At 39.7% G+C, this 72,089-nt stretch overlaps 1 protein-coding gene across 5 annotated transcripts; it reads left to right on the top strand.

Annotated features, from left to right (window-relative positions):
• Positions 1–36,087: 36,087 nt before the first annotated feature.
• On the top strand, positions 36,088–68,289 carry LOC113121488 (enhancer of polycomb homolog 1-like). 5 transcript variants are annotated; one of them, XM_026292014.1, is made up of 17 exons: positions 36,088–36,277; positions 37,005–37,125; positions 46,567–46,726; positions 47,957–48,102; positions 48,551–48,757; positions 48,951–49,099; positions 52,955–53,108; positions 54,656–54,811; positions 55,005–55,094; positions 55,313–55,461; positions 56,725–57,116; positions 58,911–59,032; positions 59,415–59,556; positions 62,561–62,682; positions 64,055–64,187; positions 64,380–64,791; positions 65,508–68,289. In XM_026292014.1, exons 3-17 carry the CDS (start codon positions 46,588–46,590, stop codon positions 65,590–65,592), a joined length of 2,598 nt encoding a protein of 865 aa, XP_026147799.1. In that variant the 5' UTR covers positions 36,088–36,277; positions 37,005–37,125; positions 46,567–46,587; the 3' UTR covers positions 65,593–68,289. The 5 variants fall into 5 exon arrangements, with proteins under 5 accessions (XP_026147799.1, XP_026147798.1, XP_026147797.1 ...); XM_026292013.2 differs by lacking the exons at positions 36,088–36,277; positions 37,005–37,125 and adding an exon at positions 39,436–39,899 and having other exon boundaries at positions 65,522–68,289; XM_026292012.2 differs by lacking the exons at positions 36,088–36,277; positions 37,005–37,125 and adding an exon at positions 39,436–39,899.
• The last annotated feature ends 3,800 nt before the right edge of the window (positions 68,290–72,089 follow it).

The following is a 72,089-nucleotide window of genomic DNA, read 5'->3' as shown; positions in this document are numbered from 1 at the left end:
TGTCTATTAAAAACATGGAAAAAAAGAACATAGAAAAACACAAGTTCCCATTATTTCTCTTTCTTTGCTCTGAGCCAGTTGCTCAAACAGACAAGCCTGTTTCAGATTTTCAGATGACAGGGCAGCTCTCTTTTTCTGAACAACATGCCCTGACAGTGAAAACAATCTTTCACAAGGTATGGATGTGGCAGGTGTAGATAAGTATCTGCAGACATCATTTTGTAAATGAATTTACGATTCAGGATACCTTTTTCTTTCTCCATTTACTCTTTACTGTCTATGGCTGCGTTTTCAATTTCTCCTACTACAGGCTAGGCCACGGGTCAAACAGGGAATGTGCACTGTGTTAATCATGCGTTATTGAAATTAGTGCCGTTAAAATTAGTTTGAGTTAACATGTTATTAACGCATTAATTTTGACAGCCCTATATATATATATATATATTTATATATATATATATATATATATATATATATATATATATATATCTGTGTCTGTGTCTTCCTCAATCTCGGGTCCTCTACCAGAGGCCTGGGAGTTTGAGGGTTCTTCGCAGTATCTTAGCTGTTCCTAGCACTGCGCTCTTCTGGACTGAGATCTCTGATGTTGTTCCTGGGATCTGTTGGAGCTACTCTCCCAGTTTGGGGGTCACAGCCCCAAGGGTGCTGATTACCACGGGGACCACTGTTGCTTTGACCTTCCATATCTTTTCTAGTTCTTCTTTCAGCCCTTGGTATTTCTCAAGCTTCCCATGTTCCTTCTTCCTGATGTTGCTATCACTTGGGATTGCTACATCTACCACTACGGCCTTCTTCTTTGTCCATCACTGCTATGTCCGGTTGGTTAGCCATCAGCTGTTTGTCGGTCTGTATCCGGAAGTCCCACAGGATCTTAGCTCAGTCATTCTCCACCACCTGCGGAGGGCCATTCCATGTATGCCCTGCCTGCTAGCATCTTACAATCGATTCTCTCAGGGGCATCTTTGCATAGCCTGCTCCTTGGTCCTGCCTGGTGTGGTAGACCCCAGTCTCTATTGCTCTTGCGCTCAGAGCCTATTCCAGTGCTGTTATGATTAGTGCATCTGTGTTCTTTCAGTCCAGCCTTTTCCATCCAGTAGTAGGATTTTTCTATATCAGCCACTTCTTCTATATGTTGGTGGTACATACAGTGCAGGGGAACCATCACTCCATCAGTCAGGGCCATTTTCCTGATATACTCGTGGATTTTTGCTATTAATCTCGAATGGTGGCTCTGACATTTAACAGTCCTTGGCCTCCCTCCTTCCTCTTATTTTACAGTTTCAGGATGCTGGAAACCTTCTGTGCATTGTGAGGAGCTTCCTTGTCTTGACATGGACGTGGTATCTGATGACGAGGTATTGGTAACTTAGACTTTGTTCTTCCCCATTTAGCTGGCTTCTTAGGACTTGCCTTATTCTCTGTAGGTATCTGGCTGTGGCTGCTTTCCATATGGCTTCTTCTTGGTTCCCATTTGCCTGCGGGATTCCAAGGTACATGTAGCTTCCCTCAACATCCTCTATGCTGCCTTCTAGCAGTTCAACTCCTTTAGTCCTGACACCTTTCCCTCTTTTTGTTATCATCCGACCACACTTATCCAGTCCAAATAACATTCCAATGTTGTTGCAATAACATTCCAATGTTGTTGTTGTTGTTGTTGGTGGTGTGAATCAGTGAGTCAATGTCTTGCTCACTCCTGGCATACAGCTTGATGTCATCCATGTACAGGAGGTGGCTGATGGTTGCTCCATTTCATAATCAGTATCTGTATCCAATCTTAGTGACAACCTGGCTGAGGGGTTTTGGGCCTATGCAGAACAGCAGCGGAGACAGAGCATCTCCGTGGTAGATGATGCCCTTAATGGACACTTGTGCAATCGGCTTGAAGTTGGCCTCTAGTTTTGTTTTCCACAGTCCCTTTGACTTCCTGATGAAGGTCCTGTTGATGTTGTATAGCTCCAAGCATTCCAGGATTCATACATGAGGCGCTGAGTTGTAGGCTTTCTTGTAATCAATCCAGGCAGTGCACAGGTTGCTGTCTGGTTTTAATGTCTTGAGTGACTGCTTTATTTACCAATAGTTGAAGTTTTGCTCCTCTGGTGTTTTTACCAATTCCTTCTAGACCCCGCTCATGTGCTTACTCATCTTAGCTGCTATTATACCTGACAGGAGCATCCATGTTGTTCAGAGACAGGTTATCAGATAGTTGAATGGGACTGCTCCGTTGTGGGGGTCCTTCAGGATCAGAACTGTCCTGACTTCAGTTAGCCATTAAAGATAGATCACATCCATTAGCAGCTGGTTCATTTGAGCTGCCAGGCACTCATGGAGTGCAGTTAGCTTCTTTAGCCAGTAGGTGTGGATCATGTCCGGCTTGCTTCCAGTTCTTCATACTCGAGACCCTTTCTTGGATATCTCTTGTGATTGTTGTGATAGCATTTGCCATTTGTGAATGTTGGAACACTGAGCTACTAGTTGTTTTGGAGCTAGTCAAGATGGTGGGTTTTGAAGTTCCAATAGGTCCCCCACATCCTCTTCATATAGTCCCTCTCCGTTGGGGTTACTCATGTAGTAGCATTCCAACAGTTCTCTGTTCTTAGCCCTTGTCCATGAATGTCATGTTCCAGAAGCCCACTTCTGATCAGGTTGCCCTGGTTCCCCACCACGTGACGCAGACCTTGTTGAGTCAAAAAGTTAAACTTAGCTTTTTGCTAGGTTTGTGTATACAAACTTGGCCAATAAAGCTGACTCTGATTCCCATTAAAGCATCAATTGTCAGATAAAGCTTGTTCTTTTGATTTTTTCGTAATTGCATGTGATGTGAGCACAGATGCCACAGACACTGAACAGCTGTTAATTTTTTTGGAGGGAGTTAATGATAACTTGCATTATGGAGGAGCTGCTTGATCTTAGGCGTCTAAGGACACACCAATGGGTAAGGACTTTTTTAAATTGAAGGGACTTAAATGGGACAAGCTGTGTGGAACATATGGGACCACAGCTATGACAAGCAAGCACAAAGAAATGGTCTTTACGGCACCAAGATGCAAGAGAGTAGAGGTGAGGCTGTTAAAATGCACTGTATCATCCACCAACACAGTGCAGCTTGTTGATGTGGTAAAAACTGCTGTGAAAACTGTCAACATAATTTGAGCATGAGGGCTCTACCAAAGAGAATTTTAAGCGTTCCTAGCTGATGTCAATGGGACCTACTCTACCATTCTGATTTGCACTGGATAAGCTCCATGCTGCAGCAGTTTTATTCAGAGATCAGAAATCAAGCAGTTTTGCAACGACAAGGACAAACTCTTAATGAGCTGTATGGCCCTTTATTGTTGGCAGACCTAGCGTTTTTAGTTGATTTTCCCAATCATCTCAACACTGAACAAAGACCTGCAAGGAAAATACCAGCCTGTACCTTTATGTGCACATGAAAGCATTGTGTGAATGTCTGTCTCTTTAAAACAAGTGGTTCAAAATCAAATGGGCTTTTCCAAAGGCCAATGATTCTGCTAAAAAAAAGGGGAAAATGGGTCTGTGATCAAATCTCTCATGACAGATTTCAGTCAGTACTTCCATGATTGTTCTATCATTGGGAAAGAAATCAAACTGATCACCAGAGATGCTCACAAGTCATTTTTTGGAAGTCAAAGTCAACTCTCAAGTCTTTGGTTACAACTGCAAGTCAAGTCATAAGTCTCATGGTTGGAATGAACAGTGCTTGTTGCTTGCTTTGCAGGTTGCAAAGCTCTAAAAAGCTAGTAACAAGCTAACATTAGACATTAATTTAATTTACTGCAGTTTATAGTCACCAGTGGCAAGGTGGGCCATGTATGGGTTGTGCTGTTATCAATAGAGGGCAGAAATATGCTTTTGCTGATTATTGGTTTGATAATGTGTTTTTATCACAGATCTTGAACAGCAGAAACACTGCAAATGTATGGGATTGCAAGTGCATGTCACATATTTGAGTCACAGCATTGTGACTCAAAGTTGAGGTTTTTTTTATATTTACTACACTACAGTTTTACCAAATTAAGCTTATAAGCTTTAGATTTATTTAACTATGCATTCCAGGTATTGATATTTCATTTAAAGAGCAGAAAGGGTTTTATCGCTAGTATGCCAACTCCAACTGCTGAACTATGTTAGGGATCACTCTTGCTTTCATTTGCTATATCTTCTTATTTAGAGAAAACTTCTTATTCAATTCTAAAGTCTTTCAAGGTCTGTATGAATAATACTCCTTAGTACGCTGTTGAAAATGAATATTTCATTTTCATAAACGGCTCATCACTCATGCTGCTTGTGCAATTCATTCACTAGGCTCATTGTTACTGCACGCAACAAAAGTAAAGTAAATTAAAAGCTTTAAACAAATGGAATGATATTAAAGACATGGTATTAAAATTAATTTCATCCATATTATGAAGGTTGGTTATGGTTATATGTATTTTGGTGTTCTGTGTGTTCTTTCTATCTCTGTGTTTTCTCACACAGTGTACCTCAGTTGCTGGCTGCTTATGTTGAGCACCTGCTCCTGGTTACTTGTTAGCTGAGCTATTTAAGATGCCTCTCTTCCTGTGAGGTATAATTCCTGGTGGTGTTGGTGTCTCATGTGCCTGCTATTCCTTGTGTTTTCTAGTTTTGTGTTCTAAGTGGTTAAATTCAGGAATAATAAAGACTTTACATTTTTGCCTGATGGTCCTGATCTCTGCTTTTTCAGGTCTGTACCCCAACTGAAACCTAACACATATAACATATGTAGATATTAGATTACTTGACTATCGTTGGGCTGTTTGATTGTAATTGATATTGCAGGTGTATTCATTTTAAATGAGGTTTGTCATAATCAACAAGACTGAAAGATGCATACATGCCGTCATTTGGCAGAAGCATGCAAAGAAAAGTGTATTAAAAAGTGATAATGGGCCTTTGGAACAGCTAGCAATACCTAGCTGACCCTCTCACCTCTCAGCAGTGCTGTCAAACTTATAATCACATTAGCAAACACTCTCTCAGGTGCTATAACATGCTGTACCAAAAACCGTTATCTCTCTATGGTCTTATCATCTTCCAGCAGCTCTGCTGTGGAATATATGCCTCCAGGGGACTTATTATCAAGTGAAATCACTGAGACACAACTTTTTGAGGTGTCAGTGTGGACCCATCTGGCTTGATGGTGTGACACTGCATGTGAGCTGCTTGATTTTGGAGGTTATGTAGGTGTCTAATGTAAGGTAACACAATAGGAGTGTAAGTGCGGTTTAGGTAATGTTAGAATTTGTCATTTTATGTAAAGCAATGACTGTAATGGACACAAGCACAGAAGGGAATGAGATCTTTGAAGAAGTAAAAAAAGTGGGTATTCTGTAATCAAGGCACACTCATTTTATAGATTAGGTATAGTGCTACAGTGGACTGAAGGCTGAAAAGATATTAAAGAATGGATTACTAGGACTGAAGAGCTGTCCATAGCATTGGTTCTTTTTCTATATAAACTCGTGACTCTTTAAAAGAAAGCAATCCATATTTAATGTACAAGCATTGGTTGTATATACTGTATCTGACCAATTGTAATGAGTTCAACCATGATGATTTGTTCGTATTTGACTAATGGTAGTCTGAATGATAATGTCGGCCTACCAGTCAGCTAGTCCACCACTGCGGTGCAGAGTAAGATGTCTTCAGAATTGTTGTATGAATTGTTATGAAACCAGATATCCTTTGCAAAGAGGAGGTAACTCTCCCCAGAAATTATAGTTAGTGCCACCAGTGAAATATTTACTAATTAAATCAGTATTTTATACATAGAGTTATGTATTATCACATTAGGATCACATATGGTAGGCAAATTTACAGAATGACTTACATGTATATGCAAATTATTAGTTTATGGAGGAGAATGGTACAAAAAACACTTACATGCGTCACAGAAGTGTGGTAAGGCAGTTCCTATTACAATTCCATCAAGAATGCATCTGGGTCATTTTTGAGCCATAACACAGAAAAACAAAAAACCTTAATATTAGATGGCATTGATGTATTACACCATTGTTTAGTCAAGTCATTGCCCTATGGTTTAACATTTTCCACCCTTATCATATTAATTATGAAAAATAACAAGAGAATACAGTACTGACCTGTAGATGATTGCACACTGTCACACAGTTCAAAGTGTAGCTTTTTCATCCTTTTTTCATTGTGTTACTCACACCAGAAATACGACCTCTACTCACAGAGAGTGTGAGCTTCCGGCTTCCCAGTTGTTCACCAGTATTAGGATTATGCTGGGTTCCAGTAAATGTGGTAAGATACCTACTTTTGCAATGCCAGAAACAAGAAAAGGACTTTGTATAGTGGAACTCTCAAAACTCATTTTGACACCTTACACAAGTGCATCAGAACAACAAAAAAGAACGAGTCAAACATGTCAAAACACTTTGAAACATGAAAGACTGTGTAGCTCCAGTGTCATGCGATATAATTGGGACCCTATCTGTTCCTTACTGTTAGAGAGACTTGAAAAAATGAGAGGCCAAATGGCTTTCATCAACAATTGTCATGACATTAACATTGTCAGGACAGGTGTCTGAAGGGGTTGGTAGAACAGGAGCAGAGTGAATATAACCTATACTTCTGGGGCCTCTTGTACTTTTGTTCCACTCCTTCTTTTGAGGTGCAGGACAAACCGCAATGAGATGAGATGGCGCATTTTGTGAAAATAGTAGCATTCACATTTCTCAAAGGACACAGACTTTCTACAGTACAGTGTTTTTGGCAACAACAAGAACCGTGGTGGTACATTAAGCAATATAAACTGTACAAGTAACTCCATTAAAATATTCATCACCAGCATAAAAAAGAAGGCATACATCAGGGTAACACACACACACACACACACGGAAGACTGTGTGTATATATATATATATATATATATATATATATAGGACCCGAGATTGAGGAAGACACACCACTTATAGGGGGGTGAGACGGGAATTTTTTTTTTTTTTTATATATATATATATATACCTGCTAGGCATGTCAGCCTGAAGCACCTCCTCCAGTGCCAACGGGCCAGCTGCAGGATCGTCAGCCGGGTGCCACCCGACACTGATGTTTCGCTCCTTTAATCCTGGAACATCTAGAGGTGGTGGAGCAGGTATGTCTCCCTGCCACCTCCTGCCGCTGTCCCTAGGATCCCTGTTTGCCCCACCCCTTGTCCTTTCTTCTAAGCCATAGCCTCCTCTGCCAGTTCCCTCAGTGCCCTCTTACGCTTCTGGCCAGTGACACCCATGGACTTCAGGAGCCGCTGTGCAGATGCTCCAGTGTAACCTCTACACCCAATTTCCACTGGAAAGGTGAGGGCCCTCCACCCAGCCTGGGAGCACAGAGCTGCCAGCTCAGCATACTTCTTCTTCCTCTCTCAATCCCTCCTCTCATGGTACAGTCAGTTCAACCATGAAGACTGTCTTAGCAGGGGTGGACCAAAGGATGATGTCAGGCTGCAAGGAAATTTGGGTGATCTCAGCAGGGAACTTCAACTACTGTTCGAGATCCGCTGCCATCCTCCACTCCCCTCCTGGTGACAGGAGAGACGACTCCTTTCGGCTGCTGCTTCGACCCTCTTCCCCTTGCCGGAGGAAATGAATGCGCTGGTGGGTCGTTGGCATCTATTTAATTATTGCACAGCTGACCAGCTTGGCAAATGTACTAAATCTTTCCTCCTGACACCATTAACATATAGTTATTATTATTATTGTTGTTATTATTACCAATATTGTATTGCCCTGTTATCACTGACAATAGTAATGTCTCACATTTTCTTTCTGACATAGTATAACAATTGACATTGTTTATATTGTATATGCATCCCTGCAGTTGTTGTTATCTGTCTTTTTCTCTCTTCTCTATCCCTATCCCTTCTGTCTCCCCACCCCCTGACTTGTCTTGTAGCGGTCATCATTAAAATAAACAAGATCTATCAAGATCAGTTCAACAAGAGGAGTTTGTTGAACACCTCTTGCAAAAGCACATCTGTTGGCTCAAAAAAGCATCCAGATTCTCATTACTGTACGCCAAGCAGCTAGACAGGACAGGTTAAAAAAAATTTCAGTATTTTCAATATAACAAATGACAGATATTCATGTATCCTGCAGTTCTGCACTGTCCACATAGTACAAAAGAAAACACATTTTTTTTAGGAAAAATGTTGCCTGTTTGGATCAACAATCCATTTTTGTGGGTATGATGATAACATAAAGGAGAAATATGCTCAGTTTATTCCCATAAGAGGTACATTAACAGCTGCTGAAACATCCTGCTGTGGGAAATATGTTGTACATTGAAAAATGAGAGTACAGCTCTAGTTTCAAATTCCATGTGTGATGGATCTGTGCTCAAATCCAATCTTCTGTTTTTGGAGTCAGGTCTCAGTTTAGAGTGATACTCTATCAAGGTGTATTTAATGTGGTTAATCCCATTGGTTCTAAAAAAAAAATTGCTTGGAGTCACTTCAGCCAACTTTGATCCTTTTTGTCGATCCACTGTTGACGACTTGAAGCTTTTGCTTTTGTGCCATGAGAAAGTGTTTTCTCCATTGATCTTTGTGAAATGGAGACAAATGATTATACAGAGAAAACATGGTGAAGGAAACAGTTCTTTGCATTGCTGGCAATAATTTGGGCACAAATAATATTGCTAGCTTTAGGATATTTCCCTATTTTTGCTATTGTCACATAGACGTAAAATAGGGTATAGGGAAACATGTTGCCCTGACCCACGCGGTAGAAGAATACAATGGCAAGAATGGATTGCAAGAGTTCTCAAGGGTTCCGGCCAAGGGGGGGGGGGCAAAACCAGTGGAAATGAAGAAAGTTCTTTCACCTTACAAAAACATAAGTATTTGGTTAACAAGTTGTAATTAATTTAGGTCCATTTTCAAATGTACAAAGAACTGGGCCAGAGGCGACATATATATAACTATATATATATATATATATATATATATATATATATATATATATATATATATATACCTCGAGTGTATTAAAGTTAGCAAATGGTAAATCATCCTTAGTAATTGAAGATTCTTAAAGAAAAAAGAAGGTCTACATCACAGCTTTACATGGAAGTGTTTTTATACAAAGGGTTGGCAGCTTATTCTCAAAACAGCAGACTCAGATTGCTTCTTAATCAGGATGGTGATCCCCAGAGATGGGGACTCAAGTCTGCGTGTTTGACTAGAGTCGCACTTAAGTCACACACACACAGTAACTTGAGACTTAACTTGAAGCTTGTCCTAAAACGTCTTCGACTTGTTCGATTAATTTATTTTATTTTAGTGCATTAACGGTGCATTAAGCAGTGTAAAAATAAAAGACAATGGGTCAACCACATTTAATTTTATCAAGCACCTCAACAGGTGGGTGTGTCGACACTTAGTTTAGGTCAACATCAGATATCTAATGTTAGCTTGTTACTAGCTTTGTAGAGCTTTGCAGTCTGTACAGCATGCAACAAGCATTGTTCATTGCAACCATGAGACTTAAGACTTGATTTGCAGTTGTGACCAGAGACTTGAGATTTGAATTGAACCTCCAAAAAATGACTTATGAGCATCTCTGATGTCCAATAATACCTTCTAAAAACAGCATTATTACAATAAATGGGTGGAGAAAAAAAATAAAACCTTTCTGTGCTCACAATATAATTACAGCCACTTGCATATTTCTGTCTGTCATTTAAAAATGAGTGTCTGGGACCAGGATAATGGGAATAATCCTGCTGCCCATTTTCAAATTAAATTTTGGTGTTCATGGTGAGAGGACTGTGTGTGCTCATCTCTTCGAAGCAAATCCTCTGTTTGAATAACTTCCCCAAGGCTTGATGGATGTGAAACAGATATTAGATTTCCATCATTTCAAACTCTGAACCTTCTGCCACTGGGTGACTAAATAATTGAAGACTTCTCCCATAAAAAACGCAATATATCTGTTTGAGAAAAATGTTCCTTCCTCAAATTTATCAGTCAATATTTCAAAAGTGAGGATGAGTCTATTCTTGTCAGCATAACTGTATGGGAAGCAGAGACTCTTTCACAACATTTATTTTCTAAAAGTATGTGTCAAGTTTTTTAAAAACTTGCAATAGTTACACTATCCTACTATAACAGACACTATATACACATATATATATATATATATATATATATATATATGTGTGTGTGTGTGTGTGTGTGAGGGTGTGTGCGTGGGTGTGTGTGTGTGTGTGTATAAGAGAAGAGTGTACTGTATTGTGTCTCACACACTGGCAATTTTCAGCAAAATGTTATCCGGTGTAAAATACAATTTACCACATAATTAATACTTTCAGTTATTCACATTTTTAATTTAGGAAGTGAATGAAGCATTATTGCAGAAAATAGGATATGGTTGGCTTCAGAATCGGAGTTATCAGACCACCTGGCCCTCCCTCAGTTGTTTCCTTCATCCCTCTGTCTGCTAAAGAGTAATTATCAAAGCTATTCATTAATTACACATATGAGTTCATGGCTAGACATCATAACACTGCCTGGGCAGGTGAGTGTATCATTCAGCTAAATCTAATTTTGCCAACTCACATGACGTTCATGATTTGTTCAATCAAGATGTCACAGACAATTTGTCTGGCATGCCTCATCCCTCGGCCACCTCCAAGCTCTTCACAGAAAAGAAAATTAGAGTATCTGTCAGCCATCCTAAGGGTCCTGCCTTTCGAAGCTGTCGCATCCTCCCCCTCTGTTGACAGACTTGGCGTCTGCCTCACTTGTCACTGTAATTAGTTTTGTTTCACCACCATTGTGCTCTGCAGCCCTGCTTTATTGCTGTGTAGCTGTGTGCAGTCAACTACACAACGGTTGGGTTTAAATGCCCTGACATGAAAAAAAAAAAAAAAAAAAAAAGCAAAAACAACAAGTATTCTCCTCAAGCATTGATTTCTCCAGCTCTCAACAGCTTGTAATAAGCAAACATACTTCTTGTGTCTAGGTCCCCACTTGTGTCTCTCTGCAAAACAACAATTATAGGACCGTGTTCCAATGATAAATCATCAATGGCATTAATGAATCTGATGTACAATGCAAAATTTTAGCTCAGTGTGGATATCTAAGGTCATGTGGGGGCTTGGCCCATCGTGAATGGGAGAGCAAATGCCAGAGATCGATCAACATCAGCATTGTTATTTTGTTCGCTCACCATGATCCCTTTGAAGGTAATTATCTGTTGTGTATTGATTTTAGGAACATGGAAAAGATCAAAACCAAAGTCAGTATCATGTCTAGCAGAGAAAATGCTACATATACAAGTGTATATATGCATGTACAGGCCAAGTGCATCGTTTACATGCTGACAAGGGAACATGACATTTAGGCTTACTAGTTTAACCTGCACTCATAACATGATTATGCTTCAGATCCTACATGGAAGGAATGTTCTTAACAAACATTTTAGCCTATGATTACTTGTAAAGGTGCAGTGGGAAGAGCAAACTGTGGAATTTAACCTTATTTTGAGGCTTTATCACTGTTATTAAAAACAAACAAATGTAGAGTTTCCCTTACAGAATGAATCCTATTCCTCCTCATCCTGCTCCTTGGTTTAAAAACTGTGATGCCTCTGAAACTCCTGTTACTCCTAACACATTATCAATGGTAAACTTGTTTAGGTTGAATATGTGCAGTTTAACTAAACATGGAGACTGGGACATTACACTAACTTGTATGTCAAAGTCATGGGCATTAATATATCGCTGTAACTGTCTATACAGGTCTGAAATCTGGCAGCCTGCCAATCAAAGATGGTAAATGATCCGAAATGCGCTTGTTTTTCTAAACAAACTCAACAGAAAAATGCCCATTTGAACACAAAACACTTTAAGATTTACCTAAAATGATGGAAATCACCTTTGTTAAACATTTGATTTGTTCTTTGAATTTTTAGTTTAGCTCCATTCCCATCTGCTAATAGGGTGCACTGCCACCAGGGGTTGATCGAGCTACAATTGCATCACCTCTTCAGAGGTGTCACAACATCCATCCTTTTATACAATCTATACTTTTAACTGAAACCATGATATTGCCCTAAATCTAGGTTGTTTTGTGCCTAAACCAAACCAAACTGTAGCTATAAACTATATTCATATAATGTAACCATAATGGTAAAGATCTTGTACAGCTGCTGCCATTATGTGATGCTATTTCAGGAAATGGTCCTTTGCATTATATCAGAGGATAGGACAAATTACCTATATGGCCATTTATGTTGGATGACTAGTTGGAACAACAGCCCCTTCGCCGCCTTTTACTCGCCAATGCTTGTGAGCCACTTCAGTCAGAGCTTTTAGTTTGCTTTCCCCAGTCAACTCCTCTTACACACAAGTATCACATCCTGAGACTACAATAACAACAGTAATGCACTGACTGGCAAGTAGCAGCTGTGCTCTGAACACTCTGACCTAAACTGATTCACAGTAGCCTATAATGGCTTTTACTCCCAAGGCCCCAGAGTTACCAATACCACACACATGTTGCGGGTTCATTTATAACTGAGGACAGCCTTTTAGTAATCAGATAGTGGTTCGATAAACGCTGAACTGCTGACTCCCTTGAGGAAGGCTTCTGAAGGGCGATTTACTACCTCAGTGCTGATGTGATGTCTATCCTCTGTTGGCTCTGTGTCTCTGTGTATGGAGGGCGTGGGGTCTCTCTCTCTCTCTCTTTCATTGTGTATGTGTGTGGGTGTTGCAGTCCTTCAAGAACAAATAGACAGTGTGTGACAAGAGAGCAGACTGATAGGCCCAGCATCCTCTTTGGCTGCTCTCGGAAAAAAAAAAAAAACTTGCAGCAGACAAGCAATGGATGATGCAGCCTGCTTTTGTCTCCAATTACAACATAATTTACACTTATGCAAAATGTAGCTATATACAAACAATACAGTTAACATACATACATTCATCTGACACCTGGCATCTAAAATATTAGAAGCACTACTACATCAAAAACTGTAAAATAATGTGTCACAGGATATCAGTGCTCAAAGTGCCCTGGTACTCTCTGGGATCCAGTAACAGCACGTGTACCATACATTTTTTTCACAATCACAATTTAACTTGTGTAACTGCACTTCTCGAAAACCTTCCGGCACTCCTTCCTGTCCTGTCCGAATCACACTCTGGGTACTTCCCAATGATCCTGATGATGATCCATGGAGCACTATGTGACATTATCCATTCCCTTGTCTCTAGACACACACACACACACACACACACACACACATATATATATATATATAGAAAGATAGATAGATAGTATTTTATATTTATATATATTATTCTTTATATATAGTGTTCTATATAATTTAGGTTAAAATTAGTATAATTAGAAATACGACTTATACACTGAAGTGACTTATCCTTCGATGTCGGCTCTTCCTATCATTGTGAAGCAGAATTCACCAAGCGTAGGATTGTTCACCCACTAATAGGGAACGTGAGCTGGATTTAGACCGTCGTGAGACAGGTTAGTTTTACCCTACTGATGATGTGTTGTTGCAATAGTAATCCTGTTTGTTTTCTGTTCTGTTCAACAGGACTGTTTTTGTAGACACACACACACACACACACACACACACACACTTCTGAGTCCGGGTAAATGCGGAGGGTTGTGTCAGGAAGGGCAGCCGACGTAAAATTTAAGCCAAATCAAGCTGGAAATTGAAGGTGTGATGTTGAATGTTGTCAGTGGTTATGCCCCACAGGTAGGATGTGAGTTAGAAGAGAAGGAGAAGATGGATGAGGTGATCCAGGGTATCTCTAGTGGTTAGAGAGTGGTGATTGGGGCAGACTTCAGTGGACATGTTGGTGAGGAAAACAGAGGTGACAAGGAAGTGATGGGTAAGTTTGGTATGCAGGACAGGAATGCAGAAGGACAGATGCTGGTAGACTTCGCAAAAAGGATGGAAATGGCTGTAGTGAACACATTTTTCCAGAAAAGGGAGGAGCATAGGGTGACATATAAGAGTGGAGGCAGGAGCACACAAGCTGATTACATCTTGTGCATACGTTTCAACCTGAAAGAGATCAGTGACTGTAAAGTAGTGGTTGGGGAGAGTGTAGCCAGACAGCATAGGATGGTGGTGTGTAGGATGACTCTGGCGGTGAGGAAGATGAAGAGGACAAGGGCAAAGCAGAGGACCAAGTGATGGAAGTTGAAAAAGGAAGAGTGTTGTGTGGCTTTCAGGGAGGAGCTGAAACAGGCTCTGGGAGGTCAGGAGGTTCTTCCAGATGACTCGACAGCTACAGCTAAAGTGATCAGGGAGACAGGTAGGAGGGTACTTGGTGTGTCATCTGGAAAGAGGAAAGCAGATAAGGAGACTTGGTGGTGGAATGAGGAAGTTCAGGAGTGTGTTATTAGGAAAAGGTTAGAAGTAGCAAAGATCAGTAAGGATGAAGTGAGAAAGGCGTTGAAGAGGATGAAGAGACATACCTGTGGAGGAATGGAAGTTCCTCCACAGGTATGTCAGGGCTACTTAACAAGATCTTGGAGAGTGAGAGGATGCCTGAGGAATGGAGGAGAAGTGTACTGGTGCCCATCTTTAAGAATAAGGGAGACGTGCAGAGTTGAGGAAACTACAGAGGAATAAAGCTGATGAGTCACACAATGAAGTTATGGGAAAGAGTAGTGGAGGCTAGGCTGAGGTCAGAAGTGAGCATTTGTGAGCAGCAGTATGGTTTCATGCCAAGAAAAAGTACCACAGATGCAATATTTGCTTTGAGAATGCTGATGGAGAAGTACAGAGAAGGCCAGAAGGAGCTGCATTGTGTCTTTGTAGATTTGGAAAAAGTGTATGACAGAGTGCCGAGAGAGGAGCTGTGGTTTTATATGAGGAAGTCTGGAGTGGCAGAGAAGTATGTTCGAGTGATGCAGGACATGTATGAGAGCTGTAAGACAGTGGTGAGGTGTGCTGTAGGGGTGACAGAGGAGTTCAAGGTGGAGGTAGGACTGCACCACGGATTGGCTTTGAGCCCCTTCTTGTTTGCTGTGGTGATGGACAGGCTGACATATGAGGTTAGACAGGAATCTCCATGGACCATGATGTTTGCAGATGACATTGTCATCTGTAGTGAGAGCAGGGAGATGGTGGAGGAAAATCTAGAGAGGTGGAGGTTTGCTCTGAAAAGGAGAGGAATGAAGGTTAGCTGCAGTAAAACAGAGTACATGTGTGTAAATGAGAGGGACTCAAGTAGAACGGTGAGGTTACAGGGAGTAGAGGTGAAGAACGTGGAGGATTTTAAGTAAGACAGGAGGCAGAGGTGGAGGTAGCAGAGCTGAAAATGTTGAGGTTCTCTCTGGGAGTGACGAGGATGGATAGGATCAGGAATGAGGACATCAGAGGGACAGCTCATGTTAGATGTTTTGGAGAAAAAGCCAGGGAAGCCAGATTGAGATGGTTTGGACATGTTCAGAGGAGGGACAGTGAATACATTGGTAAAAGGATGCTGAGGTTAGAGCTGCCAGGAAGGAGGCCTAGAGGAAGACCAAAGAGGAGGTTCTTGGATGTAGTGAAGGAGGACATGAGGATAGTTGGCAAGGGTGAGGAGGATACAGAGGATAGGGTTAAATGGAGGCAGATGATTCGCTGTGGTGACGCCTGAAGGGAGCAGCTGAAAGGAAAAGAAGAAAATACATATATAATAATAATGGCATCATTTGCAGTTTCCTGGTTTTCCATGTAAATATTATATGACATTATCTAAATAAAGATGTGAAAGATCTGACTGCATGTGTTTTATTAGCTTAGAAATATTGTGTTTGTTGATATTTTGGACTTTGGTGAAGGTCAGATGAAGGTGCCTGACCAATTTATGCAGAAAACTAAAGGAATACCAAACAGTGCCATTACTTTTTCTTGCAACTGTATATAATAATATCTCAAAGTATCTTTATCTCTGTAGAAGTTTCGAATGTAATACTTTCTGATCCTGGCTGATACATATGCCTTAGTGAATAAGGAGAGTGCCTTTTTTGCTTCATTTTAAGCATTGGGCTTTATCAATATCTAAAATTCCTTAGCCAGAAGATTTCATCTTTACATGTCTTCACATAGAACAGATTTTACAAAAACTGGTAGCCATTTTTTGTGCCAGTGAAGCTGATCAAACAGCTTTTTAAGACAACATAAGGAATATACTGTATTATGTGGCTTTAAGTGAGCTCACAATCATACTGATGTGTGATTGATGATACTTGGTGAGTTCACATGTCTACTAGCCTCCAAGCTGCTGGATTTTGCTGGGTGGAGTCTAGTGTGAATGCTTACACGTGTAAAGCAACACCTGCCGTCTTTGCTTACCTTATGTTCTAGCAGAAACAAGCTGCTGCAGTGTAGCCTCGTGTCCTTATTTACAGACTACTTTCAGTTAACAGCAGGTTTGTTGTTTCATCCAAGTTTGTTTGATTCCAGATGAGTGATGGGCTGTGGGAACAGTACAGCTTCGCCTGGGGCATCCAAGATGGGCTGTGTAAGTGTGGTGCAGTCACTTGTGGCCTTCAACAAAAGCAGATGATGATGATGGTGGTGGTGATGATGATGATCATGATGAGGAGCCAAAACATGCTTTTGAGAAGCAAAGAGATCCATAGTTTCTACCTGTGTCAAGAATCAACTATCAAACAGCAGTGGCTCCTCCATGACAGATGGGAACAGGACAAAGTTGCAAAATAGAAGGATAAGTTTGATCCATGTGTGACTGCAACACACATCTTTATATTAATGATTCATAATAAATATCAATACATTTTAAGTGTGAACAAACATAGTGTTAAAACATATTTTAAACAGAAAAAAAACCTGAGATGATTTCATATAAAAATCCTTATGGCAGACCAAGTAACATCTATGATTTCCTGGAATCCTGCAATAAAATAATACACAGCTCATTTGTAGGTGTTGTAAGCTGTTTGTTAATTATATTATATCAACATATTTCAGTATATATTTATACGGTAAACAAAAATGAACAATTTATTTAAAAATAGTCTGAAAAAATTAAAAAACAATAAACATACTTGATGGTGGATTGACCTGATTTTGTCTTTCCAATAACATGGTGTGTTTTAAAAGTAAGAATAAAGGAAAGGGAAAAAAATAAATAGCTGTAAACAAGTGAATTTACCTTTAAGTGTTTTTTAATATTAATTCAAATATAGTGGAGTCCCAGAGATATGCTATTTCTGTGCATGTGGACCCAGCAGTGAGCACCCTCCTTGTGCTGAGTGGATTCATGCCATTTGAGCACAAGAGTTGTACCCAGCTCTACACTTCCATTAAGATGGAGGTTCATTAGAGATGTAAGTTTACTGGGTTTTTTCAATAAAGGAAATATTTCTTTGTAGAAAGTGTTTGTAGAAAGATTTAGAGGCAAAAATAATCATATTACTAGCTCACTAACCCCTGGGCATACCTGAATATTGGATGATTCAGAACCCCGCAATTTGTATCCAGTACCAACATTATTGTTGCATGTATACATTATGCAGTGACCAGAAACTAACAGTGCAGAGGTCATGGTGATGTGCAGTAGCAATACAAAGTCTATTTTTTATCTGTAATGCCAACTTAATACATTTTCCTTAGGAAACAGCTCTTTCTTTTACTGTTCAGTCTTTTCTTGGGCTACTTGGTGTATTTAAACAAAAAAGACATTCATTTTTCAAACCTGACATTCATTTTAATGTATTGCAGCTGTCAAAAGATTATAAGATATATTTGTGGTGAAGAGCTTTGCTTACAGAATAAGAAATAACTGGTTCAAAAACTAGAGTTTTGTTCATGCAGCAGACGCACATTGTTAAAACTGTCAATGTCTCAGATGCCTTTTTATAATGTACATTTGACAACTGTATGCAGGTTTTACAGTCACAGTCTACCACAAAATTCCAATCACTGTGCTCTCATGCCGTCAAAACACACACACACACACACACACACACACACATTGACAAGTCAGTTGTAAAACAAATAAATGATTCCAGCTTTCAGTGCATATACATAAATAAATGGATTTAAGTAAAACTAAAATCCACCATGTCTAGTTGGACCTCCAGCCTCAATCTGGTTTCTTTGTATTGTGTGTAATTCAAATGAGACAGCTGTTTCTTGTATAAGTGTGATTCACAACATAATCATTATGTTACTACAACTAGAACAACTAGCTACATTACTCTGCACTAATTGTATAAATAGAAATAAAACTGACTAAGCATGTAAAGTACAGGTGCAGAAACAAGGTGACTTTTTCTCCTGCATTTTTATCCAAAAAAAAGTTTTCAGTTATGTGTGGTGTTTCCACTTGGTTTGCCATTTTTAAGAATGCTTTCAAATGGGGAAAAGGAAACTTTGGATGTTTTTCCCCTCTTTCTCTGTCATACAGATGAAATGGGTATTTTTAACTGCCCATTCTGCAGAGTGCAGTTTTGAGTTCAGGCTTGTTCTTTCATGCTGATTACATCCAAAGGCTCGATTATTCACTGGGCTTTAAGCCTGCATCGCTGATTCTCAGGGATGCAGAGTGACATTTTAGTCTGGCACCTAAGAGGCTCCCTTACATAGGCCCTGGACTATTATCCCAGTGTTTACTGCTGCACTGCCCACTAACTGCACAATAGTGCAAAATCCATGGGTTTATTTCACATTTTCATGGTGGCTTTTGACACTGCTTATATGTAGGCCACACTCTGAGAAAAATCCTTGAGAGTAAATACTCTTACACTGAAATATAGCATCTTGCATCCTAGTGATATGCAGTAAAGATATCAATCTAATGTGATGATGACAATATGAAGATATCATACATGGCTGAGTAGCAGTCAAGGGCTTGATGGATCAGTCATCAATCACATTTTCATGTTGTCAAGACAATCATTTTCTATGATGTGCAAGTCTCTATCCTCTCCAACAGACTGGCAATACACACACACACACACACACACACACACAGTTATAGTAATACTGGAAAGTGTGATGAAGATGCATAAGTATCCACAAAATATGGTCTTCTTCCATCACACAAAGGTTCTTCATGACATTTAAAAGAGTGCTTCTCTTGAGAGAACAGTTTCAACATCATGAGAAATTCGGTGATTGAGTGGTTACCACTGTTGCCTCACAGCAAGAAGGTCGTGGGTTCGAAACCCAGCCTTTCTGTGTGGAGTTTGCATGTTCTCCCTGTGCTTGTGTGGGTTTTCTCCAGGTACTCTGGTTTCCTCCCACAGTCCAAAAACATGTATGTCAGGTTGATTGGTGACTCTAAATTGCCCATAGGAGTGAGTGTGAGTGTGTGAGGTTGTTTGTCTCTATGTGGCCCTGTGATGGACTGGTGACCTGTCCAGGGTGGACCCCTGCCTTTCACCCAAAGAGAGCTGGGATAGATGGGTATAGATAATGGATGGATGGATGGATATTTAACTCATTTGAAATGAGCTGTTTGCTAACTCAACAAAGTAGGGCAGAGATCCACAAAAAACAGCCAATGTGTTTCATGGTAAGAACAGCAGTAGTAATGCTGACTGGATCCTTTAAGCTTTAAAGAAGTCTACAGCATACTTACTGCAATATAAACACATCTAGTAAGGTAGTAGAAATCTAGATCAAAAGGTAAGAAAACGTAAACAGAAAATGCAACCACTGCCAAAAATGGTTGTGAAACAGAGCCTGAGATGGAAAAGAGAAGAGTCTCAGTAACAGTGATTTATATTTATATTGTATTTTTATGTTGTATGTCTATATTACCTGTGATGGACTGGTGACCTGTCCAGGGAGTACCCCTGCCTTTCACCAAAGAGAGCTGGGACAGGCTCCAGCAGATCCCTGTGACCCAAAATAGGAATAGTATATAGAAAATGGATGGCTATCTATATATCTATATCTATGTTTCTTTTCCTGAGTGGGTTTTCAGGCTGTTGTCCTTACATATATTATGTGAGAGGCAGCATATATCCTGGATAAGTTGCTATTACGGGGCAGACAAATACAGACAAACATTTATAGTCAAATTGACAATATATGGTTAAAAGTTTCACCCGTTTCCTATTCTAAGATCTCTGGAAAACTTACAAACCTCAAATTCCTTTGAACCTGGCATTTTACTCAGCAGTGATATAATAACTAAACCGACTCTTTTGGAACATTCTTCTAAAAAAAAAAAAACAGTCACATTACAGTCACATTATGTTTTCATCCTGCAAAATTCACTCTTTCTCCAATTTATTTAAACAATGACAGACAAATTTGAGTAGTCTGTTTCTTGTTTGGGAGCAAGCTTCTCACCTGGCTTCAACAGACACATACCTTTAAGTTTGTTCAAAACTCCACTGAGTTTTGAAAATTGAGACATTAGTCCTTAAACCTCCTGCTGGATTTAAACCACAGGACTACTTACAGTAAGAAAACAGTGCTAACCCTTGAGCCATCTTGCTACCAAAAAAACAGCAGTACATACTCTGCACCTTTTTAATGGCAAAACTGCATTAAATTACTAGAGCGGTACACCATGACCAACAAATGCTAATCACAGTGGTAAATGGGAATGTAATGGGAACGCTACAAATTCTCCTATTTATCAATCTCATCTCCATAAGTAATTTAGTTTATCATTTCACCTTACTATTCAGTATTACTTTAAATATTGATTTATAATCATAGGTAAAACTCTCCAGGTCATTTTTGGACAGTCAATTAACATATTTATTATTTATTATTAGCAGACTGCAGAATATTGTCATTAAAAATAAGTATTCAACAAAACAGTGTTATGAAAAACTTTTTTTTTTTCCAGATGGACATATGAAGATTTTGAAAGTTACTCTTTTGCCATGCAAATTAATACACAAGGGTTGCAATTACAAACATTTTTCCAGAAGTATCAGTAACCTTTTGTGTTTTTTAAGCTGAATAGGGACGAGCAGTTAGCGTATGTGCGAGTGAGTGTGGGTGGGCTGGGGGTTTCAACAGGAAAATAGAAGTGAAACTCAAAAATGTAAATGGCCGCCAGCACTTGCTCAAGAAATGGGTACCTCTGTTTCCCTGGCATCCTCCACCCCTTCCCTTCTGCACTAACAACACACCAGACATACACACACACAAGGACCACCCCCTCCCCTCCCTCTAACAGGTGCAACATTCCCTGGCCTAAAGACCTGTAGTGCAGACTCACCCTGATGTTTTTACTCAGCAGTAGGAGTGGGAGATGGTGGGGGCATCAGGGGGAGGGATGTGGGGTCAGGTGATGGATGACAGGGTAGAGGAGGTTGGAGGAAAAAGAAAGGGAGTGAGGAACAGAAGAGGAACGAACGGGTGTAGCCTCAGGGGGTTTTTCGAACCTTATCACTCAATTTGTTCACTGCATGTAGGACAGGCCATTTCCTTCGCACAGAATCAAGGTCTGTCATGAGATGAGTATGAGTGGATTCCTCAGTGTGTCAGGGTGTCTCTGTGTGCCCAAATGTGTGCTTTTTCCATGGCAGCCTTTTTGTATGTGAAGCGCAAATCCTTGGATTAGTTCAACCAGACAGCAGCCTGGTAATCTCCTCTGCATTCTGCTGCTGTGTTATTGGAGCCACATTTTACTGACCCAACCCAAACATCTGCATCTCTCAACAGCAATGTAACCCCAGCAATGGTAAGCCCAGTCTGCCCCCTAGTGAGCACCATGAGAACAAATCCAGCCTCCACTTGGCCACAGCATTGTAAATGACAGCCCAATCTCTCCTGCATCAGGATATTGATATTTTGATTACTGTGGTTTAGCTGTGACTTTCACGAGAATTTGAACTCATTATAAAGGGGCATATTTAAACTTGGACTTCTTGCTCAGGAAATGCTGCCAGGTGAATCAGATTTGAGTAAATTGTGAGGCGGAAGCTCTTGTGTAGAGTAGTTCATTAATCAAAAGTGCATTATCCTTGTGATCGCATTAGCGTAATCCAACCTTGTAGTGTTTTCTCCATTTGTTACAATTACAGCTCTGTCAGGGAAAGATGTGGCATGCCGCAAACACAGTCAATGAAGCTTCTCATTCACTCTAACAAGATGTTGACCAATAAGCCAAGCCCTGTAGGTTCTTCCACTGCTTATGCCAAATCTGCACTCCACCACTGCACCGCCTCCCCCTCCTCTTCGACTACTTCTGTTGCTCAGCAGTGATGTATAACAGCTCTCTCTCCCTTCCTCCAAACACAATAAAGTCTTTGTGTATTTCGACGTGAAAAATGTTCAAAGTAAGGGAGCGAGATAAACCTCCTGCAGGTGGCTCTGTTCCAGGAAGACAACACAGCTGCACCTCTTCTTCTTCAGGGAGAGAAACTTTTCCTACCTCTCCGCTTTGGCTTCAAATATTATTTTTTATTCATCCCAACCTAGTAAGCTTCACTGTCTCCACTCAGTAGCTAGTATGCAGTGGAATTATGTGTCCCCATCATTTCAGATCAAGGACAAAAAGAACTGGCCACAGATGCTATCAAATGTATATTTTACAGCATGGTGATAAGGAGCCTCGCCAAATTACTACCAGTGCGAGATGACGAGGAATATCAGACTTGTTAGTCATGAGGACTCAGTCAATCAATTTCTCTCCTTCCCAGGGAAACCAAGTGTCACTCTGCCTGCCTCTCAGGTGTGAAATAACAACACAATGAGATGAAAGTTTGAGTGAGAAGCATTTTTATGACTGGTTTGGTGGGCGGCTCTGCAACCTGCACTGTGCTCACATGCACACTTCTCTTCAGTCAGTGCACTGTGAGAATAAGTGAGTCCCTGCGTCTTTGAATTCTTCTCACTGGCAACAGTCTTGCAATTGTCAATTTCATGCTTGATTAATTGTCATTACTCTGTGAGAACAAAAAAAAAAGAGAGAGAGAGAAATGCATTTCAGGATTAAAATGGAGAGCAAGACCTCCCTAAAGAGTGAGATTTAGTCTGTGCAAGGTTGAACGGAGAATGAGAGAATTTTGCAGACATAGATTTTACAGTATTTAGCCTTTATTCTCCTCAGCTAGACACAGTAAAGATATATTTGAGCTAATTGTTGTGTGAATGTCAAAATACCTGTCCATTTTAATGAGTTAGAAATGATTTAGGAGCAATGTTTATCTTTACCTGACTTTATTCAAACAAACCCAACTAAACTTAGAGTCAGTTTGAAGTAAAGAAATGGAATATGTTTGCCTTTTAACACTGATAAATGTTGAAGGTTAGGGCCAAATCATGACAATAATTCTGAAGACCTCCCATGGAAAGCTAGTAGGGCTGATTTCTTCAGTGTCAGCCTGCATGCTGAAGGTCCCAAATGAGGCTTATCTATGGTGTCTTTATTTTTAAATTAATGCTGGCCAGGAATAAACACACACCTAAATCTCACACCGAGGGAAGGCCTGTCCTACCTCTCAGTCTTCACATTCTTTGAGCCAAGACTGCTGCTTCCCTTTGCCCATTTGCTTTCCTTTGAGTTTTGTTCTGTCTGTTAGGCCTACAGAGCTCAGGGAACATTATATTATGTTGTTAAAATCAAATCTTGCATCCCAGTTTGAAGAGGGTTTGAATATGTGCAGGTACCAGTTATCCAGCTTTAAGAGGATTACAGGTTACAGTCTGTGTGTGCCATTTTTGCTATGTGGTGAGTGTTTCTGGATTCACACAGATGGCACATCCTTGGCCCTCTGTGTCTAACCTGGACAAAGACTTTATCCAGTGCCTGCTGGCATTGGACCCAGCCACTCTCCTGACTGCTGTCATAGCCATCCATCACCCTTAGGTGGATAGCTGTTTCCTCTATGAGGAACCTCCAATGATGCATTCCTGAGAATTTCAGACAGGCATCAGCAGCACTGTGACCTGTGGTCTGCAAACAATGTTGGCCTGTGATGGCATTTAAACTAATGTGGCCTCAGAGAGCCATGCAGCATTAAGCCAGAGGGATCTATGAGCATTAGTGTCATGCAACAAAAGCATCAGACTAATGAGAAGGGGTGGAACCACCTGCCACACCCTCGGTCCCAAACACCAGCTCTCGGGCTAGGGCAGGTGTGACAGGAAAAAAAAAAAGACAAAAAAAATTTCCTTCATTTTCTGGGCTTCAGTCAGGCTTTTCTAATAACCCAGGTCCCCCTGAAGGCAGAGTTCCATCTTCTATTAGTTTCTCGTGTTTAAGTTAAGCTGTTAGTGAATACCTTTCAGTCCTGAGGCCTTGGCTGATACTGAGACAGAGCCATCCACCTCCACAAGGTCTCTAGCCCCTGGTTATTCACAGAGCTCAGACTAATGGGTTCATGGTCTCATCTAGATCGTTAAGAGTCACCACATTACATCCCTGTGAAGAGGTTTATTGCAAAAATGAGAAATGTATCATTTGAGGAATGGGAGTTAATCTTTGCAAGGAAGATGTAAAGAAGAAAACTTGCTTCTTCCACTCAAATCTCTACCACCTTTTTAAAATTTGATCTAAGCTCCATACCACCAAACAACAGAACAATGATTTTGGCCTAGTATTTTCTTTAATTGTCACTCATCCCCCATCAGCACCCACAGTTCTGTGTATCCATTTAACAATACAGACATTTGGTGACAGGCCTTTATAAAATCAAATTAAGCCCTGGGTTTAAAGAGCCCTCTGCTCACCCCCAAATATTATGTAAGCAATAAAAAAACAGACATTTTCAAATAATGGATTTTGTTTGTTTCTTAGTTTGTTTGTTTTTTTCAGATAGAGGTACATCCATACATCCTTCCAATATCTACAGCTTAGAGTCACAGGGCCAGTGACACGTTTTAAATTGAAATGGCAATTGAAGTATGTCACAGGAGGAGAAAAAGTTCTTAGAGCACATTCAAATGCAAGTACAATGCAAAAGTTTTTTAGAGGTGAAGTTCAGTTTTGTTTAGCAACATCACACATTATATATTGTGAATATTTTCCCATTTCTGTGTCAGTTATACTTAATGGTTGACGATCAAACTGATTGAGTTTTGGACTCACGTGTATGGTGAGTTGGATCTACACATGGAATGGTGTAGATATCCTGAATGGCATTATCCTGAGCTCATGATTTTATTATTTGAGTTATTATTATTTTGAGATAAGAAAGCTCTTATCTTTACCTACTATCTTCTCATGATAGTAGGTAAATTTACACATCATTTCAAGAAACCAAAAGGTTTCTTTCTTGAGATAACAAAATAAAAAATTTTGCGATCACAAGATAATTCTGGAGAACTCAAAAATGAGTGTCTGGTTCTTCTAATTTATCTTGTTATCTCCAGGAAACAAAAGGACAATTTCTCAGGATAACGACAATAATTAACCTGTTATCTAAAGCTTGGTTAATTTGAAATAATGAAATAATTAACTCAAGATTTCAAGATTAGGGCATTAAAAAAATAATCACAAGCGCAGCTCTTCTCTTTTTCTGTAACATACACTATCTGGAGGCAAGATAGATTTATACAAAAGAACTAGGACAAGATAAGACGACAATGGAAGTACCTCTGAAAAAAAAATTAATTTGCATTTGGTCATCTAATAGTGCTCCATCTTAAGGAATACCTAAGTTAGTGATATTTTGTGCAGTTGAGGATCTACAGTAATAAGACAGATATGACTTGTATAGTAAATTCAGTCAACAATCAAATGTGCTGATGGAGCAGTTACTTTAACTGTTGTTAGTTAATTAATACTGCAATGGACTGGTGACCTGTCCAGGGTGGACCCCTGCCTTTCACCCAAAGAGAGCTGGGATAGACTCCAGCAGATCCCTGTGACCCTAAATAGGAATAAGCGGGTATAGATAATGGATGGATGGATGGATAGTTCATTCATATACCATGAAAGCTCATGACTGACAAAAATATCATTTATAAGATATAATTCATATCTGAATTCAAGTCCCAGTTGTTTTCCTATGCTTTCAACCAGTTCTTTGTTTCTTCATCAGTGGACAAGTACAATATCCTTAGAAAAAGCTTCAGGCATTGTTCTCTAGCAGGGGAATATTGGAGAGTTATTAATACCTCTCAGTTGCTGCCCATACTCAGTGACCTGAGATCAATGTGCCTTTTGGAAGAAGATGAGAACTGCTGGTGTACTTTGGAATTAATTTGTCAGCAAGTTGAAATACAGACAAAGCATCACTCTGAAAGTAGGATGTTAGTGGGCAAAGAGAAAATCTTCTTAAGGTACTGGAACAAACAGTGCGTGGTCTGCTTTCTTTATGCCTTGATGACTGTTCCATATACTGCTTTAAAGTAAGCTACAGTAACTTTTTGCACATATAATGATATAGCCTCATGTGCTTTTTCATGAATTTTTTGCACTGTGTTATGCAATTCACCACATATCTGGTGTTATCAAATAATGTTTGACTCTATGGGCAAGGAAGAGGTGATGTGTTATGCATTTTTATTTTAAACTGTCTGCAAACAAAATTCCACTCACAGACTGATAGAGAAATTTGAATTAAATTAAACTGAATAGAAGTCAGCAGTAATGGAAAGATGTCTTTTTTCCCTTACTATTATGATTTCATTCTCTGCGCCATTATATTTCAAAAGGGAATAACAAACCAACTGTCGCTTCAGTGTATTGTCCATTTCATTTCTGCACACAGACTAATTCCATTGTCTTCTGCCATGCCAGTGATTTTGGAGTGGGCTGTGAAAGCTGCTTGATCTCAAGGAAATTCCCCACACATTTACTTCCAGCAATTAATATGTATTGTACTGCAGATAATCCCTCTGTTATTTTAGTCAGTGATACTAGTGAATATTCTACAGATTATTTTTCACACAGCCCTAGCAACTGGCTTCTCTGTGGGCTAAAACTGCAGTGCCAACAGTTGGATGCAAATAAATCTGCCTATAGCTATGGATCAGCTTTCATATTATTCATTTGACTCCTCTACCTTGGACAAGAGATCTGACCTTCGATATGTGCTCTAGAAAAAAAACCAAACAGATTATAAACAAGAAATGTATGTCCTCAAAACTCATCTAGCTTGTGTGCAGTCAGGGCAGGATCTTTGTGTATGCAGTCTTATGCAGGTGGTCAGCAGGGCCAAACAATACAAAAGCAGAGCCTAGCAAAAACTGTCAGAGGCAATGTTTGCTCTCAAACGCCAGCCCTGGGCTAAATGAGGACAAGTATGAGAGAAAGTGTACCTTTCTTCTCTTCAGCTGTCCTGAGCTGAAAACCAGTGACTTATTCTCTGTTGTCAGTGTTACATGAGGAGATCATTTGGTGCTCAAGACCTTGAAATACAAGCCAAGAGATTCACTTGTGGCTGCTATAAAAATAAGACTATAATAGAGGGAGAGAGTGAGTCCCTGAGCTCATGTCCTGCACAGGATGTCTCAAGGTACCATCTGGTCCATCCCCCAAGAGGGAAGACACCTCCTTCCCCCCTCATGTTTGTCCCTACATGGCTTAATCATTCAGGGTAAGTGCCTCTTATTTCTGTTGTATAAACCCATCATCCAATAGATCAAATATTGGAGTCTTTTGTGAGCTGCTCAGTGTAGAGATTATTTTCCTTAAACAGCAATTACCCCTCCACTTTACTTTAATGATTTGAGAGGAAAGAATGGTCCACATTTTAGTCAGTAAATTACTTTCCTTCTTTTTCTCTAGGTGAGTCTGCTATTTGTTGCTGTCATGTCATTGTGTTGCAGATACAACGCCACAGGAACACAAGGTATGTCAATACTTTTCTCATTGAGGATGCAATAAAAGTAAACCGTCTCATTATTTTTTCTGCTCGAAGAATAAATTCTCATTTAGGTTGTAGACTGGGTCCAACCAGTTGTTTGCCACTCAAAATATGCTCTTGCAGTGTCCTTGAGTCTGTTTTGAATGCAGTCTAGATTTGAGCATCATGCCGCAGAAGGTGGGCAGGTATTCACTTTTGTAAAGTATTCATGTTGATAAAATTGAATAGATTGGATTCAAAATATAATTAAAAGAAATGTTGGTATGTTTATGTTTCCTATCTACCCAGAAAGGCTGTTAGTGTAACTCCCACTGCACTCTAACTATATACCTAATCAATTGTTAATACTGAGAGACAAGGGAAATATAAACACAAAGGATAGAAAGAGAAAGAGTGACAAGGAAAAAGCTGAGGTCGCTGGAAGACAAAATTGTAAGTTCAATTCAATTCAATTCAATTTTATTTGTATAGCACCAAATCACAATACAAATCATCTCAAGGCACTTTACAAAAACTAAAACTAAAAATCCAACAATTCCATTATGAGCAACACTTGGCGACAGTGGAGAGGAAAAACTCCCTTTAACGGAAGAAAAAACCTCCAGCAGAACCAGGCCTTTTGTATCGTTTGTCATCCTTCTATATGTTAAAATAACATACATTTGTCCTTTTTGTGAAGAAAGTAATAACAATTTTATATTTCCAGTAGTGAAGTGATAGTCATAGTCAGTCTGGGTGTTCCTTGATGGTGGGTACCATCTACCTGTAAAAGGGCACAGGATTAAATCTTAGAACAGCCTGTTTCACCCATCTCAATAGCTATTACATTCTGACAGGACACTGAACTCCCACCTACTATCTCATGACAGGTTTGAATAAAAATATTGGAATGATAGGAATTTGTGATTCTGAAGATTCAAAATTGCCTCAAACGTATCTGGGAGAATCTCTAGAAATATGTTTCCTACACATAAAGCAGGTGCTATAGATGTGTTAATGTATGACTGGTTGAGTTGCAGATTGCAGATTGGTACAGCATGATTCTACTCACATGCTGCCTTCAAAATTCAGTATGTGAGGTTGTATTTCCGAAAGTCAAGACTGTTGTTAGGCCAGTGAACAAAAAATGCACATTGATGTTTGATAGTTTTGTGTAATTTACATTCAATCTTGTGTATAAGATTTAAAAATGAGATGAAAAAGAAAAACTGACTTAAAGTAACTCCCGTTTTTCACAAAAAAGAACCTTTATATATCAAACCAGAATGTTAAAACAGAACGTCTGCATAGATCTGATCGTGCATTCATGCTATGAGAAAGTATTGTCTGTTCCACCTACAGACCATTCAGATAGATAGGTAGGATATGCCTCCCTGACCATCACTGACCGACCACAAAACCAGTCATGCTTGATGATGTTACAGGCATCGTAACGTTCACCATGGTGTCTCCAGACTCTTTCACACCTGTCATATGTGCTCAGCGTCAACCTGGTCTGTGAAGCTAACAGAGCACCAGTAGCAGACCTGCCAATGCTCTTTGTTCTCTGGTGAGTGACAATTGAGCTGGAGCAGGGCTGTGAGCACAGATCATGTTAGAGGGCATTGGGTCCTCATGCCACCCTCATGGAAGGTGTTTCTGACAGTTTGGTCAGAATCATGAAGTGCTGGAGGGCTCTCATAGTGCTCCTGCTGTTCCTCCTTGCACAAAGAAACAGATATTGTTCCTGCTACTGGGTTGTTGACTTTCTACAGCCCTGTCCAGCTCTCCTGTTGTGTCATCTGGTCTGCTGGTATCTCCTCCATGCTCTTGAGATTGTGCTGGGAGACAAATCAAACCTTCTTGTGACTACATGTATGGATGTGCTATCTTGAATTAAATGGACTCACTGTGCAACCTCTTTGGGCTGCAGGCAGTGCCTCATGCTACCAGTAGTGACAAGGGCACTAACAAAACACAAAAACTGAGAAAACTCAGTCAGGAAGGATGAGGAGAAAGCATTTGTCTGTGGCACCACATGCAAAACTATTCCCTTTTTTTGGGGTTGTCTTGCTTTTACCTCCCCATTGCACCTGTTGTTACTTTAATTTGTTCCAAAGCAAATGAAACTGATCCACAATCAATTGTTCTTATTAAATGTATAGATGTGATTTCCTTAAATGTAACTGACTTGGTGTTATACTGTGATAATTATGTGTTCCCTGAATGTTTTTGAACAGTATAAATATTTAAACCACCTTTGTTTTTGACCTAATGACAGTAGGTTTTTCCTGTTGTCTTCTAACTTTTTAAAAATTTCATCAGGGATATATCATCCACATTGAGATGCCTCATCAAGCTCAAAGTCCAAAGACATACAGCGTACGTTAACCCATTGTTCTGAGTGAGAGTATTTGTCTCTGTGTGTCAGTCCTGTGATAAACAGGTGATATATATATATATATATATATGTGTGTGTGTGTGTGTGTGTGTGGGTGTGTGTGTGTGTGTGTGTGTGTGTGTGTGTGTGTGTGTGTGTGTGTGTGAGGGTGTGTGTGTGTGTGTGTGTGTGTGTGTGTGTTAAATTTTACACATCCGTCCAACCTTTTGTGAAATACCCTTGTGTCTCATTCACACAGTTAAACACCTGGGAGCTGCCCAATGCAATCATAATCTTTATACTGGCCACTGAGCAGCACCACTGGAGTGATGGGGGATTAAGTGCTTTGCTCAAGGACAACTGGTAGCTGTTGAAAGAAGGGAGGCCTTAAGTTATTCATTTTCCACCCTTTAGTCACAAAATCACTTCTTAAAACTTTATGCTACTTCTTAACACCCCAAAGGTGTTGATGTGTTTGTGAACAATATGGTGATGCTGTACATCAGTACTGCAGAGGACAAGATCGGGAACTCCTGTGAGACGACTGAGCCCTGATCTTGTTTCCCTCCATTCACCTACCAACCATCGCATCCTCTGCCTCACTGCCAAGAGAAGCCTCTTTATAAAGCTATGAGGGCAGGGGGCGGGGCTGGGCACCCAGATAGAGGATGTTGTGTGTGAGGTAATGTGAGGAAGCTCAGCAGGGAGCAGGACTGCAATACTGAGATTTGTTGTTGTTTTGTTTTTGTGGGTGTTATGTGGAGGAAGTGGAAGGACTTCAGACAATAGATGAGAGAAGTTTTTCAGAATACTAATCTTCCTTTGGGAAACTGCAGCAGTTTTGGGTGTATTTTAAACTTATGAGCTCTCAAACATGGAAAAATTTGCCTTTAATAATTTCATATCGACAGGTTTTAGATTTATGCCCTGAAAGTGTAAGGCAGTACTCTTCTGCATTCTTTTGATTACATACAAAAGCAGAATGGTAATTATTTTCCCAAAGCCTGTCAGAAACACTTATCTCAGTCATGGTGCTCTGTTTACTGCCATTTTGGTGATTCATTGCGTATTTGATGTTGTTCACTTGCAGCAGCACATCAGCTGAAGGAAACTGACTCATCTACTGGTGTTTTCTACTGACAGTAGCTTCCACTTTCCTGGAGATGGCAAACTATGTGGCATCAAACATCCCAAAGATGTAAAGTGACACTTGCACAACAATGTGAACACAAGAAGAAATTCCCAGGGTTGGTATGGATTGCTGTCTAAAGGCCCGATACTGTGTTACATCCGCACTGAATCAGGAAATTCCAGTTACATTCATTAGGTGAATGAATAAAAACATTTGATTAAATAATGTTGCTATGTATCTGCTGTGTAAGCAGGTGGATTTTTATTCATACTTTCTAAAGTGGTTAGGGATGTTGTCTGCCAGTTAGTTATTAAGCTCTTATCCCTTGTGGAAGAAAATTGATTAATGTAGCTGTGATATCTCATGTTATTCACAGAGAAAACAAAACAAAACAAAAATCAAAGCCTTAGCTCAGCAGAACAAGTTATCACAGTGGTGTGTATATGCGTAGCTTTGGTCTCAAGGAGCATGCAATGTTTATGCTATGGACCAGATATTGCAGTGCATGCTAAATTGATTCCTGTCTGCAATCTTAGTAGTGAAATAGGGGTCCAGGCTGCTGCACAAAAAAGTCAAAGACACTGATTTAAAGGTCAGAATCAAAAGCACAGTGCCCTGGGTAAAGATGCTGATGGGAAACAGCTGGAGTGTTTGTGGAAAAATCCAAACCAAAGCTTTCATCTCTTAATCTTGCTGTGTTTGTGTATAGATGGTTAGGTGTATAAGTATGCATGTGAGAGTGTCTGTTTGTGAGCGTTTGCCTTCATCCTTGTGTTAAACGTCCGTGTAGCTCTCTCATTAGGTTTGTGGGAATATATGTGTGTTGTGACCTTGTTGCAGTCCCGGTGGAGAGAACATAGATACATTATTAATCTATTTTTGTCTGAATAAATGACCAGACAAGTCTGAAAATTGATGTGCAAAATGCAGGTGTCACTGTTCCCTGAATGCTTCTTATTTATCAAGTCTGTCATAGACAGTGGATGGAATGAGCAGTAGAAAGAGCTGTTAGATGGTAGCAATAGAGTGAATGGGAAATAAGTGTAACTACAGATTGCACATATAAATATTTTTGCATGTTGCATCTGTCATGATTACCCTCTGCCAACTATAGCTGGATGGGTCACATCACTAAAATACTGACACAGAAGAACATCCAGATCATCTTTGCTGTCATTGTTATACATTAGTAAGAGGTACACCACAGGTCATCTTTACCAATGTAATTATTCTTCCAGTTTTTAGAAGTGCATACTTTGATGCTATGATAAGTTGTGTTCTCTATAGTAGTCCAAGTAAATATGCTACCATTACTGTCGTGCCACCTCAATTCCACAGTCAAAAACAATTTTCAACAGCTTTCACAACATCCTGCAGATAATCGTCAAAGCATTTAATGTTAGTTAGGTAATGTCATTAGTCTTGTGTTTGTAGTCTTATGACACTTCCTAATCCTTGAATGGCTAACTGCTCTGTTGACTGTAAACACTGACCTCTGAGGTTGCTTTGGGCTGTCACTGGGCTATCACATTTCCAACCCTGAAGCATGGTAAGCAGGGAAAGTGATCCAGCATTTACATAAGTGACAAGGTGGGAAGCCGTTTAGCTGACTCTGAGTGTGGTAAATTGTGCTGTTAGCATGTGGCCATTCGCAATTGAAGCGTGAGTAATGCTAATTATGATTACCTCATTAGCAGAGCATTCTAATAGTGCTCAAGCTACTCTCACCTCCCCTCTAGGTGAGCTTTAATGTAAGCATTGCAGCAACTCTGCATGTGACTGCTTCACAGAGATCATCCCATGTTGTTATTAAGCCCCAAGGCTACAGTGAAGAGGCTGAGGTCCTACTGAGCCTCATACGAGAGTGCTCATGTCAAAAGGACGTGGTTCCACACAGTCCTTCATGTAACTATGACAACAACACTTTGGTGGTGTGGTGCATTTAGGTTGGTGAAGTATCGCTTGATTTTTATATGTTATTCAGAAAGAACTAAAGCAAAATACATTGGGGAGTCAATATTTGTGTCTTTGTTACCATGATAATGCATCAGATGTGTGGCTTGTGGGTCATAAGAGCAGCAAAAGGTCACCTATGCTTAATATAGAAGGTTCTGTACTGAGAACTGTGGTGTGAAGGTATGGGTAACACATCCACTGTACAATATTACGTGTCACATAGTCTGGGAGGTCATTCCCTCATGTCTTTTACTTTTCCAGGGCACAGCACCTTTGTTTGTGGGGTGTGTTTGTGTATCACAGCTTTCAGTGGTCTGAGCATTTCAGTTTGGAGTCTTGTCTGTCTCAGGATAGAAAAGATTTGTGCAGGAAAAGGAGACTGTCCATTTGGCACTTGAATTGTCATGATAACCATTTCCAGGGCCTAACTTGTCAGCTTGCCCTTCCTGTCCAAATGTCTTCATCATTTAATTTTTGAATCCAAATAAGTGTGAGACAGTGTGTGTCCATGTAAATGTCCCTCTGGTAGGTGAGGCTAGTGTCTTAGTGTCTAGTGCTAGTGTAGTGCTAGTGTCAAGCAACAGTACTGCCCTCTCCAGGCAGTCACTGGTGTATCGAAGTGGATACACAGGGGTGTAGAGTGCATTTCTTGCTGAGGACTGGACAAAAAGAAGACTCTAGGTATATTATGTAACCCTTGAATGATTTTGAGTGTATCATAATAATGAAAAATGTCTAAGGCTTCAGTAGAGAAACATGTCTCTTATCTTTTGTCTTTTAAGTGGCCTTTGTAGCATTTTTTTTTTTTTCCAGAAAGCTACAAATGGGTGCTTGCTCTCACCACCATGACGTTAAACAAGCATATTAATTCAATATAAAATACATTTTTGGAATCTGCATATGGAATGCATAAGGTCCATCAGATCCAAACCTGAGCCTGTTTTCTGCATTGCTATCAGCCTCTGTTGTGGTGCTGGGTGTGGTTTTGTTGCTGCTATGGAAACTACTCACCACCATCCTTGGCCGTAGAGAGTTTGCCCACTTCCAGAAAGTGCTGGAATAGGATGAGCCCTGGCTAAACAAACCCTTCTGTCAGTGCCTGTACAATAAATGTTCGAGTTTTGTCTGGTGACATTAGTGTAGGGACATTTTGACAACTTACACAGTAAAACAGCAAAATGTAGTTTTACACATAATACAGAGTTGACAGAAAAACACTGTAATAGCAAATATTTTACATTGAGCATTGTATCCAAATAGAAAATAAAATACTTTCAGTTTACCAGGAGTAATGTGACGCAAAATCTAATATTTAAGAAAAACTGCTTATTATGACAATTGTTTCCACTCTGTTGCAGGACAACACTGTCTATAAGAATGCAATTACAGCAACTGCTAACCCAAAATATCAACAACAGTAGTGTGTACTTTTCAATTTGGATCCCTGTTGTGCAGCACAATGAAAATACATCCTTCATCTGAACTGTTGCCAGCAGTTGGTCGAACTTTTTTGGCAGAAGGCAGTGGCTGATGTGGAGATGACTATTGATGTCTGACTTACTCTACTTTGATCTCAAATTGCAACCTTGGAGTTCCAGTTTCCAACCTTTTCCTTCGCTTTGTGTACTATATGCATACAAACACCACTATCCACATATATGTTCTTATACAAGATTGGCTGTTAATGCTTTCTCATTGTTAAAATCTACAAAGGTTTTTTGCATGTAGTACACTACTTTGTAAGTCAAATGCAAGGAAAATCTCCTATATATGCTGATGGTCAACTCAGCTGTATAACTTGGGTCACAGAAGAATAGTGAGATGAGCATTGTGCATTATAAATTGCAATGCCAGTGGAGACACAAGTCTTTATATGGGTCTCCACTGCCCTCTAGATGAGAGGAGCAGAAAGAGGCGACCTACTGAAAATGATGAGGCAGCCTCCCTTTCATTGACAGTTCACCATAGACATTTAAGATACAGCTTTAGACACCACCACGTAACCCAGCCTGTTAGTGTTTTGTATTCCCAGAGACACTTATGAATTCATTAAACAGAACATTACATACACTATTCATCTTAAAAAACAAAAAGAAAGAAAAACAATGGGATGTTCCAATCTAAATTGATATTATAATTTTTCCACTGCCTTCAGATTGGTTCCGATGACCTTGCTGGGGGAGTTGAACAAAACGATATTAATCATAGTGAGAGTCACTGAGCAAGCGTGCATGCAGCCAGTAGACGATGAGAGGTGGTGATATTTGTGGTGGGACATCCTAGAAAATTAGTCCATATGTTTTCCCTTTGCAGCATTCTCTTTCATCTGTGTCTGATTATAAAAAATGTGCAGTGCAAAGTATTACTGTGTCAGAGGAGGCAGCAGAGGCTAAGGCAGCCTTTCCCTGTGGAAAGAAGGGCAGAGATGGGGATGGAGGGAGGTGACCAACCCTAGAGACAGTTACAGTTACATAACAAATACTGCAATCATTTTTGGAAAAAAAAAAGAGAAAAAGATTTTGCATTTCATCACTTATTTGTCAGTGGGTGTCTTAAATCATGCCTGTGTAACAAACAAAGTGTATTTTATGTGCCTTTGCTTATAATTTAAAGCCGATCTGCTACTATTATTGTTGTTGTTATTATTATTATGTTGGGGGGGGGCAGTGAGCTCCTCCTCTCCAAAGGTGATTGGTGGCAGACACTCTCCAATCATGATTCGTCTACAGAGTAGCCTGGTGGTCTATGGGGGGGGGGGGGGGTTCCTTCTTCTTCTTCTTCTTCTTCTTCTTCTTCTTCTTCTTCTTCTCCTTCTTCTTCTTTCTTAAGTAACCAGGTTTCTCGTGAAATCTCTGCTTCTGTTTCCTACTTTTCAAAGTGAGTTACCTCATTTGCAAAAATAATAAAAAAAAGGAAAACCCTTTTCAATGAGGCGTCCAAAAGGAGCTAACCAGCGTTAGCATTGGGCTAGCATGACAACCAGAAGAACCGGCAGCTCTCCCTGTGTGTGTGCTAGTAGCAGGTAAGTTGCAACCCTGGCTCAAGCTAATTGTTCCCCGGGTATCCTCATGGCAGTCGAAAGAGTCAGCTCTAAACCGTGAGCAACATGGTTTGGAGTTCAAGTGAAACTATTAGCTTCTGTCCACAGACTGTTAGCTGGCTGATAGACGGTGGAGGGTTAGGCTAACTGGGCTAAGCTAGCGTTAGCAGCCAGCTTGCTAGTGCTAAAACAACTGGGCTCAAAAAGGAGTTAAACAGCTGCTAACAGCTGCTTTTTGATCGGAGGCGTAGTGGTCAGTGCTGTCGTCCACATTTCACCTTCTTTTTATGTCGTGCCCTGGTCTCTTTGTACCTCTAAGCCACTCTTCCTTACATGGGGCTGCACTAATGAGCAATAGGATGTAAAAAATAAAACTTAATCTACATGAACAGAGTCTAAAATAAAATAAATGGATTCTGTCATTTTTATTGAAAAAGATCGCAGATGTGAACTTGATAATGCTTGTGTGGGTGTGTGTTGTAGATAATTATATCTTGCTCCAAATTTTCTCTCCGGGGATCCTACACATTACAGTTAATGAATGTAATTAATGCACAATAGAGAAGAAGATTTTTTTTTAAAAATGTGATAATAAATGCGGCGACATGGCACATCTCTGGGGCAAGTGCATCATATTAACCATGTATTCTACTTGGAATAAATATTCTTCTTATTATTCATGTGCCTTTCTTTCCTGTCTCTTTGATAGGCCTCGGTTGTGGTTTACAGATGTGAGCATGTTGCCCCCAAATGGATGATGCTTATCATGTCAATCTCCTACATCTGTATCATTCACTCATGTCCCCAGGGATACTCACCCACCCATACAGGTTATATTCATTTCTTTTCTTTCTTATTCTGTTCACAAATGATATTAAATATGCGTTGTATGTTTGGGCTTTATACGTCCAGTTGGCAGTTTATTAGATAGACCTAACTGAAACTATTCTAACAGTCTAATGCAACAGGCCAGGAACAAAATCCCCCTTCATGAAAGTGATAATGTTGAATTTGTTTCAAACTGTTTTATAGAGGTGTTGATTCAATTCTATGATGGAGCTGTACAATTAAAATTAAGTAATGTTTATGTGTGTGTAGCTCAATGTCTGTAGGTCAGTATTAATGTCAAGTAACTCAAGTGTCAACTGTGCCTCCCTTTGAATGCAGGTCACTATGTTATTCATTATTAAAATTAACATTCAAATCAAGTAAAAGCAAGATGTGCAGCAGCTGTTGGTCTAAATATTAAGATGAGAGATGTTATTTAATGTAACTGACTTAGGATGTCATCTGATCTGGTCAATAATGGCCAACCCATTGCCTCTTATGATTGTCGTGTGGTAATCAGGCATGAACTGATTTACATAGGCTAAAAATGCAGTTGCAGTCCTTTGGTTGGTGAAGGGGGACATGGTCAAAAAGAAGAGAATGGTGAAGCATGTTTTAATTAAACTGGTAGTCAATTGTAAATAACACTGCAGTACATCTGTAATGTATAGAAGAATGTGTCAAGATTCACAGTTTGCCCACTGTTGGAGTTTTACAGGTACAGCATCAGACAACTTTGGGCTGTTTTCACACAGAGACTGTTTAGCATTGCGTCTTGTATGAAAAAAATAAGTAATAAAATAAATATAGGGGGTTGTGTTAATTACGGTGTGTGCTTTATGTGTAAATGAGACAGTGAAAGATCATTTAGGAACTTCAGCTGAGGAATTGGTTTTTGTTTTTAAAGCTTATTAGATGCCAAAACTCAGCCGTACAACTCTAGGAAGTTATCATGGCTCTATTTTTCTTTAGCTGTGATGATGATGAGGTAAACAGAAATGTGGTATTCAAAGTAATCCACCAGGTATGTCCGCTTTTATGAAGTTGTGCTGGGGAAAAAGCTGAACCAAACTTATCTTATTTCCTATGTTGGCTAAAGAGTATATTTATAGAGTACCTGACTGAGTTCTTGACTAATTTTCTGTATCTTCCTCTGTGTCTTCAGTCTGGTTTTATTCTTATAGCTTTTGCCATCTTGCCAATCATGATTTTAAATGTTCTTTACTGTAAGTAGAATACAGTATGTAATCTCACAGTTTGCAGGGATTAATGTTTTCCAATACTTTTTTGATGAATGACAATAATGAAAGAAATTAACTCAATGCACCCAGATATAACATTTTTAAACAAACAATACAGAGTATTTAGCCTGCTGCATTTTACCATTTTATTGTAACATTTTTCTTGTACTGTGTCCACCAGTTGTGTAGGAAGTACTCACTTAAGTAAAAGTAGCAATGAAATGTGAAAATATCCCACTACAAAATGTTAATACTTGTATATTTGATGATTTTAGATTGTTACTGCTTCATTACATACATGTTGAACTTTACTGCTGTTGGTGTTTAAGATTGGAGTACTTCTTAAAGGGTGGCTAGCTTCATTTGCAGCGGTACATCATATTCTACAAGATATTATGTTGGACGTTTTCAGTGGACAGCAAGGGAATGAAAATTGTTATTTAGAAAATAACTACATCTGTCAGGCAGAATAATTGCAGTAAAAAGTACAGTAGTTGCCTCTGGAGTGTAATGGAGAGGAAATACAATTTTTCATAAAACGTTATATTCCAGTAAAGTACAAGCACCTCAAATTTGTACTTAAGCACTTTGTACTTGTACACTTGAATAAATGTACTGTAGGTATATGTCAGTAAATATAGATAGTCTTGGTATGCAAGTGAGATATTTTTTTATGGCAATCAAAATGATAGCTGTAGTGATTTTAATGTTTATCCTCTTTGTGCTTTTTTTCTCACCGCGCAGAAACATGTATTAGGGATAATTGTTGTGTAGTCGTGTTTGTACCACAGGGTGGCGATATTTGTAAATCAATTTAATCTAATTGGTAGAACATGAGATATTTCTAATTTTGTTACACCAAATACAAAGTGTAAAAAGTGCGTCTGTCCTTACAAGGTAAAAAAAAAAACTTGGCTATTTTGGGGCTTTTTTAATTCTGCATTTTCGATCTATTTTAGTTATTTTTGCATAAGGAAGACTGTGTTTTCTTCAGTCTCTTAACAGGGTGAATGGTCCCCTCCCCTCCCCTCCCCTCCCCTCCTCTACCTTACGGCTACCGCGAGCGCGCACGCGTGAGCTACAGAGTGGCAATGGCTGTGAGCGAGGGGGCGGAGAGCTGTAAGAGTTTGTAATGTCCGCTATGTTTGCTATGGCGTATTGAACCAGGGAGGAACAGCGGAGCCTACGGAAAAAAGAGACCGATAGAGAGCGTCCGAGACTCGGGCCTGCCCGGCTCCGTTCGCGCAGCTACGGACCTAAACTTGCTCTGAACCGCCTGGCTGACTTCCAGAGACCACGGATACATCAATGAGACCTAGAGACACACCTGCTGTTATTCCGAGCACATCGCATAGATTTATGGTGCCGCTTTTATTATGAAAATGAGTAAATTGTCGTTTCGGGCTCGGGCGCTGCACGCTAGTAAACCTCTACCCGTCTTCCGCTGCGAGGATCTGCCTGACCTGCACGAATGTGCCTCAATCAACAGGGCAGTTCCGCAGATGCCTACCGGGATGGAAAAAGAGGAGGAATCGGTATGTTTTATCTCCCCTTTTCTTTCTTGTTTTTAATAGCGGGCCGTCTGCGGCTGGATCACTTCAGCTGTGTTTGCCTGTCAAGCGGCGCTACTAGGGTGCCTGCGCAAGCTTACGCAAAATGGCTGCCATGTGGGCTCCTTCGTGCATGCAGCGGGTCGCGGTAAATACAAGACGCTGGGACCCCGTTTCCCAACAGGTGCTATTGTAAGTACGAAGCAGGTGGTCGTCTTCTTCGTAAGTGTCGTTATTTCCAGGTGTGAAACGTAGACGAAGTCACAAACATGTGCCTTTGTATCTGTTCCACCATTTTGCTGACTTTTGCGGTGAAGGCAGGAGGGGACAGACCCCGGACGTGGCGTGCTTTGGGTGAACAAGTGCCAGAGGGAGTCCTGGTCCCGGTTTGACAGCTAGGCGCTTTGTGTTGACAGCTCCAGCCCGGCCATGTGTGTTTCACACGGACTGCCCTTGGCTGCTAGAGTAGACTTAGTCCTAACATAGAGCTGGTAAATTACACAGTGGCATAGGATGTTGCTGTGTTTTCACAGATTGATGATGGAGTTGTTATATTGTGGCTTCGTTAAAGTTTTAGGATTAACATCTGGTTAGGATTCTCTTTTGCATTTGCCATTTTAAAGTGGTTGTATTGACATATTGAGTAGATTGTAACACTAATTTTTTTTTTAAAAAGTACACATACTAACATATGAAGATGTTTATTTTTATTTCAGTGTGTGCTTGTGTGTGTAGTTTATTTCCACATTTTTGTAAGGTGAGGCCTAATTAATGCATCAGTTCAATTTGCAGTTGTTTTTGCAGTTTGTAGGAACTTAGCATATAAAACCTCTTAATTATTTAGTCTTTATGATCAGCACCAAGAATGAACAGTTTTATTAAATATAGAAGTGGCCTGCGCTGCACCTGCAGATTTGTTATGTAAAGCCATACAACTGTAAGTCATTCAAGCCCAAACTTGTCAGGTAGGACAAATGTAAAATGCAGCCATAGACAGTAAAGAGTGCAGCAGCAAACAAATGGAGAAAGAAAAAGGTCTTCTGAACCATAAATTCATTTACAAAACCATGTCTGATGGGTCTGTTGACAAGACAAAAGTTGTCTGCCTTTATTGTTGATGTGAATTAAGTTGGCTTGTCTGTGTGAACAATTGGCTCAGTGCAAAGAAAGAAATAATGGGAATGTGTTTTTTCAGTTTTTTTTTTTCATGTTTTTAATAGACATGAACAAATTCTTTGAAAAACATATCTACTGTCTTTGAAACATGTCTATGTTCTTTATGCTCTATGTTTATGGTGGTTTCACTAATAAACATACATTTGCATAAAACATACATGTCCATGTTTAGAGTATTAAAAACTTTAAAAGTATTAATTTAAAATACATTTAGAACAAATAAAAACGTGAGATTAAGTTGCGATTAATCACCAGTTAACTCAATGACAATCAGGCGATTAATCGCAATTAAATATTTTACTTGATTGACAACCCTAATCAAAATACATTAAAGTTCATTTTTACAACCGCTTTCCATAATGTATTACAGGTTGTTTAAGTAACTCTCCTCTTTTACAACTTTTACCTGGAGTGCTTTAAAATGCATTAGATTGTGTGTTGACGCTTGTTATTGCTGACTGTAGCAGACATATCAGTGATGTGTAATGTATTAGGCTACCTTGTGTTTATTACCTCACCTGACCCAGTTCCTCTCACCTCATTAGCAGGAGAGGTTCACTGTGCCACAATGCACAAACACAAGGAAGGTAATAAACTGATGTCCCAAAATATGCACAATAACTTGATAAAATGCTTTTACTCGTAACTGAGTGAAGGTTAGAAGTTTGCTCCAGATGCTCCAGACTCTGACGTGTGTATTAGTTTTGTTATTTTGTTTTTGGTTGTTTGTTTTAATTATAGTGGTATAAAATGTGATTAAATGTGTTATGGTACTTTCAATTTTAAAATTGACTTAGTACTTAAAGATTGCATACTATTGTGGCCAAATGAACCTAAAATTGAAGGAGCACACCCTCACTGCAGTTTCATAGATTCATTGTTTTAAACAATGAACGACATAAGACAAATACCAATAAAAGACAAGAAAAGAGGTATTCCATAAAGTAACATATACAATGGTTAGTGCAAGATATTGTAGCGTACACTGGAGCAATTTAAACAAGACTAACATTTCATATTACAGTATACATAGTGTTGTTGTGTATGTGAATGTATATCAGGATATATGAGTAATAGACAAGTACAAGTAGACAAGTATAGATACTGAAAAGCATTAGTAACCTGTTCTGTGTAAGTTTTACTAAATGTAAAGGAACACAGTGGTGGCCTGTTACTTTTTTTGTGTCTGCTTATTTTTATTTCATGCATTTAACACTTTTAGAACGGGGCATCTGCCTTGATTCACTGAACAGCTTGGCATCCTCAAGATGTCCTTGCCTTCCTCTGGTCGACATGAGCAGAAAGTACCTGCCGGAGGCCACGGTTTTGTTGCTGTGGCAACTTTTATTGAAGTGATCTATTTTTATTGGGAATATTTCAGGGAAGGAACATGTGGTGCTGTATAAAGTAGATTCATTTTTCTCTGTGGCCATGACAGAAAGCAGCACTGCCACTGTGAAGTCTCTGCAGTCTAAGAACATTTTGTGTAGCAAGAATAAGAGAGTGGATGTAAAGTTATTAGAACTTTGTAACTTGGACTTTCAACATTTCTGCCTACGGTGCGTATTGCCAACTAGCATTAATGTTTTATGTAATAGAGTTTTCTCATAAAGTGTCCTTCAAATTTGGCTTGTTCAAATCTAACTTTGATTAAATCAGTTGCAGTATGTCCGTTTACTCATTCTCATGTACCATTCGCAAATGCCATTGAGTCCTACTTCCCCAATTCCTCAGCTGAGGAAATCCCAGGCTGTGAACTGTGGTTGTGAGAATCACAGCTGTGAAAGATCAGGATAACTGTAGGTCAGAGGTGGATCAGGGCAGCTTGCTGCAATATGCCAAGCTCATGTCCTCTGCAGAAGCATGACTTTTGTGTAATTGGTTCTTTATACTCGCTTTAAATGCTGGTTTTTAAATTCACAAAGGTCAGAGTTTATCAACATATTAGACAATGGAGACACAGAAGATGTGTTTTGGAGATGAGTTTTTGAAAGTTGCCTTGTGCAGTTCACATAAGGTCATGGCATATCAGCAGATAAATACTTGATGAAGCGATAGACTGTCCTCGTGGTTGGCAGTCTCTAAGAGCACTGTAAATACTGGAAAATGCTATCCCATCAGGTAGCTGTCACAGAGTTATACTCAGTAATTATGGTTGTTTAGCAGAAACATGTTTCAGAGTTAGACTTCAGGAATGTAGTGCTTCTCAGTGCTCTTATTTCAGACATTCATGTTAGGGGATTTGGGGATTGCTTGTAGGTGTGTGAATCCAAGATACATTTTATTGTGCTATGTTCTTAGCTGTCAAATGCCAAATTAAAAAGAGCAGGTGGAATTACATGCTTTTTGCAGCTCAACTGTGTGCAAAGCTCAGTTTTTACATTTAAAGTGCCCTGAGAGCTAGGGACAGAAACTCACAGTCTTTGCAGTTTAGAAACAATTTTTTACTGACTGATTATGGGGACATTAAATGTATGATCACACTAAACTCTTAGCTGATTGCAGGCGGTGGTGTATTTGTAGCCAGTGAATAGGGCCTGTGACTTACACGTGTGAACATACTAAATTGAATCATGTCCAGTGCAGCTGAGACATTAGCAATGATTTGTGAATAGATGGGAGTTAGTCAGGTGTGTGTTTGTTTACATACCAAACCTATTTCGAGCCATCAACAAGCAGGCCTGGTTTGAACGCCCCACTTTAAGTTTAGTCCAAGGGTCCTCAAAGTTAAAGTCATGATGGTCAAGTTGACACAAGAAGCTGTAGAAGTTGTAGAGAAAGTGCACAATGCTGGGCTTGTTGCTTACTAGGGACAGATGGTTCAGCTCTGGACACACGCTGTGTCCTTTCATGACTACCCACAGCTCTGATATGGTTCTGCTGTTACTCCACACAGACGCTTTGGACTGTAGACCAAACCACTTAAAAGGGAAAAAAAAAACAAAAAAAAACTCCCACACAAGTGCCAAAACGTCTGAAGTTAAATAGTATTTGGGTGATCGAAAATTAACTATGTACAGATATTTTTGGTTAATATTTGCTAGTAACAGCATATCGTAAAACACTGATCCATATTTCAGAATTCACACAAGAAAATGTATTTATGAATGAAATCTGTATACTTTTAAAATGAGCATGAGCCCTGTTAAACTACTTGTTAGAGAAAGATGGGTCTTAGTCACTGTGACTGAATTGTTGTTGCATCAGTCATTTATAATGGGCTTTCAAAAAGAATATACTACACACCTGAGCATTTGCAATAAGCTGTTGTGTCTTTAATGGCATTAGTGGAGCTTAAAGTAGGTCTAATATTATGATATAAGCCACTGACTAAAGAGTTATGTTATTCACGAAAATTGTAAGCAGTGTATTTTGTAGATTAAAAGATTCATGTTGATGTGTGGTTCTTAAAGCATCACATTTTTATGTGTTTGTATAAGAGCATATGTCTAAGTGGAAGCGTCAATTTGCCTGTCCGGTTTTGTGGTACGAGGTTAAGTGCTGCCTGGAGAGAACCCTCCAGGTATGTCATCTATCATCACATGGCTCTTAATGTGCAACAGCTTGTTTGTGAACTTTTAGGGCACAGTTTTCCTGACTAACTTTGTGAGTTGCTCAAGCGGAAATGTGCAGCAAACAATGACTCTCCGTTGCACCTTAAGGTTTACTACTGCAGTACTCAGAATGAATGCTTTTGCCAGAAAGCACATGCGCTGAAATACAAGTACACTGACTGTCTTTCTCATAGTACATTGACAAAACAATACACTTAGCAGTACTCCTTGTGTCCTTACAAGGATACCAGTATCATTGTACCCTGAATTTCCCTTTGGGAATGAATAAATTCTATCTGACCTCATCTTATCATCTCATAGGTAGGCACAGTTTGACACCCCACATTCTGTACTGTTTCTCTGTGACACTGTGAGGGAATACAGGCAAATCATACTATGATGTTGCTTGATCTGCCTGCTCGGAACAGCCTACACAAAACATTAAAAATATTGCTACAGTAAAGAACTAGGAAAAGCCAGAAAGAATATTGGAAGATAACCTGGAAAAGGTATTAAATCTGTGACTGTCACTTCAGTCTTGTTCTGAAATGTGTTGTTTTCTGGAAATTTTCATCATGTTCTGTACTTGTTTTCTGGCCTGCCCAGCCAGACCCTCTCCTTTCTTAGCAAAAAAATGTGAGTCTGGAAACCTTGCCATGGAAAGTCTTTTCCTCTGGCCTTAACTGAGCCAGGCCAATCACAGCTGTTATCTGCAATGGAGCGGGCTTTATGCTCGACTTGTTTGACATTTCTCATTGTCGGTCCCATGTCCGCAAATCTTTCTACAACTGGCTTTTCCTGTTTACTCTGTTCAAAAATATGCACCGAACTGGTTATAACATCATTTATTCTCATGTTTTACAGCAAAAATGACAACAGTCATTAAATAGTGAAAGTGAAAGTGACTTGTGTAGCCAAGTATGGTGACCTATACTCGGAATTTGTGCTGTGCATTTAATCCATCCCAAAGTGCACACACAGCAGTGAACACACACACAGAGCAGTGGGCAGGTGCCTGGGGAGCAGCTGGGGGTCCGGTGCGTTGCTCAAGTCTCTCACCTCAGTCGTGGTATTGAAGGTGGACAGAGCGCTAATAGCCTCTCTACTGCACACCATTCACTGGTCTCCCTGTAGCTTTGCTCTAATCATATCGTCCTTTTCTCTGATTGGTTTATTCTGTATCCATTGGCCCGCCCCCTGGAAATCAATCTCAACCGAAGAGGTTCCAGACTAATTTTTTGTATAGAATAGAAAAAGTTAGTCTGCCTGGCCACTTCAGGAATAATCCTGAGATGTAAGAAAATAAAACAAGGAAACTATTTCTTTCTATTAAGCATGTTTATTAAGTAGTTTAGAACTACTACAGCATCACTTTTGCTACATACTGTGCTAGTAATCTGAAACGTTAGGCCAGTGGGAGGTCTCAATTGTTATAAGTTGTAATTTGAGATGCAATTCTCCTGTGATTGTGCTAAGGTTTGTATTAAATCTGCTCTCCGGACCACATCAGCTAACTCGTATGAACTGATTTAATGCTTGTTATGAATAATCTCTGGTTGGTTTATAGTTTTCAGCTGGCTCTTAGAAGACTCTATTATTACATACAGTATATCTGAAGACATAAACTCATACAGAAAATTATATTTTCTGACCAACTAAATGAGTTCTCATCTTTACTCTCATTCAACACTAATACCGTTCTATATTCATGTAGTGAAGTGATGTTTGATGAAAATCTGTTCACTGGTTAATGAACCTGACAATCATTTTTCCTTACTTGTGTGAACATATCTATAGAATAAACAAGAACATTTTACAAGTAAGTGAAGGACTTTTTAAAGCATTTCTTAGGGAAAGAGACGCAGATTTCATTAAATTGCTTACAGTCTTTCTTGAAGAGGTGGTTTCTTTGTCTCTTCCAGGAGCGCCATCTCCAGCAGGCCATGTCAGCACAGCAGGTATATGGGGAGAAACGGGATGCCATGGTTATCCCTGTCCCCGAGGCAGAATGCAACATCACTCACTACGAGTCCCTCTACCCTGGGGAGTTCAAGATGCCAAAGCAGCTTATTCACATAGAGCGTGAGTAGCAAGTTGCATGCAACAGGATTATCCTCTTAGCTGTGTTAGCACATTGTGATGTTGTTAGTGCTAGGGTGCTCTGGTGTGTCTGATGGTTTTAGAGGATTTAGCGTGCTGATTAGAGATTTGAATTTGGGGTTGAAGGGAGCAGTTAGCTATCATTGTGTATAAGTAAATAGAACAGCAACAGCTGAGTATTAATTTAACTAGTGTGTGTCTGGAAAATTAATTGCTGTATGAGAAGTAAATAGAACAGTCTCAGTTGAGTAATACTGCAGCAAGTGTATGAAAAATAAATTGTAAAGTTTTTTTTTTTTTTTTTTTAAATGTTAAAACTTACTTAACTGAATAACTGTGGCAGATAAACGTGAAAGGACATAGTTATTGTTTGCTATCACAAATAACAGAAGTGCCGTATCTCTTTATTATTGCCATGTTGTTGTTGAAACTCAGCACATTTACATGTTTCATTAAACTGATTAATTACACAGAGGAATTACTCCAACTCAAACCAGACTTACAATAATTGTACATGTTAGTCTGACTGAAATTACACTGAATCTAATTTCTCAAAGTTGGACTAAGATAATGTGGAACTTGGACTTGAGCTACTCCTGCATGTACACCTTAATTGGAAACAAAATGGAGGCTAGAGGCTTTGCACACACCACACAGTTTCTGCCCCGGGATTTGACCTGTAAGTCGAACAAGATGCATAACCGAATAAGAAACCCCCACAAGGGATTGCATGCATCTAATTTGTACAAAACGTAAATCAGCTTGTATGAAATGTACAGAGCTATAAAGTTGTCTGTGTTTTCACGTTCGACATGCTACCAGTTGGTCTCTAGCTAACTTATTTGATTGTTTGGTCTGTGATGTAATAGGTTGACTAGCAAAAGGTCCAGGACTGACACCAGTGCTAGGGAGCTTTGTCCTCAAGCAAACACAAAATCAATTGAGTTGGTTGAGGAACAAAAGGAAATACATACAGTTGTTTTTGTCATGATACTTTTATTTTTATGAGTTTTATGAAGATAACAGCTTGGGGTTTTTCATATGCTCATGCATTTAAAGGCCATGTCACAGTATATTTCCCTTTGGTATGAAACAGACATTTTATTTAACTTACATAGTCCATCTTTCATATCCAGTCAAACGTGATGTTGTGCTTGGTCCAGACAGTCCAGTTCTTGTCTGTCCAGTAACCAGTTCTTTTCATTCTCATAGCTTTCAGTTTGGATACAGAGCAGCCAGACTACGACCTAGATTCAGAAGATGAAACGTTTGTGAATAGACTGAAGAAGGAAATTGAAATCACAGCACTGCAGTTTGAAGAAATGATAGATCGGCTGGAGAAAGGCAGTGGACAGCAGGTATTTGTAAGAGGAAAGTGCTGGGTTGCATGGTATTTGCACATCATTGGCTTTACATAGAACTAATCAGCTTAGTACCTCATAATGTGCTTCCCTTTGTTATAGTTATTATACAGTTATAATAACTAAACTTAAATATATTTATTTAAACTATGGTTTTTTACCTTGTATTAGGGTGATTTGAGGTGTGTGTCACTGTCTTAGTCTTGGTTTCTTTAGTAGTACGGATAACCACTGCATTTTTAGGAGCTTTTGTCATCTATGAATAAGTAGGCTTCTAAAATCCTGCACACTGTCAAATGTAGATGTGTAAGGAGTTCCTGAAGGCAACAAGACTTTTCTATCACACTGCTGCAAACTGGGGAAAAAAACTTGTTGTGAGGTGGTTGTTTTAAATCACTGCAGTCTAAAATGACTTTTACTTGGTCTCTGCTGTGTTGCTCCATAGCTTGTCAGTCTCCAGGAAGCCAAACTGCTCCTGAACGAGGATGATGAGCTGATTAAGCTGGTGTTTGACTACTGGAGCTGCAAGAAGGAAATCCGCAAAGGTGGTTGCCTTATACCCAATGTCAAGCAAGAGACGAAGGATGACACAAGCTCCAGTGACCCTTATGTTGCCTTTCGGCGACGAACGGAGAAGATGCAGACTAGAAAAGTAAGACTCTACAAGACAGTAACTCAACCTGATTAACTGCTTGCACTGCTAAATTAGTTTCTAGAGAAAGTATTTCCTTAAAATCAGAGGCTAAAAAAAACAAATGTTTCAATAACTTGATGTCTGAAGTATTTTCTGTATAAATGGGAACACTTGTGGTCTTTTGTCAGAATCATCACTGTTCCTTTTTCAGAGCCGAAAGAATGATGAGGCATCATATGAGAAGCTGCTGAAGCTGCGCAGAGACCTGAGCCGAGCTGTCACCATCCTGGAGATGATCAAAAGAAGGGAGAAGAGCAAAAGGGAACTGCTACATCTCACACTGGAAATTGTGGAGAAAAGGTAGGAAAGTGTATGTGAAATTGGCCTGGAAAAAGTTTGCCAGTGGACCAGCTTAATTGGCATTTAGCTGCTATCAGGAGGCTTTTTTTGTAGGAATTTGAATGTACTAGCATAAGGGAGCATCTCATTGGATGAAATATTTGTTTTAGTAATATTCTGTTTGGCAGATATTTTCCTTCTGTTTACCCTCAAGTCACTTGGAAATAGTAGCATTCACAGGACGTTGAAATGCAAATAAGGCATGCCTGCTTTGTGCTTTTCCTTTTGCACAGTGAATGGTAGGGGAAGCTGTTTCTGACAGTGTTTAGAAACACTAAATATTTAACAATTGCAAGCTTAAGTGGTTATGGTGTTAGACCTTTAAAATCAAATGTAGAAGCCATTAATACAGTCAGCAATGTTTTCTGTAAAGGCAGGCTTCACTGCTTACGTTAATTGTGGTTAACAGTTAGGTACACTGTAGTGGATGCATTATCAGTTTAGAGTTTACCTTCTTTATTTAGTAGTATTGGCCACAGATGAATTCATTGACTTTTCAGCGGCTGCTTGAGTCGTTTTTCCAGTCTGTTAAGCTGTGCACTAGATTATATGTTTGTATTATTTCTTTTTTTTTTTTTTTGCCAAGCTGTCCTAGTCAATTTGAATTGATCTTTTTTGCCTACTGGAGCCTTTGTGATGAATTTAAACATGGCAGCTGAATGGAATGAATTTCCTCTGAAAGTCAGTGTGAGCTTAAATTGGACCCTTCTCCTAGAAGTGCTTTTGATTTGTTGTGACATTTCAATTTCCTCTCGTTATCTCAGCCTGGTTTCAACATGTGCATCACCATGTTTGCTCCCAGACTGGACCACTATTCTGAGTAGTTTCTCAGGCGTGCTCCATGATGTCATACTAGTTTAGATTGACCCAGTGTGTGATGTGTGTGTAGTGGGCTATTCTTATGCACTGAACTTGAGATTTTGTTGTCATCTGTTGGCCATAGTTGTAAAAATACAGTAACTGTGATTTTAGTTTTATGAAACGGATAAACAGAAGAAAGTTTTTATTTAGTACTTTGGCTGAAAATCACCCTTAGTGAACCTTTTAATTTTTAGGTCATGCTGAATTTGGAATGATAAAATAATTAGGGCTGCAGCAACTAAATAAAGAAGAATAAAATGTATTATAAAAATAGCAATTCATTTAATTGTTGATTAGTTGGATCTAATGGTATGTCACTGAGATTAAATATCTTAAGAGGTGAGTGAGCAGAGAAAAATGTGCTCCCAAATAATGTTTGGGAGCACTTTATATTATAAACTAAAAATTTAATTCCCAAATATACAAGTCTGATCTGTTGTGGCATGGGAGCCAGTGACGCCCCCATAAAATTTTCACAGGGGTAGCCTGATGGTGCTGTTTTAGGGTGTGGACATGAAATCGGTCCTCCTTGTGGTAACTCAGATTGAGTTCAGCCTGTGGCTGTGCATTGCCTGCTCCTTGACTCTTTTTCATTAAAAAGACAATTTACATTCAACACATTTACCTCAATTTTGAAAAACACACAAACATTTGAGAAAACACAACATTTCAAATTATTTTCAAATTGGAGGTGCAGTGGACTTTCTCTTCATTGTCTGCAAATTGACACACCGCGGTCAGCACATACATTGACTTAAGTTGCTCATAGATTAGGCCAATGTCTGCTAATTTAACTTTCAGCTATTTGAAAATCATCCTAGAAAGCCATAATAACATTAAGGCTGAGACCGCTTAAAAATGAAAGTTACAACATAAGTGTTCTTTCTGTCTGGACTGTTGGCTTCAACAGGGTAGCAAGCTCCTAGCTGCCAGCCTGCCACCATGTCCATGGCAGAAGCCAAAAGGGAAATTACAGTCAAAACGTGTGAGGCGATGAGTTAACGTAATGATTAAAGTTTACAAAGTGTTGCTTCTTTTTAAACTTAGGGCTGCACTAGTTCTTCTTCTGCTTCTTCCTCTGAATTTTCGGCAGACTGCATGCCTTTCGGCACATTACCGCCTCACAGGTGGAGGCTGGAATTGCCTCTCTAATTGAGCCAGTACCACAGTCAGTTGAAATTGGTGTGCAGCAGGGGTGTACATTTATTTTACTCATGATTCATTTATTTATTCATGGTTTATTTATTTATTCATTGGATTTTGCATCTCTATTTTGATTGAAGATGACTGTAAGGTTTGTATGAACTGAATATGATTTATTAAAGAGGGGGAGCCTCCACCATGCAATTTCCACCATGGTGGACAATAAATCATCCTATTTAATAACCACAAATCAAAGAAAAAATATTTTGATGATGCTTTGGAGAATGTGAAAAGAGGCCATAAAACAAAAGGAGTGTAATCTGTTAGTCACATTGATAGGTTAACAGTTTTGTGAAGTGAAATTTGACAGTTGCCTTTAAATTCCTTGTCAAATTCTGATGGTGAGTAAAAGTGGCGTTTTCTATCACATTTTCTAATCTCTACCCTGTTGCTCTTTAAATTATTTATACAAATCAGCACATCTGTGATGATTCAAATAAGATGTTTCAAACCAACAGAGTCAACACTTGAGGTGAAGTTGGATGTCTTGGCTCCATTGGTTTGAAACGTCTTTTGTTGATGGACTCTGCAGTGTCCATGGGCTTGTCATGACTGTCGGCTATATAATCGAAATAATGCCAAATTTTGCTTTGTGCGTCTGTTTTATTTACAAGCTGTAGATGGTCAAGGAAGAGCACTTGCAGCCATGCGTCTCTGTTGTTTTTGTTTTTTTTTAAATTAAAATTAAAATAGTTGTTAGTTGCAGCACTAAAATCAGCTGTGTATCTTATTTTCATTCTATAGTAGTACATCATTTCTTCTGGGGTCTTACCCATAAACATTCCTTGCAGAAAGACTAGCTCCTAGTGATGAAGTTGTAAAAAGAAAAAAAAAAAACTATAATTGTGAGCATCTCCTAGGCGGTTTTCCCTAAAATTTAAGGATAGTTCCTAGTAAAGACTAAAGTTGTTCATGAAGTTATATCTCTAACTGATTTCTTCTACTTCTTACTACTTCTTACTTTCCCTGTAAGATTCCCTAACCAGCACAAACATGTCACAACGCTAGAAATGAAAGACATTTTAGTTCAGAGATATTTGGCAACTGGAAAAATGCAACAGTGCAGCAGTGATGACTTGGATCTGTCACAGCCTTACATCATGCAACCAGCTTGTACAGTACTCTTAAAAAAAAAAAAAAATCTCATATTGTGTCAAAGTTTCTTCAGTTTCCAGTGAACATCCACACCTTGCAGGCTTCAGTGTTATTGGAGTAATTGATGGATTGCACATCCTAATTATCGCACCATCAGAAAATTAAGACGTTAATTTACATAGAAAGACGTAACACAGCATCAGTGTTCATGTTGTTGTGATTGCAGCCTATAAACAGCAGTCTCCAGTAACTTTTAGATTAAGCGTGTGTGTGTGATTAGGGTAAGATATACAAAAAATATACATCATCTCTGAGCTGAGAGTATGTTTTTTTCCTTGCGTTGAGATCTTTCCTAAATCACTCTTAAGACTCTTAGCTAAAAGCTTTTAAGCAAAGTTAAGAGCTCTCTGAGAGGACACTTGAATGAATAAAGCCCTTGGTGTGGTTGTATACCATTAATTTTAACCATGTGTCCATTTTAGGATTTATTAATAGGGGTTATTGCTACTTACACTACCTAGAACAATTTTTGTTTATTGTTATACTTTGCAATAAAATGATTATGTTTAAGTCTAAAATACCACTTAATTGTGTTCTTCAGGTGATTTGCTAATATTTATGGTCCCCAATTCCTCTACACTTCTTTGTTGTCTTTAGGAATGCAATGCCAGACTTTGGCAATGAGGTGATGGCAGAAGCACTGACACAGCGAGTTTTGGTGAAGCCCATGTACAGCATCCCCCTCACTCCTCTATCAGGCAGTAACCAGTATAGACACCACGACCACTTTGACATAAAAGACTACAAGAAGGTAAAGCCCTGCACAATCACAACATGCTGGCATTTGTCCGATTTGTATAATGTTATGTGATGTACCTGTTCAAAAGGTGGAGAGAGAAATTCTTTCTCCACAATTGATACATTTAATACATAGAATTGATATAATAAAAAATATATATTTTTTTTTAATAGAATGATTCATTTCTTACTTTTTTTTGTATAATGTATAATTTTACAAAAATTAAATGTTTGTCTCTTTGGGCACTTGTCACCATGGGTGATTTGGGGTGAAGAATGGCATTGGGTGGATAATAGATTTTGCTAGGAAATGGCATCCGGCACATACTGCCATCTGCATATTAATACCTCTTTTACTGACTGTTTTTACACACACTCTTAGTGCCTGTGCTTAGACCCTACAGCACCACGAGTAGTATTGAAGTAGGTTCATTGGCTACATATTGTAACCCTAGATTCTGTGAATTGGGCACAGCCCTCAGGGTTATTGCTAATGGATCCTATCCCATTCCTCATGCTAAGCACTAAAAAGAAAATTGTCTACGACTACCTGGGGCGAACCGAGTGACCTCATCATGTCATCATGTCTTCATGTCTGCAGGATCTTCCCCAAAAAAAAATATAACTGGTTACAATATATAACCGTTATTGGTGCACAGCTTGTGTGAAGTAGGGGTGCCAATAGAGCCGAGAGATCGCTCATTCTCTTGCTGAGGCAAAGCCAATAAGAGAGCATTTTTTTGGAAGAGGAAAAAACACTCAAAAACAAAACGAGTTGTCATTACGGTGCCAGGGAGTACACAACTTAGCTTTGCCTGCATACTCCCCTCAAAAACATGTTTAATGAGGGTATAACTAAGTAGTGAACCGCGTGAACACTCCGGATGGTGGCTAATAACACCGGGGGGGGGGAATCTGAACTCTTTAAAGGCTGCTGCAGGACTGTAGAGCAGTATGCTGAGCTCTGATCCGGAATGAAAACTACCCATAGCCGAAAACGAAGTGTAGGTGGAGGCCAGCACTAGAGAGAAACTCTGCGCACTGTCGTAAGCTAATGTTAGCTCTTCCAGGGACAGACGCTTAAAGAAATATTGGCTGCCAAGGCAAATGGGCCCAGTCAGCATGCTCTGCTCCTGTGCACCTCATGTAGCAGGAATGCAGGTCATCCCTGAAGATGCAGTTGGACTCAGACTTGCTGCTGAACCTGGCACCACTGCTGTCATGCGAAAACAATCTTACACGAACGAAAAACATTTCAGACAGAAAACTCATTTCTAGTGCAGTAGCTGAAGAAAAGTGAAGGTCGCTTATTTGAGTACCGCGGACATAAATGTTGTCACTCAGTTCAAATGGAGGGGGGCCCACCCCTAATTTTATCTTCGGTAAGTAAGTTGTAGTAAGTAAGTTCTCTTCATTTTCTCTTTGGCATGAAGAATGGGATAAGACCCATTAGCGATAGCTCAAAGAACAGTGCACCAATGAGACAGAACTTAAAATATCGTTTGATTTCAAAGACTGTATTATAGACAGTTTGTCACCCTTTCCCGTCCCTCTTCACAGCCAGAGAGGATGGAGGCTTTTCGAACCAGAAGGATATATGAAAAGAAACCCAAGATCACTATGTCAGTGCCTCAACATTCAGGGCCCTTGGTTTTTGGTCCTAAGAACCTCAAACAGTATGATTTCCCCAGCTCAGATGATGAATCATTCTCACAGGTAATATATTTTTTTTCCCCAGTGAATGCTTATTTATCTTTGTTGTCAGTGTTGATATTTTTATTTTTTTTATTTATTTATTTTTTTTATATATGCTTAATATCTGTTGTTGTGTTGCTGTTAACATACTGATTATGGTAGGCAAAGAAGGTTATCGTTTCTATTGCTAAGCCTAGTTGTTTCAATTGTATAGATCCATTCAGATTCTTCAGAGGCAGAGGAGGAGAATGACCCAGATGGCTGCTATGCATTCAGGAGGAAGGCTGGCTGTCAATATTATGCTGTGAGTGTCCTCCTGTGACTCATATGCTTATATAAATGGTGCCAACAGCAGGCTGACCAGTCTGGCTGCCTTCACTGTTAGTCTTCCACACTGTTGAAGAAAACAAATTAAGACTGGCCTTCTTGTTTTTCAATTTCTTTATTTGCACTTATTTGTTATATTTAATGTCTAATTTTTTCTGTTTTCCTCTTGTGTATCTCATCTTTATGTTCCTTCAGGTTCGTCCAGGTCAGAGTGGGAGCTGGCCCTGGGTCAGTCCATCTGAGGGTGGGCTTGGGGACCCACGCTTTCGCTACTGCTTGACCTCACTAAATGTGCCTAGGCGCTGCTTAGGTCTGGCCCGGCGCCGCATGGGCAGAGGGGGCAGGTGAGTACTGTTGGGCTGTTTTCTTGCTCATGTTGGATGAGATTTGATCAGTGATGCTTGGAGGCAAAATAGAAACTGATTATTCTTGTGACTTAGTATTTTGTAAATCCTTTAAAGCTATTTGTTAGGTTAAAAAAAAAAAAAAAAATGTGATGCTGTCTGCATATTTCCCTGATGGTATGTGTTTGACATAATCATGATATTCCAAAATCTGTAAATTCAGAATAAAGGTAAAATCTTGAAATATGATATAAAATGTGCGTAGGAATGCTACCAAAACCAGTACTAAGGAGAAATTCAGCCAAGTGTTGGCAGCTGCTGCTGAGGTTGTTTGCCATGCCAGTTCTTTGGCAGGTTACCATTGATCATTTGGCAGCCACAATATCAAGGTAGCTGGTAAAATCATAGATGTCACAATTCCTTTCTGAGATTCACCTGTTACTGTGGCCTGTAGACAAATCTGAAAAGTTAACTTATGCTTTTAACAGCAGTTTTAACAGCAAAGCTTCTGTAGTGCTAGGTGTAAATTTGGGAGACCAGCTTTGTGAATCTTGAGATGTGCAGTGCTTGATTTTGGTCTACAATCTTCCTTAATCAACACCCTTAAGGGAGATGGAAGGGCCGCCCTATTTCTAATTAAAATGTCTTCTCAAAAATTATGTGTGCCTACAATAGCAATGCTGCAAGAGCAGGCAATGGTGGAGAACATGATACTCAGAACATGATACTTGTTTAGCTGCACTCAGTATGCCTAAAAGAACTGCATTGTTGGTCAGTCCATTTATAGTTCTTTCCAAGAGTTAAATGCTACCTGACGTTTCAGCCAGAGCTGAACAGTTTTCAGTTGTATGGTATCTAACGAAGCCACTGTACAGTCTTGATTTAGATTGCAAGGCCTTTCCTCCAGCGCCAACCTCAAGCTAAACTAAAACTGTTGGTGAGGCTCAAGAACAGTAAAACATAGTTTTGTTTTTGTTTTTTTTCTGATCACAGCCTCATGTGGTGGCAGCATGGCTGTAAACGTACTCATGATCCGTTATGCAAGTGTGCTGTTTTATACTAAGGTTGAATTGCATATTTTTGCCCTGGTTTTTGTGGAGTACCCAGTTATGTTTGGCACTTTTCCACCCAACCAATATGAAAGCCACATCTGGGCAGACAGTGTTACAGTATGTTTTTATTTCATTTGCGCTCAAATTATATATGGTTTTTAACAGCCCATGGATGGGGATTTATCGTAATGGTTGTTTATTTGTGTTTTAGGGTCTTGTTAGACAGAGAGCACACAGATCTAGACATCTCTCAGAGCCTGGACACTAAGCCTGAGCCATCAGCCTCTTCACTTCTAAGGTCTCCATTCTGCGATTACAATGCCAGTGCCTCAGAAACCAGTACCTCACACCAAGCCAGCTACTCCCGCAATCCCTCTTCTTCAACCCAAACATCATCATCAACGCCAACACCTATGGACCTCCGTCGGATTCTTTTGAATATTACATCTTGTCGATGGAGGCACTTCAGACCACGGACACTGTTCTGTCACCCTTTGGATGTAGGAGACAGAGAATTTAGGGATTTTCACGGGACAGTGTCAGGACTAAGAAAGACCCTGTCTGGAGGAGCCGTCTCCCAGAATCTCCCTGCCCCTCTCAACAGTAAGTCAGTTGTTTGGTCTGTCATGCTCTTAGCCTTTTCTTTTACATCTTTTGTAGTGTAGGTAAAAAAAAAATAAATAAATATTGTGCAACTTGGCTAAATATTTTTCAGTGGTTTGAACAGAGGCACTGTTCATTTTGTTGCTTTATTGCGATGTAGGCAAAGGTTATTGAAACAGCTAGTAGCTCTGTGTTCATTACCATGAAGCACCTGATATCACAACTGGAGATTGATGAGATACAACACAAATGCTACGGCCGGGGGGAGCCGGGACAACATGGATGTCATCGTTACCCCTACAAACTGAGATTGGGTTACCAAGACCCAGGAGTGACCTTCAAGTTCAACAGGAACAGCTGACCTGAGATTGAAGGTCATGTGAAATACCAAGACGACATGCAGCACTACAAAGTCACCCAGGACTACAGGATCAAACAGACCAACCTGTGCACCACCTGGATTGAATACAAGAAAACCTATGACTCAATGCTGCACGCATGGATCCTGGAATCATATAAACTGTACATCAACAACATCATTTAAGAACTTCCATCAAGAACTCAATGCAGATGTGGAAAACAAGCCAAGAGTCCAACTTCAAGCTAATCGCATAAGTCACTGTCAAATGGAGTGTCTAGCAAGGATGCACAATCCCCACTGCTGTTCTCCATGGGCCTGAACACTCCTCAGCAAAATCAACAAGAGTGTTACGGATACCAACAACAGAATAGAGCAACCATCAGCCACCTACTTTACTTGGAGGTTCTAGGTAGAGGCCATTGACATCAAGACAAGATGCTCCTCATAATGCATAGAGGGTTTCGCCCAAAATCTGGCATCCTGATACTATTCACTAAGGAGACCGAGGACTAGTAAGTGTCAGAGCAACTATCCCATATGAAACAGCTAAAATCCACAATTACCTCAGGAAGATGGCCCCAAATGTAGATGTGTTGAGGGAACACCTCAAGCAACAGAAACCCCAGGAGATGGAAAGAGTATACAGTATGCCGTCCAGGGATTTGTCCTTCCACAAGTGTCTACCACACAAGGCAGGACCCCAAAGGTGGTTAAGAATGACCAGGCTAAGACCCCGTGGGACTTCCAGATACAAACTGACAAACTGAGCAGTTCTAGGAACAGCTAAGGTACTGTCCAGGACGCTCAAACTCCCAGGCCTCTCACAGAAGGCACACACTTGAAGAAAAAAAAAACACCCACAGGGGCAAGTGGGATTTTGCACCAATCTGTTGAGAATGAATCTAGAAAAAACTCAATATAATCAGCAGGACACCTTAAAATTATGGAATACTTTCAGGATTGTTTGTTTATCAGGTATTTTTGTTGCTCTAAATCTACAGTTTTGCTTTGTGGCATGTTATGAAATAGGCATAGTGACTTGCCAGAGGTGTCTTATTTTGAAATTACATATGTGGAATGGAAACCTGCATTTATTTATTTCAATTGTTCTTTGTGAATAATGCATTTATTTGGTGACACAATAATTAGTAAAAGCATTAAGGCTTTTCAGTAATTGAAGTGAAATGAGGCTGAAAAAATATATAATTTGTTATAGAGTATACCAACAACATGTAGTCACAACTCTGCTTCTTTTGTAGAGAACACTAAAACTCAGCACATTTTTTTGTAGAAATGTAGTATTTTTTCTATATTTTTTACTTAAATTCAAATCATACTATAATTTCCTCAGGTAAAAGCCATACAGCATACTGGATTACAAAAGCATTCACAAACCCAGGTTTTGACCACTTCATCTTATCCTCCCTGTCCAGCGTTCACAGCAGAGCAGTACCAGCAGCACCAGGAGCAGCTGGTCCTCATGCAGAAAGAGCAACTGGAGCAGAGCCAACAGTGTCAACAAGAAAACAGCAATGCAACTACCACCAGCATACAGGTCAGTAAGGATAAACACATGCCTTTCAGCCTTTATTAAACTCATACTTGCAGTTACACGAGAACACAGGAAAATCATGGATATACAAGGAAGGAAAATGCCTCACAGCAGGTTGATGACCAAAGGGAGGTAAATGAGAGGTCGGTTAAGCTAAATGAGTAAGAGTGCTCCTGTTGTGTAAATCTGTTGAAGGTCACTTCACACATCCGTAGGAGTTGGGACACATTCTCACTCCCGTGAGCAGTTTTAATGCCACAGTGGCTGAGTTCATGTTTGGCAGCAGAAGTGCTGATCTCAGTAGTTTCTCATATTTCATATATTTTTTACAGAGCAGTCAAGTCCTTAGCACAGACTCACATGTTCCCTCTCCAATTTTCTCTAGACGCTTGTGTCCAAGACACTGGACCAGGTGAGTGCCCAGTTTGCTGCTTCAGCACTCATCACTACAGACCAGCTGCTGTCCTTCAAGTCCAAAGAGGATCTAGTGATGGCAAATGGAGCCAATGGAATCCTGGGAGGTGCAGGTAAATGTCACTTGTTGTAGGCCCTTAGCAGTGGTCGTTCCCCATTTCCCTTGTGCATAAACTGGGGTCAAGAACACTTGGCAATATAATGCAGTCCACTACAACAATATCACCACTGGTTAAGGCTGGATAATGTCTCTGATTTCCTGATTCAGTTTTGATTCAGCCTAAAACTTGATTAATTGTGAACCTAGGTTTAACATGTGAGCAACAATGTTGTTACTGAGAAATCAAACTGAAAACTACACATTAAATTGTAAACAGGTCTGACAATTATGAAACAGTGGATCAAAGATTTATTTTCCTTGGCACACACATATATATGCGTGTGTGTGTGTGTGTGTGTGTGTATAAACACATAGTCAAATGTCTGGACACACCTCAAATGGTTTGTATTTTTTTTCAACATTGCACATTAATACTGAAGACATCCACACTATGTTCTTTCATAGTGTGGATGTCTTCAGTATTAATGTGCAGAACATGTATGGAAATAATAAGAGAACAGAAAAAGTGTTCAGCCAGAACAATAGTTTAATATCTTGTCCAAAGTAGCTGCATTTAGTTAAGGCATTGTCTCATTAGATTCATGACGTAGTCACCTGGTACAGTTTTTAGTTTCAGTGGTGTGCCTTATCAAGAGTTACAGTGGGTACGGAAAGTATTCAGACCCCTTTAAATTTTTCACTCTTTGTGTCATTGCAGCCATTTGCCAAAATCAAAAAAGTTCATTTTATTTCTCATTAATGTACACTCAGCACCCCATCTTGACAGAAAAAAACAGAAATGTAAAAATTTTTGCAAATTTATTAAAAAAGAAAAACTGAAATATCACATGGTCATAAGTATTCAGACCCTTTGCAGTGACACTCATATTTAACTCACATGCTGTCCATTTCTTCTGATCCTCCTTGAGATGGTTCTGCTCCTTCATTGGAGTCCAGCTGTGTTTAATTAAACTGATTGGACTTGATTAGGAAAGGCACACACCTGTCTATATAAGACCTTACAGCTCACAGTGCATGTCAGAGCAAATGAGAATCATGAGGTCGAAGGAACTGCCCAAGGAGCTCAGAGACAGAATTGTGGCAAGGCACAGATCTGGCCAAGGTTACAAAAGAATTTCTGCAGCACTCAAGGTTCCTAAGAGCACAGTGGCCTCCATAATCCTCAAATGGAATAAGTTTGGGACGACCAGAACTCTTCCTAGACCTGGCCGTCCAGCCAAACTGAGCAATCGTGGGCGAAGAGCCTTGGTGAGAGAGGTAAAGAAGAACCCAAAGATCACTGTGGCTGAGCTCCAGAGATGCAGTAGGGAGATGGGAGAAAGTTCCACAAAGTCAACTATCACTGCAGCCCTCCACCAGTCGGGGCTTTATGGCAGAGTGGCCCGACAGAAGCCTCTCCTCAGTGCAAGACACATGAAAGCCTGCATAGAGTTTGCCAAAAGACACATGAAGGACTCCCAGACCATGAGAAATAAGATTCTCTGGTCTGATGAGACCAAGATTTAACCTTTTGGCGTTAATTCTAAGCGGTATGTGTGGAGAAAACCAGGCACTGCTCATCACCTGCCCAATACAATCCCTACAGGGAAACATGGTGGTGGGAGCATCATGTTGTGCGGGTGTTTTTCAGCTGCAGGGACAGGACGACTGATTGCAATTGAAGGAAAGATGAATGCGGCCAAGTACAGCGATATCCTGGAAGAAAACCTCTTCCAGAGTGCTCAGGACCTCAGACTGGGCTGAAGGTTCACCTTTCAGCAGGACAGTGACCCTAAGCACACAGCTAAAATAACAAAGGAGTGGCTTCAGAACAACTCTGTGACCGTTCTTGACTGGCCCAGCCAGAGCCCTGACCTAAACCCTATTGAGCATCTCTGGAGAGACCTGAAAATGGCTGTCCACCAACGTTCACCATCCAACCTGACAGAACTGGAGAGGATCTGCAAGGAAGAATGGCAGAGGATCCCCAAATCCAGGTGTGAAAAACTTGTGGCATCATTCCCAAGAAGACTCATGGCTGTACTAGCTCAAAAGGGTGCTTCTACTCAATACTGAGCACAGGGTCTGAATACTTATGACCATGTGATATTTCAGTTTTTCTTTTTTAATAAATTTGCAAAAATTTCTACATTTCTGTTTTTTTCTGTCAAGATGGGGTGCTGAGTGTACATTAATGAGAAATAAAATGAACTTTTTTGATTTTGGCAAATGGCTGCAATGACACAAAGAGTGAAAAATTTAAAGGGGTCTGAATACTTTCCGTACCCACTGTAATTTTTGACATTTCTTGTCTTTTTTATTGTGCTTGAGGCCACCAGGTGTCTTGTGCAGAAAATGGGTGGGTACAGAGTCAACAGTCCTAGTAGTGCTACTACAACAGCTGTACAAATACCTGTTTGCTTTGTGGTAACCTTGGTTAATTTCTTAGCAATGTGTGAACACTGACAAGTCTTTTTAAAGCATGAAATGGGGCTTTTCCACTAGCACTGATCAACTCAGATGTTTTTTTTTTTTTTTTTTGGTTTTCCATTAGGGGATAGTACCTAGTAGCAGGTAATTTGTTAGTACCCCCTTGGCCGATGTTCAAAGCGAGCTGAGCTGATAGTAATGTAGTAAATGTGACGTCAACAGACTGCGGGCCACGGATTGGTCAGGGAGTGACGTCACTGTAACGAGTCATGACTGCAACGCCCGACTGCATCTGACACGAGAATCAAAAACCCTGTAATTGAAAAGGGGCAAAATAGGCACAGTGGTTTGCCAGAGGTATCTCATTTTAAAATTATATACATGGAATGGAAACCTGCAGAAAGCTAAAACTCAGCACTTTTATTTATTTATTTTTTTGTAGGAATTTAGTATTTTTCATCATTTTAGCTTAGAAACATGTTAAGTTATACTATAATTGTCTCAAGTAAAAGCTATACAGCATACTGGATTACAAAAGCATTCACAAACCCAGGTTTTGACCACTTCATCTTATCCTCCCTGTCCAGCGTTCACAGCAGAGCAGTACCAGCAGCACCAGGAGCAGCTGGTCCTCATGCAGAAAGAGCAACTGGAGCAGAGCCAACAGTGTCAACAAGAAAACAGCAATGCAACTACCACCAGCATACAGGTCAGCTACCACAGGGCGTTAAGGAAAACAATCTTATAATTTTTACCCGAGATATATATGTATGTGTGTATATATATATATATATATATATATATATATATATATATATATATATATCACAATATAAACCAAAGCACTATTTCAGTCAAACTTTTTTTAGTGACATGTAAAGATATAAGGTAAATTTGATTTTTTTTTTTTTTTTTTTTTTTTTTTTTTTAAATTGAACATGGCAAATATAGTACATTATACAACTATATTTAAAATAAATAAGATCGTTATAATAACTTAATCTGTATTCTTCACAGTCAAAAGCGTGTTACAGGTTTGGTCAGCTCTAAATAAATAAAATCCTAATTTGTAAATCTTGAATCTATTCTTGTTTTAAGGAACCGTCAACGCTTGCTTGTGTCTGGACTGTTAAGTCTTGCATTTTTTGTGCACTGGAGGATGGCACTGCTTTAGGTGTTACAAAAGTTTTTGCAGTGCATGCTACTTCTATAGGGACTTTATAAATACTCCAAATATCTCCACATGACTAAAGTCCTCAGAACATTTCTCTCAACAATGCTCTCGTCTTTTGAGCCCTGGGCTGTGTCTGTTTGTGTGTTTTCATCATTAACACTGACACTCAAGTTGTCAACATTTTCTGTTCTGCTCATCTTATCTTTAATCAGCCCCCCACTCCTGATGAGCTGCTTCTGGCTGCTCCTTCACGCTCTGTACATAAACCTAACTGATGTGCTCCTTCCAGCCACGATTGGTTCAGTGTGGCACTATTTTCATTATCAGTAGCCGTGTTTCCATTAACTTTCAATGACATACCACGAGAGGAAATACAACATTTTAGTCTCATAACATGACTTAATTTTGAAACTTTTGTGCAAATCTGTAATGGAAATGCAGCTATGGCTGTTCATGCTTTTTGTCATAATAATGACAGAATAAGAATTAGTTTTTAGAGCAAAGATATATCACAAGTGGGCGGTAAACATAAACACGTGCTAATTTGTGCCTCACTGCTCAGTCTATTTCTGCTGTGTGATTGGATGGAAGACCTGTCCATATCAGATCAAAAATGGCCAACTCTTTTTGAGATCGACTTTAATCTTGTCACAATGCAACATAAAATTCGATATTTGGCACAGCCCTACTTCCAGCCATTATTAAACCTATACCTTCAGTCACACATCCATAGGAGTTGGAACACGTCCTCACTCCCATGAGCAGTATTAATGCCACACTAGCTTAGTTCATGTTTGGCAGCAGAAGTGCTGATCTCAGTAGTTTTACCAGTTTCATATGTTTTTACAGAGCAGTCAAGTCCTTAGCACAGACTCACATCTCACTCATTCTCTCCAATGTCCTCTAGACGCTTGTGTCCAAGACCCTGGACCAGGTGAGTGCCCAGTTTGCTGCTTCAGCACACATCACCACAGACCAGCTGCTGTCCAAAGAGGAACTAGTGTTGGCAAGTGGAGCCAATGGGCTCCTGGGAGGTGCAGGTAAATGTCACTTGTTTTGTTATTTTCTTAAATAAAAGTCAAAAATATGGCCATGCTTATTGGCCATGCATGCCAAATATGCATATGCTGATCTAAAAGAAAAAGAAAATGTTTTACTGTTTCAGAATCCTGTAATATTCTTGCAGCTTTGTTTTCGTAAGCATTTATGAGAGCGTTTTTCTTTTCAAACAGGGGTTTTCAAAGGCTTGTACCTCTCCAACACCGCTGCGGCCCTTCACCAGACCAACCAGTCAACACACACTGCCACTTTCACAACTCCGACTTTCCTCCAACACTCCTCAAACTCACCCAGCTTTTTACCCGCCAATGCCATCCACACATCCCTCACTTCCACCCCAAGCTCCCATACAGCAGCAACGCTGGGTGTTCTGGGATGCAGCAGTGTCAACGCCATACCTGCCACCACTCAGGTCCTCAATGGAAACGACATCTGTCGGAACGTGCCGTCGGCCCCTAACCTGGCAGGTCGGCACATCCCTCGGACCCTTGGCAACATGCCACCTACTGCCTTAAAGCTGTCTAGCACCACCAACATGCAGATGCCCAAAGTCACTGGATTATCACCTCTGGACATTGACTCAAGGTAAGACTTTCATAACAGTATACCAGGAATAGGTCAGAATTGGGAGGTTAATATCACTCATGGCTAAAAGTCCATTAACTTGGGTTGGCATAGAAATAAAAACAGGCTCTGCTGTCCAAAGGTAATACATTTTACCTATGAAGTACATGAAAAGCTCAATAATGAACATGAAAACGATACATTGTGGTTTCACCTGCGATGATGCACCACCTTATTTGTTAACCTCTGGAGATTTTGCTGATTGTCTCCTAACCAGCCTAGAAGTCCCTGCCTCTGGCAAACAAATAGCATCAAACACTTTTTTTTTTTAACTTTATTGTGCTGTTTACATTTTTTTTTTTTCTTTTGCATTTTTTCTACACTGTACCTTTTGTTGGTCCATGTGCTGTACTAAATGTTAGGTAGCTATGGACTCCTGGATATTTTTTGTATATTGTGCCCAACAAATACACACTTTACTCAAAGACATGTTTAATCATTTGAATCATGTGAAAATCAGTGTTGATACACACCTAACAATAAAGTAACTGGCATTTGATTATGAATAACATCGATTATCTGTTTACACTGGCACTTGTCTAGGGATATTTAAAACAGGAAGCAAGTGCACAGTTCTTTAAGTTTATATGTTGGAAGCAAGAAAAAATTATCTGAATAAATTTGACAAAGGCCAAATTGTGATGGTACATAACTGAATCAGAGCATCTCAAAAACAGCAGGTCTTTTGCAGTGTGCAGCAATAAGCATTTTCCAGAACTGGCCCAAGGAAGGACAACAGCTGAGCCAACAATGGGGTCATAGGTGTCTAAGGCTCATTGATGCACCTGAAGAGTGAAGACTAGCTGTTGGTCCAATCCCACAGAAGATCTGTTATTACACAATCTGCTGAAGAACCTAATGCTGGCTGCGATAGACAAGTGTCAGAACACACTGTGTTGCAGTTCGGGCTGTAAACCAGCCAGAATGCCCATATTGACTCCTGTCCATCACTGATAGCACCTACAATGACCATGTGAGCATCAGAACTGGAACATGGTGCAGTCAAAGAAGGTGGCCCTGTCTGATGAATCACATTTTCTTTTACGTCATATGGACGGCCATTTGTGAGTGTTACTTACCTCAGGAAGAGATGACACCAGGAAGTACTATGGGAGGAAAGGAAGCAAGCAGGCAGAGCCACTGTGATGCTCCAGGTAATGTTCCTAAAACACTTTGGGTCCTACCGTTTGTTGATGTTACTTTGACATGCACCACCTAAATAGTGTTGGAGACAGTAGACCTTTTCATGGTAGTGGTATGCACTGATGGCAGTGGTGTCTTTCAGCAGGATAACACACCATGCCACACTGAAAAATGCTCAGGAATTTTCAGTGGTGACAAAGAGTTCAAGATGTTGTGTTGTAATTAAGCTTCTATGGGATGTGCTAGCAAAACAACACCTGCACCATGTTAGAAAGGTGGTTCTAATGATGTGGCTGATCAGTGTACAGACACAGTAGAAGCAGGGGGTGTAGGTGCTTTATGGGTGGCTGTGGCTTCCATCAACATTGTTCCAAACACAAGTAACAAAACAGGGATGATGTCCCTTCCCAGAAGCCTCTGCTGCTTCTGATTAAAGCACTATTTTCAAAATGATTTTATTTATGGTTTTAATGAATATTGATGCTGCTTTTGTATTTGGTTTGTTTTTGAAGGGGTTGTCCCTCATTTTCATGCAAGCACTCCTCTTTATGAGTTTTGTCCCACAAACATTTTTTTGTAAAACAAAAATTGTGTTATTTTTGTATTTTTAATCTTGTTCTTATAAATGTGATTGTAAACTTTTCATTTATTGAAAGATTTCATGTTTGCTAATTTACTATTTGTTCATATGTACTTGATAAAGGAGGTGAACTATGGAAGTTTTCTCTTTGTACAGTTTGAAATTCATTTTACAATTGGCAATTCATTGTGCAAAGTGGCAGTGAAATGCAGAATTCACTTGAATAATATCGGTTAAAATTCTAAATGAAAGCAGAATCAATTGCTATGGATTTTTGGGCTCTTTATTCAAATGTGCCCATGAAAACACACCCTCCCCATGGACTGCATTTTCATGTTATTGTCACCATGCTCTTTCATGCTTTTTCAAAATTCAATACACACTGCAACCTCTCACCCGCTCATCAAGGTGGGTCCCTGCCTGCATCAGCTAGGACCAGGTCCTACCCTGCCTCTTATTGGTAACTCAAACCGTAAGCTTGACCAATCAAGTCAACAAGTCCCAGGCTGTGAGAAAAGGGGTGAATCTTTGAACCTTTGTTTTCAAAGAGTAATGGTACTGCAACATTGTATGCAGCAGCTCTACCAAACATTTGCAGAAGCTCTTAATGATGTGTGCAGGATAGTGCACACACACCAACCGCCTAATGTTTTATATATAAAGTTACGTGCAGATATAATATTATCAGTGATGTTAATTTCCAGAGCAGAACATTTGAATAATGAGCCTAAAAAATGCAATTGATTTCATTTAAAATTTTAACTCAAGTTTATTCAAATTGAATTGTGTCTTGCGTTGCCATTTTTCACATTGAATTTCCAATTGCAAAATGCATGTTAAAATTGCATATTGAATTGCCATTTGTAAATTGAATTGCAAATTGAATAAAGAGTCCATAAAACTTCCATAGTGATTGGGCAGTAATTGCTGTTTCATCATTCCAGTTTTAATAAAATGCTTCTGAGTGGATAGAGGGTTGTGAGAAAAGAGTTTTCTCCTCTCTTCCCTTTTTTTTTATTGGTCTGTTTTCTTTGGGGAAAAAAAAATCTCCAGATGGCTGCAAAGCAGAAAACACAAGTATTGGGTGCCTTCCTATGGAGAATTGTATGCACTTTATTCTGTGAAGAGTTAGGTGCAAAGGCAGCATTACTTAGTAATGTATCTTGTCTTTGTCAAAAACTAAATGCCCAATCCAGTGGCAGGATTAAGGTTTACTTGACCCACCTGGAGGCTGAAAAGACTAAAAAAAAAAAATGTGACTACTGTCACTGAATTAAGAAAATAAAAGCCTAGGGCATTAAATGTGAACTGTTTGGACTCTGTCTTTTATATATATGTGTGCGTGTGTGTGCGCGCGCGTGTGTGTGTGTGTGTGTGTGTGTGTGTGCGTGCGTGCAATGAGACATGACTGTGTGTGTGGCCCGTGTGTGTGTATTTGCGCACGTGCGTGCATGGCTGTGTATCCAGTGTTGAAAAGTAACAGTACAATTTTGAGGTATGTTTACTTTAAGTATTTCTATTTTAATAATTTATACATTGTGTAATTTCCCATGATGAGTACTTTAACTTTTTGTAATTCCATTTTGATTGTTACCTCTGTACTGTTACGTAAGATTTTGAATATTAACTTTAATTTGTAGCGGAGTATTTGCACACTGTTGTCTTACTAGTTTTACTTGAGTAAAGAATCTAAGTACTTCTTCCACTAGTGTGTTTCTGTCTCTCTGTAACAAAACCAGGTTGGTAAAGGGGCAAGTCACACACTTGGTGAACTAATACTTGTCAGTGAGTCTACCATCTTATTTTCCCAGCATGGATGAAACACTACCTCTTTGACTTAAGTATTAATATATGGCTTTGTGAACATAGTATATTCTAAGCTATACACGACTTCTATATCTTCCAATACTGGCTAATATTAGAGTCACATAAGTTAACATGGCTTAGCTTTCAAGTGTTGCAAACTCTCTCCCTCCCTCACCATCCACTACACCTCTATCCTTGTATTTTCTTATTGTCTTTGTTTTGTAAAGTGACCTTGAGTTTTTTTGAAAGGCGCTTCAAATAAAACGGCTTATTATTATTATTATTGCTATGTTTTTATTGCACCATCACTTCTGGACCGTAACAGTGGAGAAATGGTGATGCTGCCACACACCCAGGAGCTGCTGGGTTCTAATCTGTCAGTGGACCTGAGGCCTTTCTGTGTATGTGTACTTCACATGTTCTGCCTGTGTTTATGTGGAATTCCATTGAGTACTCTGGCTTTCTCCCACACATGCAGGTTAATAAGTGACTCAAAATTACTCAAATGTAAATGGGAGTGTCTCTATAACGTATGTCAGTCCACTGCCTACTGACATCACCTCTCATTGCCCCATGTCCATGTTAGAGTTTATAATTACATGATGTGACATTACCCCCCTCCCAAAAAAAAAAAAAACAAGATTTCCTACTTCGCCCGCATGTCGAAGATGTTTGCTTTGTGTTACTCGCAGTATCGATCATTGTTTATAGGCTTGCAAGTTTCCTTTTTACCTTTTGAAGGATAAAGTAAGACAAAGTATCCCAGTTGCTTTTAGGAATTTATGTAAATTGTGTTTTTCCTTAAGAATGACTAGACCTGAGTCATGTTCTCAATTTTACAGCTCTTCTTAGTAGACTGAAGTAGACATACCTCCCACACTTGGAAGTTTATTTCACACAAATTCCCTATAACAATTTAGCTATATAGACACGACTTTCTCATCAGATACTCCTTGTTTGGTAATTTTACCATGATGAGGGGCTTCTGGTTCTGGTCCTCACATTTCTTACGTTGCAGAGAAGAAATCAATCAGCAATAAGACAACTGGCCCACCTCAGAGTCTACAGGGTTGGTGTTAATCCTGTCACATGCGTTCTCATTATTATAGTGAGGGATGGTGTTGCTGACCTGAAATACAGTTGTTTCATTAGTTTTTGTTATTAGCTTTGTGGATGAAATAAATCACTCATGTCTTCTGGGAAAGTTTTCCATTAAATTTACTACACATACAGTATTTTTTCTCCGAATTTACTTATCGTATGTGTGTGCAAACAGAATCTGTAGCTTTTTTTTTCTCTCAGCTATATTTTAGTTTGCAATTAAAGTAATTAATCATGCGTGAGCTTCCTCTCATAGACTAGAAAGCAACCAGGCTTTGTTTTTTTCAGTATTGTGTCCATCATTTAGTTTCACTTCTTCTTCGATAAGACATTTTTTGTTAAAACTACTATGTTCAGCAACCCAAAAGAAACTATTTTGATTCCTGCTGCTGAGTTCCTCTGCATCCATGACGTATTTGAGGCAAATGGAGAATTGAAAACGTGTGACTGGTGTAGCACTATCCAAAACACAATGCAGCTGTTAGCTACCACTGGATCAAGGTCAAGGTAGAAATATGACAGGTGGAGGACCAGGCCTGTTAACACAGCTTATACTTTTAGCTTGTGTCTGTATTCTCAGACAACAGGTGGGAGGCTCATGGCAGCAGTTTAGGCAGTGTTGACTGACAGTCTCACTCTGTGTAACCTGAATCCACTTTCGAAATAAGTTTAATAAAACAGTTTAGAACAAGTATAACAGAATTTTAATTGGAAGTTTGACCGCAAACATGCTGAGTTTGAGTTCTCTTATCTGCAACTGAAAATCCTGGAGCTATTACCACTGGTTGTGTTTTTTTCTTCTGACTTTGAAATGATAGATAGGGACCTTTTGATGTATATATTCTTTAGAGGAAATGCACATTAAAGTTACATTTTTATGTAAAAAAAACTGGAGCAGTGAACAGGTAAGCTGTTTGAAGAAGAAAAGACCTGGGAGGGAAGAGTGAAATTGGAGAAAATCAGAATTAAAAGTGCACATCTTCAGAGAACAACTGTATGTACTTCATCCACAATCTCATAATGCTTGAGGACCTATTTCTCTAAGTTGATTGATTTTAAAAAAATAAGAATTCAAATACCCTTTTCATCTACTATAAACTGCCTCTAAATCAAAATCAAGTTGGTTTACAGAGCAAGGAAATATTCCCCATATTCCTATGATATTCTTCCACCACAAGCTAGTGGACTGTGGTGAAAATGTTTTGCTCCCCATCACATCACTGGGCGTGTTTTTGTGGGATGGTGGATGAGGATGGTTTCTCCAAACATAGCCATCTTATGCTTCAAAACAACTGCATCCTGCTCTCATCAGGTTAGCATTGCTCATCAAGTCAACACTTGGTATTCAGTTGCCATGAGCAGTAACCAGTACAGTGAATGTCCTGCTCAGCCAGCGTGAACACCAGAGAAGTGCTTTTGAGCCAGTTGTCTAAGGAGACCTTGTATTTATCTTATCACTCGCTCCCGAATCTACTGGCACAGCAGGTGTGCATGTGTGCCTGTGTAGATTTCAATATTTTGTGGGATTGCAGCAAAGCCAGCCAAGACAAGTAGATCTTTGCCCTTATGGTTTAGCTTGTAGGTATTGCTTCAGTCTATTTCCATAGCATGTTTGATTGGATCATCATGGCCTCCTGTCTACTCATTGCCATGGTGCCAGCTTCTTGAACACTTGGCTGGGTTTGTTCCAGAAAATGCTGATCCTTGATAATCCAAACAATGACAGACACAAAAGACGACAAATTCCAGGATGTGTTTCAGCAGATATTGTGTATTGAAGAGGACGATATCATCTTATCTTGAAAGGCTACCGTGCCAGTCTGGATGAGGAGTGAGGCTGGCATTGTGGGGTTTTCCCCACAGTTGAAAGCATGAAATGTTGAAATGTCCTTGGACTCAAACATGTTGTGTGATATTATTTTTAAACTAAAGGGAGGATGTTTGTTGCCTGAGGGGAACACCAAGAGATAAGAGTTGTCGGGAAGCTACTTTTAAAGTGATTTTGCCCTGCTCTTAGTCTCTGTACTAAAGAATGCTGGACTCTACAGGCTGTTTCTGAGCTTGGTTTGATTCAGTGAATAAAACTTTTCTCATCTCACTCTGACTAAGGGAGATACCAAGCACATTTACCAAAATATTAAGCTGATCCTTCAGCTTTTTGATTGTATCTAAATGTCAAATGAGTTTGCAGTTTGTAGGTTGAAATACGAGAATGTTCTGTATATGAATGTTCAGACGAATGACATGTCAGTGTGTTAAAGTGAGCCTGGGTATTATGAGACTCATCACAATACACTGCTTGAATCACAGAAAGGCGCCCACCCTCGAAGCCACCCACCCACACACACACACACACACACTTAGACTTGCCGCAAGCTCTGTTTGATGCTGATGATACAAAGGTCCACGATAACTTTTAACATTCAGTCTGGCTTGAAGTCAAATTCTTGTCTGAATTGATTCATACTGCCGTGGAGACTGTATGCTAATATTGCCCCTCGGACAGTGTTTGTATTGCAGCATTTTGGCTCAAGCCTAATGCTTAGGGTGCCAAACGAACTATCACTTTGATGACACATTGAAATATTCTCCTATGAGAAGAGAGAAATCCATCTCCCCACTGAGTCCT

The sequence above is a fragment of the Mastacembelus armatus genome, chromosome 20 (genome assembly GCF_900324485.2).
Source record: "Mastacembelus armatus chromosome 20, fMasArm1.2, whole genome shotgun sequence".
NCBI classification, from domain to species: Eukaryota; Metazoa; Chordata; class Actinopteri; order Synbranchiformes; family Mastacembelidae; genus Mastacembelus; species Mastacembelus armatus.
Note: the sequence above shows the minus strand (reverse complement) of the source record. Positions and strands in the feature narration are given on the sequence as shown.

Coding starts and splice junctions, on each gene's coding strand:
- LOC113121488 (XM_026292012.2), top strand. CDS start 39,741: ATGAAAATGAGTAAATTGTCGTTTCGGGCTCGGGCGCTGCACGCTAGT. Junction 48,758..48,950: donor AGAAGATGCAGACTAGAAAA/GTAAGACTCTAC, acceptor TTCCTTTTTCAG/AGCCGAAAGAATGATGAGGC. Junction 55,095..55,312: donor CTGGCTGTCAATATTATGCT/GTGAGTGTCCTC, acceptor ATGTTCCTTCAG/GTTCGTCCAGGTCAGAGTGG.